Source organism: Calonectris borealis, chromosome 24 (genome assembly GCF_964195595.1).
Source record: "Calonectris borealis chromosome 24, bCalBor7.hap1.2, whole genome shotgun sequence".
Lineage (NCBI taxonomy): Eukaryota > Metazoa > Chordata > Aves > Procellariiformes > Procellariidae > Calonectris > Calonectris borealis.
The window spans coordinates 8,901,557-8,962,504 of record NC_134335.1 but is presented as its reverse complement, the minus strand read 5'-3'; the positions used below and the strand labels follow the sequence as shown (position 1 = coordinate 8,962,504).

Below are 60,948 nucleotides of genomic sequence, written 5' to 3'. Positions count from 1 at the left end.
CAACCCCAAGAACAAACCCAACAGAATAATCTTAAAAGTTACCATGGTTGGAGTTCGAACCCCATGTCCCAGCAGGCCTAAAAATGTAAGTCCACTTTCGGACAGATACACTAAAATCTACCCCGTGCCAACAAAAATTAACAGCAGCTTTAACAAGAAAGAACGCCTCTGTAAACTAATATCCATAAAAAAAGTTAACACACTGAAACCCCTAACAAAGAATACAATGCTTTATGGATACTTACATCGGTTTTGCCGGTAGCTTTAACTCCTCCACCAGGGATTTTTCTAACAATTACCGATGAGGTCTTAGGAATCAGGACATTCTCATCTGTGTATTCTGAAAACAACATAAATACAGAGAAAAACATCAGTCAATTTGTAAGAATGCATGTTCATATGTAATTACGTAGCACTTTGCAGAATCCCTTTACAGGTACAAAAGCAAAATTTTATATGTAACATCACGCTTTTATCCTCTCAACACGCCAGCAGTATATTTCAAGAAATCTTGGGGTTTGAGAATCAAACACAAGCAGCAAAATCTTTTTCCTTTTTTTAAAACAGTTTGAATGCCAACAGCAAAATGGACTCAAAGGTCACTAAAGGAGAGTCTGCTAATGCACGAGATTCTTTCCTGACCTAGCTTAAAGTTGCTTTTGCTTCCGTTAGGCTACAAAACCCATAGATCTTTGGAGAAAAACAAACCACAGCAAAGTCTCCCCTGCCTAAACCAGATTCTAAAGTCTGACTAGCTTGCCCTGCAACCAAACAGGCACTTAGCTAAAGCACGAGAACTCTGCGCCATTGCTTTCATAGCTGTTAACTAAAAACCAGTCACCTGTGCTGCCAGTGCTCAAGCCTGACAGAACACAGAAGAGAGCCTGCCGCCTCTGCCTGTTTCTTGGAGCTTAATCCATCAACAACCACACTTCTCAGCTGCTCAGGGCTTTACGTTTAAATGGAAACAGAACTGGCAGTGCTAGAATTTGGATCACAGACATTTTGGGGTTTTTTTGAGCTTGCTTTCACAAGTAGGGCAGAATTGGCTCAAACTCAAGTGGTATCTCCCCTCTTAAGCTAACCATCTAGTTTGAATTAACCAAAGGGACGTGAATTCGATCGATTCCCTTTTTGCAGAGCAGAGAGGCCCAAACGAAATTACTTAGGAAGACAGCCTTGAAAAGCCTTTCAGGAACAGCGTGTGCCTGAAGCTCTCCATGCTTTGCCTTGGCTTACACCCTGTTAGTCTTCTGAAGCGGAGGAAAGCCTTCTGACCTTTTACATAAGGCCCAAACAAAAAAAACCAACTACCTGAGACACTTGGACTGAGTAAGCTTAAAATGCAAAGATCTCTCCATGAGAATGCTTTTTCTATTGTACTTACACAAGCTGGATAGGACTAAATATTTTAAAGCACTATCAGCAGGCATCCCCTGTAATCTGCCTACAGTTTTAAACATTCAAAGCCCTTACCTTTGCAGAGCGAATCAGAACAATGGTCTGAAAACCAAAGATACTGTATACCTCGTCAAGCCCTGTCAGGTGGCATCCCTAAGACCCCTAACGTTGTGCTGTTAAGGCTCTTCACAGACACGCTCCTGGAAATAGTTTAAGTATCTGTAGATAAACAGCAAGCTTTAGGTCCAACCACTTTAAAGGCTAGGGCTGAAGTTACAGTTACCGCAGTGTACATACTACTCTGTTTAAGTTTTAACACATGAAACAGGAAGAGGAAAAAAAACACTAGTACACATTTTAAAGAAAAGCCTGTTGTAAGAGTGTCACAGAACCACAGGGGAAAAAAAAAAAAAAAATGTAATGTTTAAGGAATGAAAACACTTTACAAGTCTTTTTATTTCTGAAAAGTCACATCCCAAAGTCTTTAATCACATTCAAACTTATCGAGATGGCAGATTACCAAACTGAAATATCCTACTAAGTAATACGAAACCATTATCATCTCTAAGAATCAAGCACCATTTGTTAGATTTAAAAGAATTTATGATGTCTCTAAGAACATTTCTTACGTATATCCACCATAAATGTTCTGCCATAAAACTTCAGTACTGCCCTGATACGGTTAACATGTAGTACAGGAAAAAAAACCACCGTTAGAAACGAATGATGAAATGATGCTCAATAGCATCTGAATGACCATGGCTTTGGTGTGGAAAAGAAGTTATATTAACAAGAAATTCCAAAGTATAATTTAGATACGGAGAATACTCATGCGCAAGACGGCTTTCAAGGGTCTGCACAGATTTTAACTCACAGATACGCTCCTGATCCAAAATGTTGCTAGTGGGCAGTTTCTGCAACAGCCGCAAAACCCATTTTCCAATGCAGTGGAGTAAAACAAGTTGAAGTCAAAATTAAGTCACGAAATTCACCAAATCCACGTGGTTTCTTTTCTTCAAATTAGCCATCGCTTTTATTATTTCTATCACTTTCAGCTTTCTCCACCACATTTCAAAGAAATCTGGCAAGTTGGTTATTACAAGATATGCTCCCACATTTCCTTCTCATTTTACCTAGAAGAATTCCAGGAAACCAAAGCTTTTGTAAGCACCGTATGTCACACATCAACCACGTACTCCTCTACGCCTAGCTCCATGGCTAAAACACAGATCTGAAGGTAGTTGTCCAAACAGCAACTACAGAAGAACAGCTCTGTGAGGCCCCCAACACAAGTCACAGCTACCGATGGTGGCCGAATCGCATTATGGCTTCCCACCCCACTTAATGCCCAGCGCCGCTTGCCCTCCCGGTCCCGCCGCATGCTGGCGGCATGGGCCCCAGCCTGACTCACGCTACGTGGGGATGACCCACAAAGAGCAGAGCGCGGCTCCCACAGGCCACGGCCGACGCAGGGTGGTCTGCGACGCCGCCAGCCGGGCGGTGCCCGAGGCCCCGCGCCCGCCGCCCCCACGCACCTTCTTTGGTCTGGGCGTTGGTGATCTGCAGGTCGCAGCTGGCCGCCTTCAGCTCCTCGCGGCCCATGATCTGGTGCTTGAGGTCACACAGGGAGATGTGGAGGCCGTTGAAGGTGACCATGTCATGGTTCAGCTTGGAGGCGAACTTGTAGTGGACGCACGACGTGGTTGGGGCCAGGAGGTGCCTGCTCCGTGATGGCGTCTACCGCGGCAGACAGCGTCGCGGCCGCTGTGCCAGGTGAGGGCCCGCGGCGGTTCCTCCTCCACCGAGGAGGCCAGGGCAAGCAGCGCGGGCTGAGCTCGAGCGGGCCGGCGGCGCTCAGAGGCTGCGGCGCTCCGCCATGGCCTTCCTGGGCGACAACCGCACGGGCCGCTGCGAGCGTGTCACTGTGCACAAGCAATGGCACACTGCACCCATCCCCCGCGCCTCACGTGACCCAGCGCATTATGACAAAAGGCCCGCGTCACGTGGGCGTGGCAGCCCCGCGCTCTTCATCCTAACACCAAGCGCCCCCGAGGGGAGGGGGGGGCCCGTCAGCCCCGGGCCTGTCACCACCCTGGGCCGCTGGTCTCCCTGCTGTCCCCTGGCCTGTCACCACCGGGTGTCCTGTCACCCCCCAGGCTGTCACCACCTGGTGTCCCCTCCTGTCAGCAGCCAGCCAGGGCAAGACAGCCTGGGGCAGATGCAGCGGGCTTGGCCGTGTGGCGCTCGGCTGCCCGCGGTGCAGGGCCGGCAAAGGGAGGGGACATCTCAGGGTGCTTGAGTGTATCTGGTGGCATTCATGGAAAGTTCAGTCAAAGAAGCCAATGACCATTTATGTTTATGGCCACAGACCAGTCCCCTGCCCCCATTTTTTAACTCCTCCCTCTCTGCCTTTAGCCCATCACTATTTTTTGCTTTCTCTTTCTCTGTCTCTCTCCCTGTCTGTAGTTTCTAATTCCTCCCTGTCTGTCCTATAGCCTGCTGCTATTTTTTCCTTTCTCTCCATCTCTTTCTCCTGCTCCCTCTCCTTCTCTTTTTTCTATCGCCGCGTCCTGCTTCCTGGCCTTATCTTAATGTTAGGGTTAGGGGCTAGGGTTAGGGTTAGGCTTAGGGTATCGTTAGGGGTAGGGTTAGGGTCGGGGTTAGGATTATGGTTCGGGTTTAGGGTTAGGGATAGGCTTAGGGTTTCGTTTTAGGGTTAGGCTTAGGGCTTAGGGCTTAGAAGTAAAACTGTCCCAAGCACTTACGCCTCCATCAAGGACCACATGCCCTGAGGCTTGTGATGACTGTTGGATGGGTTTCCCTCCCCCCGATGGAAACACCTCTCAGTTCTCTGTGCTCACACCAGGGAAGGAAAGGCAATACACCCCCATATCTAAAGGCATGGCACTCCAAGCAAAGGTAACGTTTCGTTTCTTTAGATGATCTGCCTGGCCAGTTACAACACCTGCTTATACTGACTTCATCCACCCTTACCCGCAAAAATTTGTGACAGGCTGAGTAAGCGTGGAGAGTCAGGTGAACTTTGACGCACACACTGCTACCATAGGACTGGATTTTTAACCTATTTACATTTATCCGTCGCTTTGAAGCTGCCCAAGGGTCAGCATGCCCTTGCTACTGGAGGTTCTTGCTCTGTGCAGGCACTAAGGAAGACATTTCTGGTGACAGATTATTTCTAACGGGTAAAGCACAGCAGAACACACTGTTTATGAGCTGCTGAGAATCGTCCCCCAGGCATAGCGGGAACAACGGCAAAGCTTGTATATTTAAGATGCATTTGAGTTACATTACCATTAAAATACACCACCACCAGACAGTGCTCTAGACGGAAGGCTGACATCAGTGTACAAGGACAGTCCCTTCTGGACATCTCGCTCCTGGGTAGAAATCCTAGAGACTTCCTTTAAGGACAGAAATCCAAAGAGCTACAATAAGCCTTTTAAATTCAGCACAGCAAACAAAAAGCAAACAAACAAAACATGACAGGAAACCCCTGAGGCACTGATGAGGAACACAAGGTCTCCCCTTGAGTCCACTACCCCTCACAAGACTGACTCAAAATTACTCAGTTGCTTACTCAAAAGCAATAACCAACAAGCCATGTACCCTTGGGGAAGCCCTTGTCCTTCTGTGCCGCTGGTGGCATCCCACCATTTCTTTGGGAGTCCACACAAATTCAGAAGTACACTTAGTCCTCCGGCAGTCATTACCTATGGACCCGAACTCCTCCCACACCCCAGAAGTGGCTGTCGGTCGTCTGGCAGTCATTCTCCACAAACTGCAAGCCCTCCATACCTAACCACCTCCCTAGTGACTCAGTGGAAATGAGCTGGACCACAACAGAAGTGACACTGCCCGGCCCGGTCACACAGATTAGACCACAAACGGTGGTCACAAGACAGAAAATGCAACACAAACCACAAGGACAGCAAAGAAACAAGCAGAAGACACATCACACAAAAACCAAAGACCCCTCTCCAAACCCTAAAAATGCAAGCAAGCTACAAAAGGACTTTCCAAAAAAAAGACCACCCAGAACACAACATAAGGCAAAACCAACCTAACCCCAGGAACCCAGCGCTTGCAAACCCAGATCCTGACCATAACAATAACATGCTTTAATCCTAAGTCGCGTAAACTCCCATAACCCTCAAACCCCATAACCCTAGCACGCTGGAACCCTAGCACGCCATAGCCCTAGCACATTGTAGCCCCAAGATATCAAAACATTGAACACAAACTCCCTGGAGGTCTCTCTCTTCAGGTGGCCCCAGATCTCAGACACCACAACTCTGAAGTGGGGGTGCCCACCGTGCCCAAGTGGAAGATCCACCAGGACAGCACCAGCATCCATCTTCACATCATCCGTCACGCCCTGAAAAAGTGCCCAGGTTGGACACTCCTGGGGAGAAAGGCGGAGGCACTCGGAGACTTTGAACCGGCCAGCCATGGCCACAGGGCTTCAGCTCATCATGTCTGTGTCAGAGCCACCAGGCAGGTGACCCCGTCCCCCCTGCGAAGACCCCTTGGGGTAGCCGTACCCAGCACCAGCTGGCTGGATACGGCCTTTGCTCTCTGGGGAGGTGCTCCCTGGGAGCAGGGTCTCTCACGGGGGAACTCACAGCTCACCTGGGATGCTCTGCGGCCACCGGACGCCTTTGCTGTCAGGTGGCTCTCAGCACCTCTCTGCCAACGGCTGTCACCTCCCTGCAGGACGCTCTCCAGCGCACGGTCCGTCTCCACTGGGTCTCCCTGGGGACAAAGATCGGAAGGGAGGGATGGGGTTTGCTCTGTCCCCGTTCCCAGGGTGCTTCAGGAGAGACCTGCCACCCCCAAATGAGCTGTCTGACGTGGACACCACAGACCAGCTGCAGACGTGGGTCAGCACGGTGGCGGGGAGTGGGCAAGATGTCCTGCGGAGCCCCCGGCGCTGGCAGAAAGCAGAGCTGGAGACAACGGGGAGAAGCCCCAGGCAGCCGGCAGCTGGCGGTGGGGCCTGGCAGGGAGCAGCGCCCGCAGAAATGCCCGGCTCCTGGAGCCTCGGCCCCAGGGCTGCAGCCTCGGCACCTCCTGGGGCTTCGCTGGGAAAAACCAGGCAGGGGTGACCCTGACAGCCCGCACACGTACCTGGCCCCGGGATCTGGCAGCCTGTCCCTGTGCCCATCGCTGCCACGGGATCCAGGAAGCAGCGCCCCAGCCCTGGCGTGGCCCTGAGCCGCCTCTCAGGCCAGGCAGCCGGAAGCCGCTCCCCATGGCATGCTGGGAGCTGTAGGCCCGGGGCACGGGCTGCCAGGCGGCCATGTTGGTTCCCGGGGCATGCCGGGTGCTGTAGGCCCGGGGCACGGGGCTGCTGGGCAGCCATGTTGGTCTTGGGAGGTGCGGGCTCTGCTCCAGCTGCGGCCCAGCTGAGGTGAGGACAGGCACGCAAGTGGAGCTACCGAAGAGGAAGGGAGGAAAGGACAGACGGACAGAGAAAGAAGTGCTTGAACTGTAACATTTGCCTGGCAGTGCAGAGAGCGGGAGCTGCGGTGAGTCCCAGCCCCTCGGGGCCGTGTCACCCCTCTTCTGCATCGCAGTCCCTCCCAGCCACCCCCTCCCATTTCCCTCTGTGTCATTTTTTTCACTTCCCCATACCTCTCTTCTTCTATTACTGTGTTCTGCTCCCCGTCCTCTCTTCTCCAAGACCCTCTTTCCCTGTCGCTCTACCCGCCCCTGTCTTTTTCTTGCTGCCCCTCCCTCCTGCTCCCGGTCCCTCTTTTTGCCTTCCTCTGTCTCTGCCCTGCAGCACACTGCTGTTGTTTCTTCTCTGTCTCTTTGTCCTGGTCTGCATCCCGCGCTGTTTTTCACAGTCTCTCTGGCCTGTTCCCTGTCGTGATTTGTCTCTCTCTGCCTGTATGTCCCGCTCCCTGCCCTTGTCTTCCCTTCTCCCTCCTTCTGCTTCTCTCTCTCTCTGCCTCCCCCCCCGCCCTGCTCACTGTCACTGCGGTTTTCCATTCTGTATCCCACTGGCCCTGTCCTTCTTCCTGTTCATCTCTCTTCTGTCTCTCTCTGCTGCTCCCTGACCCTTCCCCTCCCCGCTTCCTCCATCTCTCTGCAGGGCTCCTGAGACCTCTCTTTCTTTCCCCATCCCTCTGTGCTGCTCACTGTCCCTCTTCCTCTCTTTCTCTTCGTTGTTATTCTTGGCTGTCACTCTGTCCTTCTCCCTGCCCCTATTCCTTTTTACTCCCTCTCCTTTCTTCTGCCCACCGCAGGTTTTCTTGCGATCTCTATCCTGCCCCTAGCCCTTAGCTCTCTCTCTCTTCCTGCCTCCGTCTCCCTCTTTCTGCCTCTCTTCCTCTTTTCCTGCTGCTTCTTTCTCCATCTTTGTCCAGATCCCTGTCCTTTTCTTTCTCTTGCTGTCCTTCGGTCCTTATTCTCTTTTCTCTCTTTCTCTCTGTCCCATTCCCTGCCCCACCCTTTCTCACTAAACCCCCCTGTCCAGCTGGCTGTGCCTTCTTTCCTCTCTCTCTCGCTCTCTAGTTTTCCTTTCTTCGTCTCTCTGTCCCACTGCCCATCACAGCTGGTTTTGTCCTCCAGTGGTGTCCTGCCCCCTCTTCCTTTTTTCTCTCGCTGTCATTCTGGCCTCTTCTTTTAAATTCCTCCATCTCGGTCCTGCACCCGTCACTGGTTTTTTCCTCTCCTGTCCCTTTGTCTTGCTCCCTGTTCCCCGTTCTTGTCTCTCCTTCCCTTTGTTCTGCCGCCCATCTCTGTTCCCCTTCTTGCTCCATCTCTCTGCCCTGCTCCCTGGCCCTCTAAGTCTCTCTCTGTTTCTCTGTCCCGCTCCCTGTCTCTCCCCCACCCTATTTTTCTGTCCTACTCCCTTTCCAGGTTCCCCCCCTCTCTCACTTTGTCCTGCTCCCTGCCGCGGCTATTTGTCACTCCATCTCTGTCCTGCCGCCCAGTGCTGTTTTTTCCTTCCATCTCTCTGTCCTGCTGCCCAGCCCAGGCTCTTTTACCTCCTTCTGTGTCCTGCTCCCCGTCCCTTAGTTTTGCCTGTCTTTCCCTTTGTCCTGCCTCCCTGTGCCTTTCTTCTCTCTCTGTATCGCCCTGTCCTGCTCCCTGTCCTTGCCTTTCCCTGACAATCTGTGTCCTACTCCCTTTCCTTGTCTTTCCCTCTCTGCCCCCCATCCTTCTTCCCACCTTTCTTTTTCTTCTCTCTCCCCCTCTGTTCCTGCTGCTTCTTTTTCCACCTCTGTCCTGCTCCCTGCCCCTTTTTTCCTCTCGCTGTCCCTCTGCCCTGCTTCCTGTCCCCATCTTTTCTGTCTTTGTTTCTCTGTCCCGCTGCCTGTCCCATCGTTTCTTGTTGTACTCCCCTGCCCCGTCCAGCTGGCTCTCCCTTTTATTTGTTCTCTCTTCCTCTTTTCTGCTTCTCAGTCCTCTTTTCCTCTTCCCCTGTCTCTGTCCTCCAGTCCGTTGCTGGCTTTTTCCCCCCTTCTTGGTCTCCATCAGGATCTGACCCTCTCTTTATTTCTCAGTCCCTTTGTCCTGCTCCCTGTCCTTCCTTCTCTTTCTCCATCTGGATGTCCTGCTCCCTGTCCCTGTCTTTCCCTAGCCCCCCCTTCCTTCTTCCTCTCCTTCCCCACCCCCATCTCTGCCTCTCTGTCCTGCTCCTTGACCCTACTTTTTCTTCCTCCATCTCTCTGCAGGGCTCCTCATCCCTATTTCTCTTGATTTCTCCATCTCCCTAGCCTTTTCCCCGTACCTTTGTTTCTCTCTCAGCTCCTCTCTCTTTTCTCTCATCATATTTTTCTCTTTCTAGTCCACTGTCCTTCTCCCCGTCAACTTAAGCTGAACGACCAGGTGTCCCTGGGCTCTGGTATTTCCTTAGCATTGCCCTAGGGAAGATCTGTGGTTTTAGGGCTAGGGATCATTTAGGAGCTGGTCTCCTTACGTAGGCAGCGGAGCTAGGCATAGTTAAAGCAGAGGTTGTTCTCAGCTGGTGCTCTGTGCGTCCTGTTGAAAGAGCAGGCTGTGGGCCTTATTTTGAAGGAAGGTTTCTTGTTCTGCACTCATTGCTCCTCGGGACGCTGCACAGAAGTGGTGTTGGGGTCTGGAGAGACAGATGGGACCTGCTGCGATTCCTAGTAAACGTGAACTTGAACGAGACCAGACTGACTGCATATGGTTTTCTTCTCAGCTCCAATTCCAACCTACGTGCTCGGCGCTAATGAAAAAAGAGACCCTGAGCTGCAAATGAGCAGACAACGTCACTCACTTAGGTCACCGTGCAGTTGGTCTGTGATAAGGGATGTGTACTTCCATGACGGTGCTTTCGTGAACGTTCTCTGGTCTTGCCACTTCAAAGCCCTCCCTTTTTCCAGACATTTTAAGATGGCATTTCTTATTCTGGGGTTCAGGCTGGAGTTGGACTTAATGTTGAACAGCTGATATCATGGGCTCCGTAAAATGTGAGAGAGAACCCTGCTCTTTTGTTGTTGTTGTTGTTGTTTTCTAACACGCCCTAAACTTTGCTAAGCAAAGGGAGGAGTGGTTGCAAGAGTCTGTTCTTTGAGAGTGACGTATTCCTGTAGCGTGCCTGTCTTTGTACGGTGAAGGTTTCCTACCTGCAGTATGATTTTGCTGAGCTGTGAGGCTGTATTGGCGTAGCAAAGGTGAGAAGTGGCGTCTTTAAAGGTCATGAAACTGTAGCAAAACTAGCGGGAGAAGCTAGTTCCTTCCCTGACAAAACTAGTAGCAAGTAAAAGCATTTGCAATTGGCTTTTTTGTGCAACGTTCATACAGAGCTTTTGGTATTGATTGATTTTTGGGAAGCAAGACAGCAGTGAGGAAAGAAACCTGGGGCTTCTTCACCGTAGGCAGGGTTCAAGCCTTTGCGCTAGAACAGGTCTTCACTACAGTTTACAGAAAGAGAAGATGAGCTGACTGTAAGGAAATTTTCAGTAGAAGTAAGGCTAGATTTGCAGAATTTGGTCCTCCGTATCTGTTGCAAATAAGAGATGACTTGGCAGTGTTTACATCTGAAGTGCATGCCGGTGTGTTAATGCAGGCCGTCGAGGTCTATTCAGGGGTACTTCTGGACTGCAGGTTGCGTGCGTGGGTGGCACCATGTCCCAGGATGAGCCACTTTTAGCTCAGAGGATGTGACAGAATGGCAACCATCTTTGTGGTGGACCCCTGTCATGGTTTAACCCCAGTGGGCAACTAAGCATCACACAGCCGCTCACTCGCCCTCCCCCCAGCAATGGGATGGGGGAGAGAATCAGAAGAGCAAAAGCAAGAAAACTCACGGGTAGAGGTAAGAAGAGTTTAATACTTGAAATAAAACAATAATAGCAATAATAGTAATACTAGTAACAGTAATAATAGTAATACCAATACCACGATAATAATATCAATAATAACACCAATAATAATAATAATAGTAATAATAATAACAATAATAATAACAATAATAACAACAACAACAACAACAATAATAGTAATAATAATAACAATAATAATAATAATAATAATAACAATAATAATAATAATAATAATAATAATAATAATAATAATAATAATAATAATTTGTAATTAAAACAACGAGAGAGAGAAAGAGAGGGAGAGAGAATCAAGAATAAGAACCCCAATCCTAACACTAACACCAAACCCTCACCCTAACTCGAATCCCTAATGCTACCCATAAACCCTATGCATAACACTAAGACCTTATCCTTACCCTAACCCTAACACCGAAACCTAACCCTAAACCTGAACCCCAACCCTAATCCAAATGCTAACCCTAACCGTAAACCTAACCCTAACTCTAACCCTAACCCTATCCCTAACCCTAAACCCGAACCATCCTAAACCCAACCGTAAAACTAATGCTAACCCTAAGCCTAAGCCTAACCCTAAACATAACCCTAACCTTAACCCTAAACCTAACCCCTAACCATAACCCTAACCTTAACCCCTAACCCTAACATTAACCCCTAACCCTAACCCTAACCCCGAACTCTAGCCCTAATCCCCAACCCTAACCTTAACCCTGAACCCCAACCAAAGCCTAACCCCTAAACCTAACCCTAATGCTATCCGTAAACCCTACGCATAACACTACGACCTCACCCTAATACTAACTCTAACCCCAAGACCGAACCCTAACTCTAACCCTGAACCCCAATCCTAACCCTAAACCCTAACCCTAAACTTAACCCTAACACTAACCCTAAACCTAACCCTAATGCTATGCGTAAACCCTAAGCGTAACATTAAGACCTCACCCTAAACCTAACACTGAACCCTAACTCTAACCCTTAACTCCAGTCCTAAGCCTAACTCTAACCTTAACCCTAACCCTAACACTTAACCCTAAATCGAACACTTAACCCTAACCCTAACCCTAACCTAACCTTAAGCAAACCTGAATCATAAAGCTCTAACCCTAATGCTAACCCTAACCCCGAACCCTAACCCTAATCCCAAGCCCTAACCCTAACCCTGAACCCCAACCCTAACCTTAACCTAATGACCCTAACCCTAACTCTAACCCTAACCCTAATGCTACCTGTAAACCCTAACTGTAACACTAAGACCTCACCCTTATACTAACGCTAACCCCAATACCGAACCCTATCTCTAACCCTGAACCCAGTCCTAAACCCTAACCCTAACCTTAACGCAAACACTAACCCTAAACCTAACCCTAACGCTACCTGTAAACCCTAAGCGTAACATTAAGACCTCACCCTAACCCTAACACTGAATCCTAACTCTAACCCTTAACTCTAATCCTAACCCTAACTCTAACCTTAACCCTAACCCTACCCCTAAACTTAACACTTAACCCTAACCTAAGCCTAAGACTTAACCTTAAACCGAAGACTTAACCCTAACCGTAACCTAACCTTAAGCCTAACCTGAATCATAAAGCTAACCCTAGCCCTAACCCTAACCCTAAGGCGAAACCTCACCCTAAAACAAAATCCTAACGCTAACCCTAACCCCAAACCGTAACCCTAACCCTAACATCAAACCGTAACACTAACACTTTGGCATAACCCTAACGTTAAACCTAAACGGAACCATAAAACTAACCCTCACATAACAGCGAACCCCTAATTCTAACCGTAACCCTAATGCTAACTCAACCTCAAACCGTAATCTTAAGACATCACCATAACCCTACCCCTACACCTACCCCTACCCCTAATCCTAACCCTAAAACTAAACCCTAACCCTAACCCCTAACCCAAACCCTAACCCTAACGCTAAACCTATCCCTAACTGTAACCCTACGCCCTAACCCTAACGCTAACCCTAACCCTAAAACGAACCCATAACCCTACCCCTAACACTAAACCTGAAACATAATCCTAATCCCAACGATAACCCTAGGCCTAACCCTAACCCAAACCATAACCCTAACCTTAACCCCAACCATAACCCTAACCTTAACCCCTAATCCTAATTTTAACCCTGATGCTAATCCTAACCCCGACCCCTAACCGTAATCCTGAAACCTAACCCTAACCCTGAACCCCAACCTGAACCCTAATGACCCTAACCCTAACCCTAACGCTACCCCAAACCTAATACTGTAACCAAAACACCTCACCCTAAACCTAATGCAAAACCTAATCCTAAAATTAAACCACAACTCTAAACCTAAACCCTAACCCTAAAAATTAATGCTACCCCTAACCCAAACTGAAATCCTAACCCATAAGCGTAAACCCAATGTAACCCCTAACCATAACACTAAGCCCTAACCCTAATGCTACCACAAACCTAATACCATAACCGTAAGACCTCACCCTAACCCTAACGCAAAACCTAACCCTAAAACTAAACTGCAACCCTAACCCTAAACCTAATCCTAATACTTAATGCTAACCCTAACCCAAATTGAAATCCTGACCCATAAGCATAAACCCAACCGTAACCCCTAATCATAACACTAATCCCTAACCCTAACCCTAACCCTAACCCTAAACTTAACCCTAACCCCAAACCCTAACCCGTAACCCAAACTCTAACCCTAACCCTGAACCCCAGCCCTAACATTAACCTTAACCCTAACCCTAACCCTAATGATAAGCCCTAAACCTAATGCTAACCCTAACCCCAAACCCTAAGCCATATCCCGAACTCTAACCCTAACCTTGAACCCCAGCCCTAACTCTAACCTTAAACCTAACACTAACCTTTACCCTAACCATAACCCTAACCCTAACCCAAACCGTAACCCTAAACCCTAACCCAAACCCTAACCCTAACCCTGGCCCTAAACCTAACAATAACCCTAAGCCCTAACCCTAACCCTAACCGTAACCCTAAACCTAAAATGAAACCCTAACCCAATCCCTAACCCTAAACCCAAACTATAATCCTAACCCCAACCCTATCCCTAACCCTAACGATAACCCTAACCCTAACACTAACCCTAACCCTAAGCCCTAACCCTAACCCTAACCATAACCCCAACCCCTAACCATAACCCTGATGACAAGCCCTAACCCTAATTCTAACCCTAACCCCTAACACTAACCCATATCCCAAACTCTAACCCTAACCCTGAACCCCAGCCCTAACTCTAACCTTAACCCTAACCGTAACCCTAATCCTAACGCTAACCCTAACCGTAACCCTAAGCCCTAACCCTAACCCTAAACGTAACCCTAAAATGAAACCCTAACCCGACCCCTAACCCTGAACCCAAACCATAATCCTAACCCCTACCCTATCCCTAACCCTAACGATAACCCTAAGCCTAACCCTAACCCCAACCCTAACCCCAACCCCTAACCATAACCCTAATGACAAGCCCTAACCCTAATTCTAACCCTAACCCCTAACCCTAACCCATATCCCAAACTCTAACCCTAACCCTGAACCCCAGCCCTAACTCTAACCTTAGCCCTAACCCTAACCCTAAGCCCTAACCCTAACCCTAAACGTAACCCTAAAATGAAACCCTAACCCGACCCCTAACCCTGAACCCAAACCATAATCCTAACCCCAACCCTATCCCTAACCCTAACGATAACCCTAAGCCTAACCCTAACCCTAACCTTAAACCTAACCCCTGCCCCTAACCATAAACCTAATGATAAGCCCTAACCCTAATGTTAATCCTAACCCTAAACCTAACCCTCACCGTAACACTAAGCCCTAACCCTAACCCTAACCCTAAACTTAATCACAAACACCTATAACTGATGTAAATGAGCAATATCAGGGCAGCAAGTCAGGTTCTTTAAATCCTTGCTTTCTCTCTTCCCTTCTCTCTTCTTGCTTTCTCTCTTCCGTTCGAGGAGATTTCCGTTCGAGGAAGCTTTAGCTAGTTTTATTATATTGTCTGTCTTAGGAGGAACAGCCACTTCTACTTTCCGCTTTGTCTTGTCAATTTTTGCTTTTGGCTTATCCTTCTCTTTTTTCTCCTTTTCAGACATCGGTTTGAAAACAATAGAATCTGCTTCCATAGGCTCATCTCTCACAGGGGTGGCATCATCTCTGCTTGGGACCATGAACAGGGAGTCCATTTTAACGTCTTCTGCTGGAACTGGCTCTCTTGGTTTTCTCGCACCTGCTAACAACTCAGCATTGGGAAATCCTTCATCCTCATCCCTTTTTCTTCTCTTTTTATGCTTATTTCCTTGGCCATCTCCCAGTGGATTTTTCACCTCCTTCTCTTTTGATTTTGTAGGATCCTTGATGCCATGGCTCTCTCTTTCAGAAGGTTTTTCAGGGTAATTTCCAGCTATATTGTGATTTTGGGGGCTCTGCCAAGCAGGATAATCCTCCCTACGTCCCCGAGCATATGGTGAATTCTCTTGTCTGGTCCCAGGTGGACCAAACCTACCTGGAGAAAAGTTCTCTCTGTTTACTGGAGGGTGAGGTTGAGCGCCAACAGCATAGCCCTTGTAAAACTTTCCATGCCATTCTCTGTAGTTCCTTTCCCATTCCCTGTACCTTGCCTTTTCAAATGGATCTCTAAAGTCAAGAGATCTGCCATAGTAAGCTTTCAGATCATATGGTGGAACTTCTCTGTATCTGTTAAAATACTCCCTTCCTCCTTCCCCTTGAGGTATAGTCTGTTTAGTGGGAGACTGGCCTCTAAATGCTGGAGACCTTGACCGTGAATGGCATCTTCTGTATGGGGGTGACCTTGACCTAGAACGATAGTTACGCCTCTTCCCTTTGCCTCCTCTTGGATACGGCAGCAATCGCGAGTAGGAACGAGAATGGGAAGGACTAAATGAGCGAGAGTAGGAGCGAGTGCGGGAAGAACCTGATCTTGATGTGGAGCAGGTAGACGAACTTGTAGAGTAAGGTGAAGCACTATAAGGAGACTTGGACCTGGAAAAAACCACAACACACAAAAAAAGAAATGAAGTTAATTCAAAACAGTCATTCTCCCCAATGTTTTTCCTCCCAAATTTGGTTTGGGTTTTTTCTCCTCTCCATACGCTTATGTCAAAGCTTCCTTCAGCTGCTGACATAATGCTACTGCAAATTGAGGAATTTGATAAAATTTTTCAATTCCATTTGTCTTGTTTTAGTTATGCATGTTTACTACCTGCAACGAAAAATTCTATTGGAAAAAACACTGTCATTTTTCCTTATGTCAGATGCACTTTGGTGTAACTGCAGTCCAATATGCTGTTGAAATACAAACATGAAAACCAAGGCAACTTCATTGAGCCAAATACTTCCTCCTCTTTAAGTCTCCGTTGTTCTCTGTAAAACTCCTCCCTAGATAAGGGAGGCCAATGGCATCCTGCCAACATAAGCATTTTTCTCCCTGCTTTCTGTTCATTAGAGACTACGCTCATTTCCTGATCCTCATACTTGCCTTCCACATCCTCACCCCCAACAGTTCATTCAGTCTTCTCTCCTTATACTCGCCTTTGCACCTGTGGATGGAGGCTGCCCACACTTGAAAGAGACTCCCATCTCCCGTGGGCCAAGTGCCCACTGCTCCTCTGCCACTCCTTGGTACACTTAACACATCACACTTCTGATCTTCCAAGTACTGCACAGATATTAACTAACCTTCTCTGGAACTTCTTTTAACTTCTTCCACATACGCTTCCTATGTTGTTGCCTCATCATGAGGTATTTGGCCTGGTCCTGTCCCTGAATTGTTGTTTTCTTGCTGACTGAATTGGAGATATCAGACAACCTGTGGGATGGATCCTGGTTTTTCTTTTGATTTACCTTTAAGATTTTATAAACACAATGCACTCTTACAATCTATCTATAACAAACATATAGCAAAAGGAAGGACTAGCTTGACGCTGCAGTAATAGGTAAAACAGACTCCTCTCTCTCCAACTGAGAGAAAGCGTCTTGGCTATGTGAGATGACGAAATTGAAGAAATTCAAAATTGTCATACAAGAACAGTGTTGACTTTTCCAACCAGTTGCTCGTTCAGTATCAACTAAGTTGTTAAAAAAAGAATGTTGGAGGCTGATTCCTATTGGGAAATCAATTTCTTCAGCCCTATTCAGCCAGTAATGGAAAAGGTGGCTTTCCATCTGATCCTTTAATTATCTTTAATTTTTATAGGTAATTATGGTTTCCTCAAAAAGCGTTCATTTTTCAGAGTCCTGTTTTCAGTCATGTACCGGAGTTTTATTTTAAATAACCTTAGTGGAAGCACAGATGCCCTTTGTAAAAGCCAATTCAAATGAAGCCATTTAAAAATTAATTACCACTTGGATTCTCCACAACTATCTGTGCATACTTGCTTCATTATAAATCAGCTGTTGTATAAGTTATGCGTTATACAGCCTCTTTTAACAGGTGACAGGTAGTCATCTATTGAATTTCTGTAGAATACTTACACTTCCCAGCCTGGTCTGCCACCTGCTGAGCGAACTGGACTGGCTCTCATTGGATGACCTTTTGGAGCGGGGAGAGGAAAAAGAAAGAAATCCCATTCAGTTCCTCTGAAGGTAATTTTTTTAAAGAAATTCTGAAGTTACAGTTACTTACCAGTTGTGGGTATTGCTTGTCCTTGGGGGCCCAGAAGACTTGGTAATGCTGGTTGTCTTTGTACGGGAACCTGATAGACATCTCAAAAAACCATTAGTAGGCTTGAGTTCTGAAGGTTTTAACCAACTCTCCCGTGGAGAAGAATGTGGATTAAATGCCGAACTATCCATTTGTTGCAGACCACAGTAAGTCACCAGAGTTGGCTATATCATTTTCTATGAGAGAAATGAATCCCACCTCTCCTTTGCCAGAGGGTAAATGTAAATTGCAGGCTCAGGGTAAAGTTCGTCTCCGAGTAACTACATTTTATAAATGGAAGAAGTCTATGTTACAGCTCCTACAAAACGAGATCCATGACAGAAACACAGAAGTGCTACCAAGTGCATTTTAAAACAGCCGCTCGTGTCAGCACACAGCAGTATTTTCTTAGTTTATAGCAACAGGAAAACTTCAGTCTGTTTCAGACATGGGATTTGATAAAAGTCCGAGGGGGCGGAAATCTCAGTCCAACAGCTACTTGTTAAATTTTGCAAGAAGCCTTTGAAACATAAACCAAAAGCAAAACGAGCTTTCAGAGAGAACGACTCCACTGCAAACACTACTGAAATGTTTTGCAGAAATACAGATTCTTAGCATACCACACGTTTAACCAACTTCCAGGGGCATGAACAGTAGGACCACCCTATTTTAATATTCAAAAGTATCACAGATTCTATGGTTAAGCACAATGACAGTGCTTCCTGCCCCGTAATTACAGATGCTGGCCAACTTGGTTGCATAGCCATTCAGACATGCACGCACGGTTTCTCTCACTCACTTTTTGGCCAGTCCAATTAATTCCATACTTACGCATTAATAGTTGGTATTGCGTATTTTCCAGTGTTTGTCAGCATAGCACCCTTTGTATTGGGGTCTTTCACCTCCATCATGAAACTCCTTGGAATTCCTGTGCTCTTTAATTCTGGGAACAGGCTCAACATTTTTGTCCTGTTAAGAAAAGAAATGCAGACATATCTCCTTTTAAGACCCACACTTAAAATGACATTTCAATGATTATTTTAAGCAGCAAAAGCCTTTAATCCTCTCCTTTTACCTAGCATAAGGGTTGCTCGACTAAAATACTTATTTTCCTAAATGAATATAGCCAGGATGTTCCAAAGGCTTGAGCAGTGTTTTGAACTCATTCCATTCTTTGGCTTAAGTTCAGGTTCTTTAAGGGTGAAATATCCCTTAGCTCACCATCCACTCAGAAAAGAGATACAAACCCGCTCCTCCTCCAAAGCGCAATTCAGAGCACAAATATTCAATAGATGGGGTCAACAGAAACATCTTGGTTTTACATGAAATACTAAAAACTGTGAACTGTCATTAAACAGAGTTAAAACCAGAAACATTTCCAGTAATATTGAAATATATAAAAATATGCACGAAAGTTCACAGAGCAAGATCTGTGGACATACTTAATGTCTATGGCCTAGAAAAAAGAAAAGTTTACATTTGTAATGCCAGGTTTCCCTTGGATTTTGAAGGGCTTTGCAACATTGCCCTATGAACCTCTGTCTTTCACCCCAAGAGAAACAATTCGTAATATGAGTATTCATGGATTTGTTACGTAACTGCCAAGGTAAAAAAATGAAAAGCTAAGGAACGCCAGAAGTCCCCCACAGTCTTACCCCATTTGTTGGGCAGTTCTTTATGTAGTCGCCAGGTTTTCCGCAACGAAAGCAAGCGTATGATGGTGGAGGTGGACCCCAGGGTTTCTTCATGTAACTAAAAGGGTTTGGGGCAAAGAAGAAAAAGGTATGCACGTGTCTCTCTCGTTAAAACAAACTTCTCTACAATCTTTCCATAATCTTCAAAGAACAGATTTGACATTATCAACACTTACTTGATTGGATCATATTCCTGGCAAGACTGTAGCATCATAGCTTTTATTTTATCTTCTTCGGAAGCATTGGCTTCAGCCAGATTGGCAGTCTGTTTAACAGGTAATTATTTGACACATACATTAGAAACACATTTAAGCCCACACTGCCAAAGAGAACACCACTCACCCAACCCTGTAAAGAGCAGCACAACGCCAGCTGAGGTTGCATGAAAACAGCTGCTTATATGAAACAGAGTTGTCCAAAAGATATTCTGGGGAGTTCTTACATCATTACAGGCTGTTTATGTGCCTGTTAACCTACTTGAAAAGAGCATTCCTGGGCACTCAAAACCTTAGGCTCTTCATGTTCCCTCCCACTAACTTCTTCATGGGAAGCAATTTAACTACAATAAGCAAAACCTGCAGTTTTTTTATAGTTGACCGTGTCCTTTTAACATACAAATTGTAATATAAACGTTATGCAGAACTGGATCTTCAAATTATTGAAGCCAGCTGATTTTTTTAAAGTAGTATTTGTTCAACTGTTTTTATTACACACTAGTACAGATACAAGCAGGGTCTAAGGGAGTGACTGTAAATGATTTGGACCCTCAAGCACCTATCATTCAGATCAACCACTCATGGTTTTGGTTTTAGATGCATTCATTCACAAAAGCAACCAACTTGTTTCAGCATTTTGTTAAAGGGCTGTTTCATATACACAGCTTTTTCTCAACTGTAACATAATCCAGATCGACATCTATGAAATCATTTCCATTAACATTTACAGAAGACTTTACAGATACTTGACTAATTTGTTTGAACCCAAGCAGTTTACAAAACACATCCAAAACCCACAAGACATTACTAGGAATAGACCAAAATTCAATATGGCATTTAATGCATAATAAAACAGAAAACTTTTTACAACACATTGCCTCCATGCTAAGCCAGTCTGCACTGAGGAGGTTAGAGTAAGGAACCGTTTGGAGCTGCTTTATCTTATGTTCCTCTGTTTTTCTGAAATACTTACATTTTCTCAAAAGCTTAAATGTGTACACCACTTGGACAGTTTTTCACATTTTAGAGTAAAACTTCACCTGAGTTTACAGAACCAAGGACATGTTTAGGGACAGCGCTAACAGAGACCAATTTCTCCTGGTGGCTACCTTCCAAACTATTTTTTTTTTTCTTACCAAATGTCCACAATTTAATTTCTGCAGTGAGAGAGGGAAGAAGTTACCAGTGGGAAGAGATTTTTCTTTCTGGGAAAGGAACTCCAGCCTTTATTTTCAGAAGAAAGAACTAGCTCCTCTGCATTAGGCCCTGCCTTCTCTAATCTTTGTAACTTCAAAGACTAGTAATTTAATTGGCTAGCACTACGCCTTTTCACAAAGTGCAATCCCAGCCAAAGTTACATGTTGTTGAGCAAAAAATGCAGGCAGTTCCATAGCAAAACATGGCATTACAACAGTTTCAGAAGGTCACGTTTGCTAATATGCCACACATATGCATCAGTATTTTCCTGTAAACAATTAGGTGCATTTACACAATTTACACAGTCTGCGATCAAACAAATTAGATTGTGTTGTCCACTGTATATATACTACAGTGTATGAAATTGTGCAGCATTCAAAGCATGGATCTATAACTGTAGTGCCTAGAAATTCAAAAATAGCCATGCAGTTGTCCGTGTTCCAGAAACGCTTCTATTTTGGCTCTTGCAAACCCCCCTGAAATGTCCGTCACTTACAGCCAATTAAATTCTTCTGTGAAAATTGTGTTAGTTTCCAATGCAAAATGAACGAAAAGTATGAAAAACGGTAAACAGCTTCTGAAGTGCTTCTTCTTTGTGTCTTGAAGATGAGTAATACTGCAACACTACGTTGCGGCTGATAAGGTCCTCCCCCTTCTATCTTCCCAAACTGGCAACTACTCTTTACCAGGATAGTATCAAAATATACACACATTTTAAAGTTAAAAGAAATACTTTAAATTATTAAAAATTAAATTAAAGGTTTGGTCACATTACAACAGTTATCCAGCTAGAGATCACAGTATAAGATTTAAAAATACAAAGCAAACACTTTTTTTTTAAGAATATATATGTACCTTAGTCAGCTGGGCCAGAGGAATAGATGCAGAAGAGTCATCAATCTGTTCACAAAAAATTAAACTCATATTCAAGTTCTACAATCAAAAACAGAGCAATAGTTAACCTCTACTGTAGTCTGACAGTCTGCACTATATCCTCCGAGTGTCACTGAAAGCGCCATTTCCAACCTAGTGTAGTTGGTATTTGTTCAAAACAAAGTCCAAACCTGTGACAGCTTAAGAGTGCCTATGTGGTTAAGGAGAAGAAGCTAAACTAACCAAACCCGCTGGAGATCAACTTCTTGCTCCAGAATATCTCAGAGAGGGACCCTTGTCAAATGCTCACAGCTGCTTAAAAGTCGAAGGGGTAAGGAAGCTATCAATTTTCAGCTAAAAAGGTTTTTAAAAAAATATTTATTTGAGAAGGAAGCATCACTACAGGAAACTTCTTTTCAGTGTGGTTTGTAAACTAATCAGCCAAGTATTTCCTTGTGTTACTTATTTCTGTTTTAGCAGCAGAACGACAGTGTCTTCAAACCTGAAGAAAAACGCTGCCCCTTTTCCAAATGTAAATTCAAAGTGGCAGTATCCTAAGGAAAAGCTTAGCCTTTGGGAAATTAAAGCAGCATCCAGCCCTGAAGTCACCCAGATCCAAAAATGTACTGCAGGCGGAGGTTAAGAAAAATGACAGGGATTTTACCCTTTACAAATGCACCAGGCTCTAACCTTGTGCCAAAATTTGTACACTGGGTTTTACGTATTTTCATTTGCAGACAAACTATTAAACTAAACTGCTTCATCTGATAAAGCGGAAAGGTCAAATGTAGAACTTTAGAATACCACTTTGTGTAGCAACGATATTTAAATTGACAGCAATCTATTAAAGACAGTTATGCACTCAGAGGGGCCCAAACAATATCACTTCAATTATACAGTTTCAGGAACAAATACCCAAGTCTTTAAGGACATGAAAAGGAAGCATTTAGCTGCACAGAACTGTCCTCAAAACGTGTGGGACATGTTGGTTTTGGTATTTGTTTGAACCCCCAAGGCAAAAGTAAGAAACAGTACCAAGTTTAACAATAATGGTTTCTCAGTGGTTTTTGATAACATTTTCAAAAACCACGTTCAGTTGTGCAGACCTTGAACCTACGTGATCTAAAAACGATTGTACATTATCTGTACAACACAAAGTCATTCAGGAAATAGTCTAGCATATCCAGTATGAAATACAATGCATTACTAGGCACAAACACCAATATTCATATTAGATAGAACTGTGCCAATGATGGCATTACGCCGTTTCTACTATGCTGAATCAAATACATTGTATTTACAACATACACTATGTTTTACTGGAAAATCTATTCAGTTAATGTTTGGAAAATTAATCCAAGGCTACCTTAAGTGCAGCGTGCAGCAAAAAGTGTGAGATTGTGTTTTTACATACTGCTTTTGATGTTCCACTTACTGGCTCAGTTTGACTTCTAGAAGAAGAAATAAAGGTGATCAGAACTTCAAATACAGCACTTGTACCAAAAACAGAAAGCACTGAAAACAGATTATAAAACCTGAACATCAAAACTTTATGTTCTGATAGTCTAGTGAATGTGGAAATTTATTCATATACATAAACCGTTCTCTCTCGGTACATTCAGTGCAACTAAAAAAAACCCCCAGAATCCCATTTCTACTTTGTCACAAATTACTCTAAGGCTTACAGATATAGAACACAACCGTGCAAGGGGAAGTCCTCAGATAGTTTGTCTCTGCTACGTAAGTATCAAAACCAGGAAGTCTGTACTACAGTTTTGTGTTCATAAATAATCAACCATCAAAATACGAAGGTAACTTTAGCCAATCTGTGTATCGCTAGTATTACAAATAGGTACCAGATAGAGTCCTTTAGTTTCTAAGAAAGAACAGCGATAGTCTAGACACTTCCAAGTGCACGTTTACTTAAGTGAAAAAAATCAGTCATCTGACAAATAACAACGTCAGCAGCATTGTCTTTAGAACAGTGTTTCTCTGTGGAAGCCCAAGCACTGTGTTCGGATATCTTAGCCATGAAAGTGCCAAAACACTAAATGTGTTACATATGCTATATGGACTAAAAATAGTAGTAGAAATGTCACCTGAAAGCAGGTCCTAGGCCTTTGTGCGATCTAGGAGACCTGTGACAAAAAAAAAAAGGTCTTGGTTGCCAGAATTTGCTTCAAGATAATCTTGAAAATGCTACGATACTTTAGGAAATATTTATTAAATTTGAAAACTTGCTGAGATTCCACATACTCATTGATCTGTATCTGCACGCTACTCGTCATGAATCAGCCATGCAACCATTGATATCGTTAACAAACAATTCACACATCATCCAAAGTGTCCCATGAGCGGAGGCAATTCAAAGGCTGCTGTGCAATTGGTGTACACATAGAAAGGCGCATGCTCCCTGCCACTGCTAGAACACCACCAGGCTCGCAATGACAGCCACGTACCTCCTGAAGTTGAGGAAGTACAAGGACATCCTTTAGATTACCACAGCATGGATTCTTCATACGTTTACCTTCAAGAGCGTACTAAAAGGAGAGTAACGCATTTTTGAAGGCCTCTCCACCATTACAGCATACATTCATCATTCCCAAACATTCACCACTCTACCAGTTGTTTCTGCAATGTTCACAGCTGAAAGACTAGAAAGCTAATCTGCCTGGTTAATTTTCAACGCTAGAACAGCAGTGCCATTCCTTCCTTATCCCCTTATACATACAGGTATGTATTTGACCTTTGATACTAGCAGCATCTATCCTCTCATTTTAGGGCAGCATTACAATACCAGGAGAGGGTGCCCGAAACAGAGGCTAAACTGCTTACTGAGTTTCAAGTTTGGAAAGGATTAACTATTCTTCATCGTACTTGCACAAAAGGCAATACACTTTAGGATATTGTTCTTTTTCTCTTGCCTGAAACGGACATTGTCTTGAGGAAACGCATAGGAATCGCTTACGAATGGAACTTCTTGTTTGCATCGTTCGCCAACTGGTAAACCTTGGTCTTTCCTCTATAGCTAGTATGCAAAAAACCCAGATTCGGGGCGTAAGAATACCTGCCATATCCCCCCCAAATGCCAGAAATAGTCAAACACTGAGAATCAGACTCTTCTGAGACGGGAACAAAGTATGCGTTTACGCTACAATGCGTATCTGTCTTTACTATAAAAGCCATAAAAGCAAACACATATAATAAGGAATCTCTGCACGTCGAGGAAACAGGATCTACAACTTGGGTCTCAGAACAATCAACCCCAAGAACAAACCCAACAGAATAATCTTAAAAGTTACCATGGTTGGAGTTCGAACCCCATGTCCCAGCAGGCCTAAAAATGTAAGTCCACTTTCGGACAGATACACTAAAATCTACCCCGTGCCAACAAAAATTAACAGCAGCTTTAACAAGAAAGAACGCCTCTGTAAACTAATATCCATAAAAAAGTTAACACACTGGAACCCCTAACAAAGAATACAATGCTTTATGGATACTTACATAACATCGGTTTTGCCGGTAGCTTTAACTCCTCCAACAGGGATTCTTCTAACAATTACCGATGAGGTCTTAGGAATCAGGACATTCTCATCTGTGTATTCTGAAAACAACATAAATACAGAGAAAAACATCAGTCAATTCGTAAGAATGCATATTCATATGTAATTACATAGCACTTCGCAGAAAACCCCTTTACAGATACAAAAGCAAAATTTTATATGTAACATCACGCTTTTATCCTCTCAACACGCCAGCAGTATATTTCAAGAAATCTTGGGGTTTGAGAATCAAACACAAGCAGCAAAATCTTTTTCCTTTTTTTAAAACAGTTTGAATGCCAACAGCAAAATGGACTCAAAGGTCACTAAAGGAGAGTCTGCTAATGCACGAGGTTCTTTCCTGACCTAGCTTAAAGTTGCTTTTGCTTCCGTTAGGCTACAAAACCCATAGATCTTTGGAGAAAAACAAACCACAGCAAAGTCTCCCCTGCCTAAACCAGATTCTAAAGTCTGACTAGCTTGCCCTGCAACCAAACAGGCACTTAGCTAAAGCACGAGAACTCTGCGCCATTGCTTTCATAGCTGTTAACTAAAAACCAGTCACCTGTGCTGCCAGTGCTCAAGCCTGACAGAACACAGAAGAGAGCCTGCCGCCTCTGCCTGTTTCTTGGAGCTTAATCCATCAACAACCACACTTCTCAGCTGCTCAGGGCTTTACGTTTAAATGGAAACAGAACTGGCAGTGCTAGAATTTGGATCACAGACATTTGGGGGTTTTTTTGAGCTTGCTTTCACAAGTAGGGCAGAATTGGCTCAAACTCAAGTGGTATCTCCCCTCTTAAGCTAATCATCTAGTTTGAATTAACCAAAGGGACGAGAATTCGTTCGATCGATTCCCTTTTTGCAGAGCAGAGAGGCCCAAACGAAATTACTTAGGAAGACAGCCTTGAAAAGCCTTTCAGGAACAGCGTGTGCCTGAAGCTCTCCATGCTTTGCCTTGGCTTACACCCTGTTAGTCTTCTGAAGCGGAGGAAAGCCTTCTGACCTTTTACATAAGGCCCAAACAAAAAAAACCAACTACCTGAGACACTTGGACTGAGTAAGCTTAAAATGCAAAGATCTCTCCATGAGAATGCTTTTTCTATTGTACTTACACAAGCTGGATAGGACTAAATATTTTAAAGCGCTATCAGCAGGCATCCCCTGTAATCTGCCTACAGTTTTAAATATTCAAAGCCCTTACCTTTGCAGAGCGAATCAGAACAATGGTCTGAAAACCAAAGATACTGTATACCTCGTCAAGCCCTGTCAGGTGGCATCCCTAAGACCCCTAACGTTGTGCTGTTAAGGCTCTTCACAGACACGCTCCTGAAAATAGTTTAAGTGTCTGTAGATAAACAGCAAGCTTTAGGTCCAACCACTTTAAAGGCTAGGGCTGAAGTTACAGTTACCGCAGTGTACATACTACTCTGTTTAAGTTTTAACACATGAAACAGGAAGAGGAAAAAAAACACTAGTACACATTTTAAAGAAAAGCCTGTGGTAAGAGTGTCACAGAACCACGGGGCGGGGGGGGGGGGGGGGAAAGAAATGTAATGTTTAAGGAATGAAAACACTTTACAAGTCTTTTTATTTCTGAAAAGTCACATCCCAAAGTCTTTAATCACATTCAAACTTATCGAGATGGCAGATTACCAAACTGAAATATCCTACTAAGTAATACGAAACCATTATCATCTCTAAGAATCAAGCACCATTTGTTAGATTTAAAAGAATTTATGATGTCTCTAAGAACATTTCTTACGTATATCCACCATAAATGTTCTGCCATAAAACTTCAGTACTGCCCTGATACTGCCCTGATATGGGCCCCAGCCTGACTCACGCTACGTGGGGATGACCCACAAAGAGCAGAGCGCGGCTCCCACAGGCCACGGCCGACGCAGGGTGGTCTGCGACGCCGCCAGCCGGGCGGTGCCCGAGGCCCCGCGCCCGCCGCCCCCACGCACCTTCTTTGGTCTGGGCGTTGGTGATCTGCAGGTCGCAGCTGGCCGCCTTCAGCTCCTCGCGGCCCATCATCTGGTGCTTGAGGTCACACAGGGAGATGTGGAGGCCGTTGAAGGTGACCATGTCATGGTTCAGCTTGGAGGCAAACTTGTAATGGACGCACGACGTGGTTGGGGCCAGGAGGTGCCTGCTCCGTGATGGCGTCTACCGCGGCAGACAGCGTCGCGGCCGCTGTGCCAGGTGAGGGCCCGCGGCGGTTCCTCCTCCACCGAGGAGGCCAGGGCAAGCAGCGCGGGCTGAGCTCGAGCGGGCCGGCGGCGCTCAGAGGCTGCGGCGCTCCGCCATGGCCTTCCTGGCCGACAACCGCACGGGCCGCTGCGAGCGTGTCACTGTGCACACGCAACGGCACACTGCACCCATCCCCCGCGCCTCACGTGACCCAGTGCATTATGACAAAAGGCCCACGTCACGTGGGCGTGGCAGCCCCGCGCTCTTCATCCTAACACCAAGCGCCCCCGAGGGGAGGGGGGGCCCGTCAGCCCCGGGCCTGTCACCACCCCGGGCCGCTGGTCTCCCTGCTGTCCCCTGGCCTGTCACCACCCGGTGTCCTGCCACCCCCCAGGCCTGTCACTGCCTGGTGTCCCTCCTGTCACCCCCCAGGCCTGTCCCTGCCCAGTGTCCCTCCTGTCACCGCCCTAGGCTGTCACCACCTGGTGTCCCTCCTGCCACCCCCCAGGCCTGCCACTGCCCGGTGTCCCTCCTGTCACCGGGGCCCATCACCGCCTGGTGTCCTGTCACCCCCCAGGCTGTCACCACCTGGTGTCCCCTCCTGTCAGCAGCCAGCCAGGGCAAGACAGCCTGGGGCAGATGCAGCGGGCTTGGCCGTGTGGCGCTCGGCTGCCCGCGGTGCAGGGCCGGCAAAGGGAGGGGACATCTCAGGGTGCTTGAGTGTATCTGGTGGCATTCATGGAAAGTTCAGTCAAAGAAGCCAATGACCATTTATGTTTATGGCCACAGACCAGTCCCCTGCCCCCATTTTTTAACTCCTCCCTCTCTGCCTTTAGCCCATCACTATTTTTTGCTTTCTCTTTCTCTGTCTCTCTCCCTGTCTGTAGTTTCTAATTCCTCCCTGTCTGTCCTATAGCCTGCTGCTATTTTTTCCTTTCTCTCCATCTCTTTCTCCTGCTCCCTCTCCTTCTCTTTTTTCTATCGCCGCGTCCTGCTTCCTGGCCTTATCTTAATGTTAGGGTTAGGGGCTAGGGTTAGGGTTAGGCTTAGGGTATCGTTAGGGGTAGGGTTAGGATTATGGTTCGGGTTTAGGGTTAGGGATAGGCTTAGGGTTTCGTTTTAGGGTTAGGCTTAGGGCTTAGGGCTTAGAAGTAAAACTGTCCCAAGCACTTACGCCTCCATCAAGGACCACGTGCTCTGAGGCTTGTGATGACTGTTGGATGGGTTTCCCTCCCCCCGATGGAAACACCTCTCAGTTCTCTGTGCTCACACCAGGGAAGGAAAGGCAATACACCCCCATATCTAAAGGCATGCACTCCAAGCAAAGGTAACGTTTCGTTTCTTTAGATGATCTGCCTGGCCAGTTACAACACCTGCTTATACTGACTTCATCCACCCTTACCCGCAAAAATTTGTGACAGGCTGAGTAAGCGTGGAGAGTCAGGTGAACTTTGACGCACACACTGCTACCATAGGACTGGATTTTTAACCTATTTACATTTATCCATCGCTTTGAAGCTGCCCAAGGGTCAGCATGCCCTTGCTACTGGAGGTTCTTGCTCTGTGCAGGCACTAAGGAAGACATTTCTGGTGACAGATTATTTCTAACGGGTAAAGCACAGCAGAACACACTGTTTATGAGCTGCTAAGAATCGTCCCCCAGGCAGGAAGACATTTCTGGTGACAGATTATTTCTAACGGGTAAAGCACAGCAGAACACACTGTTTATGAGCTGCTGAGAATCGTCCCCCAGGCATAGCGGGAACAACGGCAAAGCTTGTATATTTAAGATGCATTTGAGTTACATTACCATTAAAATACACCACCACCAGACAGTGCTCTAGACGGAAGGCTGACATCAGTGTACAAGGACAGTCCCTTCTGGACATCTCGCTCCTGGGTAGAAATCCTAGAGACTTCCTTTAAGGACAGAAATCCAAAGAGCTACAATAAGCCTTTTAAATTCAGCACAGCAAACAAAAAGCAAACAAACAAAACATGACAGGAAACCCCTGAGGCACTGATGAGGAACACAAGGTCTCCCCTTGAGTCCACTACCCCTCACAAGACTTACTCAAAATTACTCAGTTGCTTACTCAAAAGCAATAACCAACAAGCCATGTACCCTTGGGGAAGCCCTTGTCCTTCTGTGCCGCTGGTGGCATCCCACCATTTCTTTGGGAGTCCACACAAATTGAGAAGTACACTTAGTCCTCCGGCAGTCATTACCTATGGACCCGAACTCCTCCCACACCCCAGAAGTGGCTGTCGGTCGTCTGGCAGTCATTCTCCACAAACTGCAAGCCCTCCATACCTAACCACCTCCCTAGTGACTCAGTGGAAATGAGCTGGACCACAACAGAAGTGACACTGCCCGGCCCGGTCACACAGATTAGACCACAAACGGTGGTCACAAGACAGAAAATGCAACACAAACCACAAGGACAGCAAAAAAACAAGCAGAAGACACATCACACAAAAACCAAAGACCCCTCTCCAAACCCTAAAAATGCAAGCAAGCTACAAAAGGACTTTCCAAAAAAAAGACCACCCAGAACACAACATAAGGCAAAACCAACCTAACCCCAGGAACCCAGCGCTTGCAAACCCAGATCCTGACCATAACAATAACATGCTTTAATCCTAAATCGCGTAAACTCCCATAACCCTCAAACCCCATAACCCTAGCACGCTGGAACCCTAGCGCCCCATAGCCCTAGCACATTGTAGCCCCAAGATATCAAAACATTGAACACAAACTCCCTGGAGGTCTCTCTCTTCAGGTGGCCCCAGATCTCAGACACCACAACTCTGAAGTGGGGGTGCCCACCGTGCCCAAGTGGAAGATCCACCAGACAGCACCAGCATCCATCTTCACATCATCCGTCACGCCCTGAAAAAGTGCCCAGGTTGGACACTCCTGGGGAGAAAGGCGGAGGCACTCGGAGACTTTGAACCGGCCAGCCATGGCCACAGGGCTTCAGCTCATCATGTCTGTGTCAGAGCCACCAGGCAGGTGACCCCGTCCCCCCTGCGAAGACCCCTTGGGGTAGCCGTACCCAGCACCAGCTGGCTGGATACGGCCTTTGCTCTCTGGGGAGGTGCTCCCTGGGAGCAGGGTCTCTCACGGGGGAACTCACAGCTCACCTGGGATGCTCTGCGGCCACCGGACGCCTTTGCTGTCAGGTGGCTCTCAGCACCTCTCTGCCAACGGCTGTCACCTCCCTGCAGGACGCTCTCCAGCGCACGGTCCGTCTCCACTGGGTCTCCCTGGGGACAAAGGTCGGAAGGGAGGGATGGGGTTTGCTCTGTCCCCGTTCCCAGGGTGCTTCAGGAGAGACCTGCCACCCCCAAATGAGCTGTCTGACGTGGACACCACAGACCAGCTGCAGACGTGGGTCAGCACGGTGGCGGGGAGTGGGCAAGATGTCCTGCGGAGCCCCCGGCGCTGGCAGAAAGCAGAGCTGGAGACAACGGGGAGAAGCCCCAGGCAGCCGGCAGCTGGCGGCGGGGCCTGGCAGGGAGCAGCGCCCGCAGAAATGCCCGGCTCCTGGAGCCTCGGCCCCAGGGCTGCAGCCTCGGCACCTCCTGGGGCTTCGCTGGGAAAAAACAGGCAGGGGTGACCCTGACAGCCCGCACACGTACCTGGCCCCGGGATCTGGCAGCCTGTCCCTGTGCCCATCGCTGCCACGGGATCCAGGAAGCAGCGCCCCAGCCCTGGCGTGGCCCTGAGCCGCCTCTCAGGCCAGGCAGCCGGAAGCCGCGCCCCATGGCATGCTGGGAGCTGTAGGCCCGGGGCACGGGCTGCCAGGCGGCCATGTTGGTTCCCGGGGCATGTCGGGAGCTGTAGGCCCGGGGCACGGGGCTGCTGGGCAGCCATGTTGGTCTTGGGAGGTGCGGGCTCTGCTCCAGCTGCGGCCCAGCTGAGGTGAGGACAGGCACGCAAGTGGAGCTACCGAAGAGGAAGGGAGGAGAGCACAGACGGACAGAGAAAGAAGTGCTTGATCTGTAACATTTGCCTGGCAGTGCAGAGAGCGGGAGCTGCGGTGAGTCCCAGCCCCTCGGGGCCGTGTCACCCCTCTTCTGCATCGCAGTCCCTCCCAGCCCCCCCCTCCCATTTCCCTCTATGTCATTTTTTTCACTTCCCCATACCTCTCTTCTTCTATTGCTGTGTTCTGCTCCCCGTCCTCTCTTCTCCAAGTCCCTCTTTCCCTGTCCCTCTACCCGCCCCTGTCTTTTTCTTGCTGCCCCTCCCTCCTGCTCCCGGTCCCTCTTTTTGCCTTCCTCTGTCTCTGCCCTGCAGCACACTGCTGTTGTTTCTTCTCTGTCTCTTTGTCCTGGTCTGCATCCCGCGCTGTTTTTCACAGTCTCTCTGGCCTGTTCCCTGTCGTGATTTGTCTCTCTCTGCCTGTATGTCCCGCTCCCTGCCCTTGTCTTCCCTTCTCCCTCCTTCTGCTTCTCTCTCTCTCTGCCTCCCCCCCTCCCTGCTCACTGTCACTGCGGTTTTCCATTCTGTATCCCACTGGCCCTGTCCTTCTTCCTGTTCATCTCTCTTCTGTCTCTCTCTGCTGCTCCCTGACCCTTCCCCTCCCCGCTTCCTCCATCTCTCTGCAGGGCTCCTGAGACCTCTCTTTCTTTCCCCATCCCTCTGTGCTGCTCACTGTCCCTCTTCCTCTCTTTCTCTTCGTTGTTATTCTTGGCTGTCACTCTGTCCTTCTCCCTGCCCCTATTCCTTTTTATTCCCTCTCCTTTCTTCTGCCCACCGCAGGTTTTCTTGCGATCTCTATCCTGCCCCTAGCCCTTAGCTCTCTCTCTCTTCCTGCCTCCGTCTCCCTCTTTCTGCCTCTCTTCCTCTTTTCCTGCTGCTTCTTTCTCCATCTTTGTCCAGATCCCTGTCCTTTTCTTTCTCTTGCTGTCCTTCGGTCCTTATTCTCTTTTCTCTCTTTCTCTCTGTCCCATTCCCTGCCCCACCCTTTCTCACTAAACCCCCCTGTCCAGCTGGCTGTGCCTTCTTTCCTCTCTCTCTCGCTCTCTAGTTTTCCTTTCTTCGTCTCTCTGTCCCACTGCCCATCACAGCTGGTTTTGTCCTCCAGTGGTGTCCTGCCCCCTCTTCCTTTTTTCTCTCGCTGACATTCTGGCCTCTTCTTTTAAATTCCTCCATCTCGGTCCTGCACCCGTCACTGGTTTTTTCCTCTCCTGTCCCTTTGTCTTGCTCCCTGTTCCCCGTTCTTGTCTCTCCTTCCCTTTGTTCTGCCGCCCATCTCTGTTCCCCTTCTTGCTCCATCTCTCTGCCCTGCTCCCTGGCCCTCTAAGTCTCTCTCTGTTTCTCTGTCCCGCTCCCTGTCTCTCCCCCACCCTATTTTTCTGTCCTACTCCCTTTCCAGGTTCCCCCCCTCTCTCACTTTGTCCTGCTCCCTGCCGCGGCTATTTGTCACTCCATCTCTGTCCTGCCGCCCAGTGCTGTTTTTTCCTTCCATCTCTCTGTCCTGCTGCCCAGCCCAGGCTCTTTTACCTCCTTCTGTGTCCTGCTCCCCGTCCCTTAGTTTTGCCTGTCTTTCCCTTTGTCCTGCCTCCCTGTGCCTTTCTTCTCTCTCTGTGTCGCCCTGTCCTGCTCCCTGTCCTTGTCTTTCCCTGACAATCTGTGTCCTACTCCCTTTCCTTGTCTTTCCCTCTCTGCCCCCCATCCTTCTTCCCACCTTTCTTTTTCTTCTCTCTCCCCCTCTGTTCCTGCTGCTTCTTTTTCCACCTCTGTCCTGCTCCCTGCCCCTTTTTTCCTCTCGCTGTCCCTCTGCCCTGCTTCCTGTCCCCATCTTTTCTGTCTTTGTTTCTCTGTCCCGCTGCCTGTCCCATCGTTTCTTGTTGTACTCCCCTGCCCCGTCCAGCTGGCTCTCCCTTTTATTTGTTCTCTCTTCCTCTTTTCTGCTTCTCAGTCCTCTTTTCCTCTTCCCCTGTCTCTGTCCTCCAGCCCGTTGCTGGCTTTTTCCCCCCTTCTTGGTCTCCATCAGGATCTGACCCTCTCTTTATTTCTCAGTCCCTTTGTCCTGCTCCCTGTCCTTCCTTCTCTTTCTCCATCTGGACGTCCTGCTCCCTGTCCCTGTCTTTCCCTAGCCCCCCCTTCCTTCTTCCTCTCCTTCCCCACCCCCATCTCTGCCTCTCTGTCCTGCTCCTTGACCCTACTTTTTCTTCCTCCATCTCTCTGCAGGGCTCCTCATCCCTATTTCTCTTGATTTCTCCATCTCCCTAGCCTTTTCCCCGTACCTTTGTTTCTCTCTCAGCTCCTCTCTCTTTTCTCTCATCATATTTTTCTCTTTCTAGTCCACTGTCCTTCTCCCCGTCAACTTAAGCTGAACGACCAGGTGTCCCTGGGCTCTGGTATTTCCTTAGCATTGCCCTAGGGAAGATCGGTGGTTTTAGGGCTAGGGATCATTTAGGAGCTGGTCTCCTTACGTAGGCAGCGGAGCTAGGCATAGTTAAAGCAGAGGTTGTTCTCAGCTGGTGCTCTGTGCGTCCTGTTGAAAGAGCAGGCTGTGGGCCTTATTTTGAAGGAAGGGTTCTTGTTCTGCACTCATTGCTCCTCGGGACGCTGCACAGAAGTGGTGTTGGGGTCTGGAGAGACAGATGGGACCTGCTGTGATTCCTAGTAAACGTGAACTTGAACGAGACCAGACTGACTGCATATGGTTTTCTTCTCAGCTCCAATTCCAACCTACGTGCTCGGCGCTAATGAAAAAAGAGACCCTGAGCTGCAAATGAGCAGACAACGTCACTCACTTAGGTCACCGTGCAGTTGGTCTGTGATAAGGGATGTGTACTTCCATGATGGTGCTTTCGTGAACGTTCTCTGGTCTTGCCACTTCAAAGCCCTCCCTTTTTCCAGACATTTTAAGATGGCATTTCTTATTCTGGGGTTCAGGCTGGAGTTGGACTTAATGTTGAACAGCTGATATCATGGGCTCCGTAAAATGTGAGAGAGAACCCTGCTCTTTTGTTGTTGTTGTTGTTGTTTTCTAACACGCCCTAAACTTTGCTAAGCAAAGGGAGGAGTGGTTGCAAGAGTCTGTTCTTTGAGAGTGACGTATTCCTGTAGCGTGCCTGTCTTTGTACGGTGAAGGTTTCCTACCTGCAGTATGATTTTGCTGAGCTGTGAGGCTGTATTGGCGTAGCAAAGGTAAGAAGTGGCGTCTTTAAAGGTCATGAAACTGTAGCAAAACTAGCGGGAGAAGCTAGTTCCTTCCCTGACAAAACTAGAAGCAAGTAAAAGCATTTGCAATTGGCTTTTTTGTGCAACGTTCATACAGAGCTTTTGGTATTGATTGATTTTTGGGAAGCAAGACAGCAGTGAGGAAAGAAACCTGGGGCTTCTTCACCGTAGGCAGGGTTCAAGCCTTTGCGCTAGAACAGGTCTTCACTACAGTTTACAGAAAGAGAAGATGAGCTGTCTGTAAGGAAATTTTCAGTAGAAGTAAGGCTAGATTTGCAGAATTTGGTCCTCCGTATCTGTTGCAAATAAGAGATGACTTGGCAGTGTTTACATCTGAAGTGCATGCCGGTGTGTTAATGCAGGCCGTCGAGGTCTTTTCAGGGGTACTTCTGGACTGCAGGTTGCGTGCGTGGGTGGCACCATGTCCCAGGATGAGCCACTTTTAGCTCAGAGGATGTGACAGAATGGCAACCATCTTTGTGGTGGACCCCTGTCATGGTTTAACCCCAGCGGGCAACTAAGCACCACACAGCCGCTCACTCGCCCTCCGCCCAGCAATGGGATGGGGGAGAGAATCAGAAGAGCAAAAGCAAGAAAACTCACGGGTAGAGATAAGAAGAGTTTAATACTTGAAATAAAATAATAATAGCAATAATAGTAATACTAGTAACAGTAATAATAGTAATACCAATACCACGATAATAATATCAATAATAACACCAATAATAATAATAGTAATAATAATAACAATAATAATAACAATAATAATAACAATAATAATAACAACAACAACAATAATAGTAATAATAATAACAATAACAATAACAATAATAATAATAATAATAATAATTTGTAATTAAAACAACGAGAGAGAGAAAGAGAGGGAGAGAGAATCAAGAATAAGAACCCCAATCCTAACACTAACACCAAACCCTCACCCTAACTCGAATCCCTAATGCTACCCGTAAACCCTATGCATAACACTAAGACCTCATCCTTACCCTAACCCTAACACCGAAACCTAACCCTAAACCTGAACCCCAACCCTAATCCAAATGCTAACCCTAACCGTAAACCTAACCCTAACTCTAACCCTAACCCTATCCCTAACCCTAAACCCGAACCATCCTAAACCCAACCGTAAAACTAATGCTAACCCTAAGCCTAAGCCTAACCCTAAACATAACCCTAACCTTAACCCTAAACCTAACCCCTAACCATAACCCTAACCTTAACCCCTAACCCTAACGTTAAACCCTAACCCTAACCCTAACCCCGAACTCTAGCCCTAATCCCGAACCCTAACCTTAACCCTGAACCCCAACCTAACCCTAACCCTAACCCTAACCCTAATGCTACCCGTAAACCCTACGCATAACACTACGACCTCACCCTAATACTAACTCTAACCCCAAGACCGAACCCTAACTCTAACCCTGAACCCCAATCCTAACCCTAAACCCTAACCCTAAACTTAACCCTAACACTAACCCTAAACCTAACCCTAATGCTATGCGTAAACCCTAAGCGTAACATTAAGACCTCACCCTAAACCTAACACTGAACCCTAACTCTAACCCTTAACTCCAGTCCTAAGCCTAACTCTAACCTTAACCCTAACCCTAACACTTAACCCTAAATCGAACACTTAACCCTAACCCTAACCTAACCTTAAGCCTAACCTGAATCATAAAGCTCTAACCCTAATGCTAACCCTAAACCCGAACCCTAACCCTAATCCCAAACCCTAACCCTAACCCTGAACCCCAACCCTAACCTTAACCTAATGACCCTAACCCTAACTCTAACCCTAACCCTAATGCTACCTGTAAACCCTAACTGTAACACTAAGACCTCACCCTTATACTAACGCTAACTCCAATACCGAACCCTATCTCTAACCCTGAACCTAGTCCTAAACCCTAACCCTAACCTTAATGCAAACACTAACCCTAAACCTAACCCTAACGCTACCTGTAAACCCTAAGCGTAACATTAAGACCTCACCCTAACCCTAACACTGAATCCTAACTCTAACCCTTAACTCTAATCCTAACCCTAACTCTAACCTTAACCCTAACCCTACCCCAAAACCTAACACTTAACCCTAACCTAAGCCTAACACTTAACCTTAAACCGAACACTTAACCCTAACCGTAACCTAACCTTAAGCCTAACCTGAATCATAAAGCTAACCCTAGCCCTAACCCTAACCCTAAGACGAAACCTCACCCTAAAACAAAATCCTAACGCTAACCCTAACCCCAAACCGTAACCCTAACCCTAACATCAAACCGTAACACTAACACTTTGGCATAACCCTAACGTTAAACCTAAACGGAACCATAAAACTAACCCTCACATAACACCGAACCCCTAATTCTAACCGTAACCCTAATGCTAACTCAACCTCAAACCGTAATCTTAAGACATCACCATAACCCTACCCCTACACCTACCCCTACCCCTAACCCTAACCCTAAAACTAAACCCTAACCCTAACCCCTAACCCAAACCCTAACCCTAACGCTAAGCCTATCCCTAACTGTAACCCTACGCCCTAACCCTAACGCTAACCCTAACCCTAAAACGAACCCATAATCCTACCCCTAACACTAAACCTGAAACATAATCCTAATCCCAACGATAACCCTAGGCCTAACCCTAACCCAAACCATAACCCTAACCTTAACCCCAACCATAACCCTAACCTTAACCCCTAATCCTAATTTTAACCCTGATGCTAATCCTAACCCCGACCCCTAACTGTAATCCTGAAACCTAACCCTAACCCTGAACCCCAACCTGAACCCTAATGACCCTAACCCTAACCCTAACGCTACCCCAAACCTAATACTGTAACCAAAACACCTCACCCTAAACCTAATGCAAAACCTAATCCTAAAATTAAACCACAACTCTAAACCTAAACCCTAACCCTAAAAATTAATGCTACCCCTAACCCAAACTGAAATCCTAACCCATAAGCGTAAACCCAATGTAACCCCTAACCATAACACTAAGCCCTAACCCTAATGCTACCACAAACCTAATACCATAACCGTAAGACCTCACCCTAACCCTAACGCAAAACCTAACCCTAAAACTAAACTGCAACCCTAACCCTAAACCTAATCCTAATACTTAATGCTAACCCTAACCCAAACTGAAATCCTGACCCATAAGCATAAACCCAACCGTAACCCCTAATCATAACACTAATCCCTAACCCTAACCCTAACCCTAACCCTAAACTTAACCCTAACCCTAAGCCCTAACCCCAAACCCTAACCCGTAACCCAAACTCTAACCCTAACCCTGAACCCCAGCCCTAACATTAACCTTAACCTTAACCCTAACCCTAATGATAAGCCCTAACCCTAATGCTAACCCTAACCCCAAACCCTAAGCCATATCCCGAACTCTAACCCTAACCATGAACCCCAGCCCTAACTCTAACCTTAAACCTAACACTAACCTTTACCCTAACCATGACCCTAACCCTAAAACTAAACCCTAACCCTAAACCCTAACCCAAACCCTAACTTTAACCCTAACCCTAAACCTAACCATAACCCTAAGCCCTAACCCTAACCCTAAACGTAACCCTAAACCTAAAATGAAACCCTAACCCGATCCCTAACCCTAAACCCAAACCATAATCCTAACCCCAACCCTATCCCTAACCCTAACGATAACCCTAACCCTAACCCTAAGCCCTAACCCTAACCCTAACCATAACCCCAACCCCTAACCATAACCCTGATGACAAGCCCTAACCCTAATTCTAACCCTAACCCCTAACACTAACCCATATCCCAAAGTCTAACCCTAACCCTGAACCCCAGCCCTAACTCTAACCTTAACCCTAACCCTAACCCTAACCCTAACGCTAACCCTAACCGTAACCCTAAGCCCTAACCCTAACCCTAAACCTAACCCTAAAATGAAACCCTAACCCGATCCCTAACCCTAAACCCAAACCATAATCCTAACCCCAACCCTATCCCTAACCCTAACGATAACCCTAAGCCTAACCCTAACCCTAACCTTAAACCTAACCCCAACCCCTAACCATAAACCTAATGATAAGCCCTAACCCTAATGTTAACCCTAACCCTAAACCTAACCCTCACCGTAACACTAAGCCCTAACCCTAACCCTAACCCTAAACTTAATCACAAACACCTATAACTGATGTAAATGAGCAATATCAGGGCAGCAAGTCAGGTTCTTTAAATCCTTGCTTTCTCTCTTCCCTTCTCTCTTCTTGCTTTCTCTCTTCCGTTCGAGGAGATTTCCGTTCGAGGAAGCTTTAGCTAGTTTTATTATATTGTCTGTCTTAGGAGGAACAGCCACTTCTACTTTCCGCTTTGTCTTGTCAATTTTTGCTTTTGGCTTATCCTTCTCTTTTTTCTCCTTTTCAGACATCGGTTTGAAAACAATAGAATCTGCTTCCATAGGCTCATCTCTCACAGGGGTGGCATCATCTCTGCTTGGGACCATGAACAGGGAGTCCATTTTAACGTCTTCTGCTGGAACTGGCTCTCTTGGTTTTCTCGCACCTGCTAACAACTCAGCATTGGGAAATCCTTCATCCTCATCCCTTTTTCTTCTCTTTTTATGCTTATTTCCTTGGCCATCTCCCAGTGGATTTTTCACCTCCTTCTCTTTTGATTTTGTAGGATCCTTGATGCCATGGCTCTCTCTTTCAGAAGGTTTTTCAGGGTAATTTCCAGCTATATTGTGATTTTGGGGGCTCTGCCAAGCAGGATAATCCTCCCTACGTCCCCGAGCATATGGTGAATTCTCTTGTCTGGTCCCAGGTGGACCAAACCTACCTGGAGAAAAGTTCTCTCTGTTTACTGGAGGGTGAGGTTGAGCGCCAACAGCATAGCCCTTGTAAAACTTTCCATGCCATTCTCTGTAGTTCCTTTCCCATTCCCTGTACCTTGCCTTTTCAAATGGATCTCTAAAGTCAAGAGATCTGCCATAGTAAGCTTTCAGATCATATGGTGGAACTTCTCTGTATCTGTTAAAATACTCCCTTCCTCCTTCCCCTTGAGGTATAGTCTGTTTAGTGGGAGACTGGCCTCTAAATGCTGGAGACCTTGACCGTGAATGGCATCTTCTGTATGGGGGTGACCTTGACCTAGAACGATAGTTACGCCTCTTCCCTTTGCCTCCTCTTGGATACGGCAGCAATCGCGAGTAGGAACGAGAATGGGAAGGACTAAATGATGGAGAGTAGGAGCGAGTGCGGGAAGAACCTGATCTTGATGTGGAGCAGGTAGACGAACTTGTAGAGTAAGGTGAAGCACTATAAGGAGACTTGGACCTGGAAAAAACCACAACACACAAAAAAAGAAATGAAGTTAATTCAAAACAGTCATTCTCCCCAATGTTTTTCCTCCCAAATTTGGTTTGGGTTTTTTCTCCTCTCCATACGCTTATGTCAAAGCTTCCTTCAGCTGCTGACATAATGCTACTGCAAATTGAGGAATTTGATAAAATTTTTCAATTCCATTTGTCTTGTTTTAGTTATGCAGGTTTACTACCTGCAACGAAAAATTCTATTGGAAAAAACACTGTCATTTTTCCTTATGTCAGATGCACTTTGGTGTAACTGCAGTCCGATATGCTGTTGAAATACAAACATGAAAAACAAGGCAACTTCATTGAGCCAAATACTTCCTCCTCTTTAAGTCTCCGTTGTTCTCTGTAAAACTCCTCCCTAGATAAGGGAGGCCAATGGCATCCTGCCAACATAAGCATTTTTCTCCCTGCTTTCTGTTCATTAGAGACTACGCTCATTTCCTGATCCTCATACTTGCCTTCCACATCCTCACCCCCAACAGTTCATTCAGTCTTCTCTCCTTATACTCGCCTTTGCACCTGTGGATGGAGGCTGCCCACACTTGAAAGAGACTCCCATCTCCCGTGGGCCAAGTGCCCACTGCTCCTCTGCCACTCCTTGGTACACTTAATACATCACACTTCTGATCTTCCAAGTACTGCACAGATATTAACTAACCTTCTCTGGAACTTCTTTTAACTTCTTCCACATACGCTTCCTATGTTGTTGCCTCATCATGAGGTATTTGGCCTGGTCCTGTCCCTGAATTGTTGTTTTCTTGCTGACTGAATTGGAGATATCAGACAACCTGTGGGATGGATCCTGGTTTTTCTTTTGATTTACCTTTAAGATTTTATAAACACAATGCACTCTTACAATCTATCTATAACAAACATATAGCAAAAGGAAGGACTAGCTTGACGCTGCAGTAATAGGTAAAACAGACTCCTCTCTCTCCAACTGAGAGAAAGCGTCTTGGCTATGTGAGATGACGAAATTGAAGAAATTCAAAATTGTCATACAAGAACAGTGTTGACTTTTCCAACCAGTTGCTCGTTCAGTATCAACTAAGTTGTTAAAAAAAGAATGTTGGAGGCTGATTCCTATTGGGAAATCAATTTCTTCAGCCCTATTCAGCCAGTAATGGAAAAGGTGGCTTTCCATCTGATCCTTTAATTATCTTTAATTTTTATAGGTAATTATGGTTTCCTCAAAAAGCGTTCATTTTTCAGAGTCCTGTTTTCAGTCATGTACCGGAGTTTTATTTTAAATAACCTTAGTGGAAGCACAGATGCCCTTTGTAAAAGCCAATTCAAATGAAGCCATTTAAAAATTAATTACCACTTGGATTCTCCACAACTATCTGTGCATACTTGCTTCATTATAAATCAGCTGTTGTATAAGTTATGCGTTATACAGCCTCTTTTAACAGGTGACAGGTAGTCATCTATTGAATTTCTGTAGAATACTTACACTTCCCAGCCTGGTCTGCCACCTGCTGAGCGAACTGGACTGGCTCTCATTGGATGACCTTTTGGAGCGGGGAGAGGAAAAAGAAAGAAATCCCATTCAGTTCCTCTGAAGGTAATTTTTTTAAAGAAATTCTGAAGTTACAGTTACTTACCAGTTGTGGGTATTGCTTGTCCTTGGGGGCCCAGAAGACTTGGTAATGCTGGTTGTCTTTGTACGGGAACCTGATAGACATCTCAAAAAACCATTAGTAGGCTTGAGTTCTGAAGGTTTTAACCAACTCTCCCGTGGAGAAGAATGTGGATTAAATGCCGAACTATCCGTTTGTTGCAGACCACAGTAAGTCACCAGAGTTGGCTATATCATTTTCTATGAGAGAAATGAATCCCACCTCTCCTTTGCCAGAGGGTAAATGTAAATTGCAGGCTCAGGGTAAAGTTCGTCTCCGAGTAACTACATTTTATAAATGGAAGAAGTCTATGTTACAGCTCCTACAAAACGAGATCCATGACAGAAACACAGAAGTGCTACCAAGTGCATTTTAAAACAGCCGCTCGTGTCAGCACACAGCAGTATTTTCTTAGTTTATAGGAACAGGAAGATTTCAGTCTGTTTCACACATTCACAAATTATTGAAGCCAGCTGATTTTTTTAAAGTAGTATTTGTTCAACTGTTTTTATTACACACTAGTACAGATACAAGCAGGGTCTAAGGGAGTGACTGTAAATGATTTGGACCCTCAAGCACCTATCATTCAGATCAGCCACTCATGGTTTTGGTTTTAGATGCATTCATTCACAAAAGCAACCAACTTGTTTCAGCATTTTGTTAAAGGGCTGTTTCATATACACAGCTTTTTCTCAACTGTAACATAATCCAGATCGACATCTATGAAATCATTTCCATTAACATTTACAGAAGACTTTACAGATACTTGACTACTTTGTTTGAACCCAAGCGGTTTACAAAACACATCCAAAACCCACAAGACATTACTAGGAATAGACCAAAATTCAATATGGCATTTAATGCATAATAAAACAGAAAACTTTTTACAACACATTGCCTCCATGCTAAGCCAGTCTGCACTGAGGAGGTCAGAGTAAGGAACCGTTTGGAGCTGCTTTATCTTATGTTCCTCTGTTTTTCTGAAATACTTACATTTTCTCAAAAGCTTAAATGTGTACACCACTTGGACAGTTTTTCACATTTTAGAGTAAAACTTCACCTGAGTTTACAGAACCAAGGACATGTTTAGGGACAGCGCTAACAGAGACCAATTTCTCCTGGTGGCTACCTTCCAAACTATTTTTTTTTTCTTACCAAATGTCCACAATTTAATTTCTGCAGTGAGAGAGGGAAGAAGTTACCAGTGGGAAGAGATTTTTCTTTCTGGGAAAGGAACTCCAGCCTTTATTTTCAGAAGAAAGAACTAGCTCCTCTGCATTAGGCCCTGCCTTCTCTAATCTTTGTAACTTCAAAGACTAGTAATTTAATTGGCTAGCACTACGCCTTTTCACAAAGTGCAATCCCAGCCAAAGTTACATGTTGTTGAGCAAAAAATGCAGGCAGTTCCATAGCAAAACATGGCATTACAACAGTTTCAGAAGGTCACGTTTGCTAATATGCCACACATATGCATCAGTATTTTCCTGTAAACAATTAGGTGCATTTACACAATTTACACAGTCTGCGATCAAACAAATTAGATTGTGTTGTCCACTGTATATATACTACAGTGTATGAAATTGTGCAGCATTCAAAGCATGGATCTATAACTGTAGTGCCTAGAAATTCAAAAATAGCCATGCAGTTGTCCGTGTTCCAGAAACGCTTCTATTTTGGCTCTTGCAAACCCCCCTGAAATGTCCGTCACTTACAGCCAATTAAATTCTTCTGTGAAAATTGTGTTAGTTTCCAATGCAAAATGAACGAAAAGTATGAAAAACGGTAAACAGCTTCTGAAGTGCTTCTTCTTTGTGTCTTGAAGATGAGTAATACTGCAACACTACGTTGCGGCTGATAAGGTCCTCCCCCTTCTATCTTCCCAAACTGGCAACTACTCTTTACCAGGATAGTATCAAAATATACACACATTTTAAAGTTAAAAGAAATACTTTAAATTATTAAAAATTAAATTAAAGGTTTGGTCACATTACAACAGTTATCCAGCTAGAGATCACAGTATAAGATTTAAAAATACAAAGCAAACACTTTTTTTTTAAGAATATATATGTACCTTAGTCAGCTGGGCCAGAGGAATAGATGCAGAAGAGTCATCAATCTGTTCACAAAAAATTAAACTCATATTCAAGTTCTACAATCAAAAACAGAGCAATAGTTAACCTCTACTGTAGTCTGACAGTCTGCACTATATCCTCCGAGTGTCACTGAAAGCGCCATTTCCAACCTAGTGTAGTTGGTATTTGTTCAAAACAAAGTCCAAACCTGTGACAGCTTAAGAGTGCCTATGTGGTTAAGGAGAAGCAGCTAAACTAACCAAACCCGCTGGAGATCAACTTCTTGCTCCAGAATATCTCAGAGAGGGACCCTTGTCAAATGCTCACAGCTGCTTAAAAGTCGAAGGGGTAAGGAAGCTATCAATTTTCAGCTAAAAAGGATTTTAAAAAAATATTTATTTGAGAAGGAAGCATCACTACAGGAAACTTCTTTTCAGTGTGGTTTGTAAACTAATCAGCCAAGTATTTCCTTGTGTTACTTATTTCTGTTTTAGCAGCAGAACGACAGTGTCTTCAAACCTGAAGAAAAACGCTGCCCCTTTTCCAAATGTAAATTCAAAGTGGCAGTATCCTAAGGAAAAGCTTAGCCTTTGGGAAATTAAAGCAGCATCCAGCCCTGAAGTCACCCAGATCCAAAAATGTACTGCAGGCGGAGGTTAAGAAAAATGACAGGGATTTTACGCTTTACAAATGCACCAGGCTCTAACCTTGTGCCAAAATTTGTACACTGGGTTTTACGTATTTTCATTTGCAGACAAACTATTAAACTAAACTGCTTCATCTGATAAAGCGGAAAGGTCAAATGTAGAACTTTAGAATACCACTTTGTGTAGCAACGATATTTAAATTGACAGCAATCTATTAAAGACAGTTATGCACTCAGAGGGGCCCAAACAATATCACTTCAATTATACAGTTTCAGGAACAAATACCCAAGTCTTTAAGGACATGAAAAGGAAGCATTTAGCTGCACAGAACTGTCCTCAAAACGTGTGGGACATGTTGGTTTTGGTATTTGTTTGAACCCCCAAGGCAAAAGTAAGAAACAGTACCAAGTTTAACAATAATGGTTTCTCAGTGGTTTTTGATAACATTTTCAAAAACCACGTTCAGTTGTGCAGACCTTGAACCTACGTGATCTAAAAACGATTGTACATTATCTGTACAACACAAAGTCATTCAGGAAATAGTCTAGCATATCCAGGATGAAATACAATGCATTACTAGGCACAAACACCAATATTCACATTAGATAGAACTGTGCCAATGATGGCATTACGCCGTTTCTACTATGCTGAATCAAATACATTGTATTTACAACATACACTATGTTTTACTGGAAAATCTATTCAGTTAATGTTTGGAAAATTAATCCAAGGCTACCTTAAGTGCAGCGTGCAGCAAAAAGTGTGAGATTGTGTTTTTACATACTGCTTTTGATGTTCCACTTACTGGCTCAGTTTGACTTCTAGAAGAAGAAATAAAGGTGATCAGAACTTCAAATACAGCACTTGTACCAAAAACAGAAAGCACTGAAAACAGATTATAAAACCTGAACATCAAAACTTTATGTTCTGATAGTCTAGTGAATGTGGAAATTTATTCATATACATAAACCGTTCTCTCTCGGTACATTCAGTGCAACTAAAAAAAACCCCCAGAATCCCATTTCTACTTTGTCACAAATTACTCTAAGGCTTACAGATATAGAACACAACCGTGCAAGGGGAAGTCCTCAGATAGTTTGTCTCTGCTACGTAAGTATCAAAACCAGGAAGTCTGTACTACAGTTTTGTGTTCATAAATAATCAACCATCAAAATACGAAGGTAACTTTAGCCAATCTGTGTATCGCTAGTATTACAAATAGGTACCAGATAGAGTCCTTTAGTTTCTAAGAAAGAACAGCGATAGTCTAGACACTTCCAAGTGCACGTTTACTTAAGTGAAAAAAATCAGTCATCTGACAAATAACAACGTCAGCAGCATTGTCTTTAGAACAGTGTTTCTCTGTGGAAGCCCAAGCACTGTGTTCGGATATCTTAGCCATGAAAGTGCCAAAACACTAAATGTGTTACATATGCTATATGGACTAAAAATAGTAGTAGAAATGTCACCTGAAAGCAGGTCCTAGGCCTTTGTGCGATTTAGGAGAACTGTGACCAAGAAAAAAGGTCTTGGTTGCCAGAATTTGCTTCAAGATAATCTTGAAAATGCTACGATACTTTAGGAAATATTTATTAAATTTGAAAACTTGCTGAGATTCCACATACTCATTGATCTGTATCTGCACGCTACTCGTCATGAATCAGCCATGCAACCATTGATATCGTTAACAAACAATTCACACATCATCCAAAGTGTCCCATGAGCAGAGGCAATTCAAAGGCTGCTGTGCAATTGGTGTACACATAGAAAGGCGCATGCTCCCTGCCACTGCTAGAACACCACCAGGCTCGCAATGACAGCCACGTACCTCCTGAAGTTGAGGAAGGACAAGGACATCCTTTAGATTACCACAGCATGGATTCTTCATACGTTTACCTTCAAGAGCGTACTAAAAGGAGAGTAACGCATTTTTGAAGGCCTCTCCACCATTACAGCATACATTCATCATTCCCAAACATTCACCACTCTACCAGTTGTTTCTGCAATGTTCACAGCTGAAAGACTAGAAAGCTAATCTGCCTGGTTAATTTTCAACGCTAGAACAGCAGTGCCATTCCTTCCTTATCCCCTTATACATACAGGTATGTATTTGACCTTTGATACTAGCAGCATCTATCCTCTCATTTTAGGGCAGCATTACAATACCAGGAGAGGGTGCCCGAAACAGAGGCTAAACTGCTTACTGAGTTTCAAGTTTGGAAAGGATTAACTATTCTTCATCGTACTTGCACAAAAGGCAATACACTTTAGGATATTGTTCTTTTTCTCTTGCCTGAAACGGACATTGTCTTGAGGAAACGCATAGGAATCGCTTACGAATGGAACTTCTTGTTTGCATCGTTCGCCAACTGGTAAACCTTGGTCTTTCCTCTATAGCTAGTATGCAAAAAACCCAGATTCGGGGCGTAAGAATACCTGCCATATCCCCCCCAAATGCCAGAAATAGTCAAACACTGAGAATCAGACTCTTCTGAGACGGGAACAAAGTATGCGTTTACGCTACAATGCGTATCTGTCTTTACTATAAAAGCCATAAAAGCAAACACATATAATAAGGAATCTCTGCACGTCGAGGAAACAGGATCTACAACTTGGGTCTCAGAACAATCAACCCCAAGAACAAACCCAACAGAATAATCTTAAAAGTTACCATGGTTGGAGTTCGAACCCCATGTCCCAGCAGGCCTAAAAATGTAAGTCCACTTTCGGACAGATACACTAAAATCTACCCCGTGCCAACAAAAATTAACAGCAGCTTTAACAAGAAAGAACGCCTCTGTAAACTAATATCCATAAAAAAGTTAACACACTGGAACCCCTAACAAAGAATACAATGCTTTATGGATACTTACATAACATCGGTTTTGCCGGTAGCTTTAACTCCTCCAACAGGGATTCTTCTAACAATTACCGATGAGGTCTTAGGAATCAGGACATTCTCATCTGTGTATTCTGAAAACAACATAAATACAGAGAAAAACATCAGTCAATTCGTAAGAATGCATATTCATATGTAATTACATAGCACTTCGCAGAAAACCCCTTTACAGATACAAAAGCAAAATTTTATATGTAACATCACGCTTTTATCCTCTCAACACGCCAGCAGTATATTTCAAGAAATCTTGGGGTTTGAGAATCAAACACAAGCAGCAAAATCTTTTTCCTTTTTTTAAAACAGTTTGAATGCCAACAGCAAAATGGACTCAAAGGTCACTAAAGGAGAGTCTGCTAATGCACGAGGTTCTTTCCTGACCTAGCTTAAAGTTGCTTTTGCTTCCGTTAGGCTACAAAACCCATAGATCTTTGGAGAAAAACAAACCACAGCAAAGTCTCCCCTGCCTAAACCAGATTCTAAAGTCTGACTAGCTTGCCCTGCAACCAAACAGGCACTTAGCTAAAGCACGAGAACTCTGCGCCATTGCTTTCATAGCTGTTAACTAAAAACCAGTCACCTGTGCTGCCAGTGCTCAAGCCTGACAGAACACAGAAGAGAGCCTGCCGCCTCTGCCTGTTTCTTGGAGCTTAATCCATCAACAACCACACTTCTCAGCTGCTCAGGGCTTTACGTTTAAATGGAAACAGAACTGGCAGTGCTAGAATTTGGATCACAGACATTTGGGGGTTTTTTTGAGCTTGCTTTCACAAGTAGGGCAGAATTGGCTCAAACTCAAGTGGTATCTCCCCTCTTAAGCTAATCATCTAGTTTGAATTAACCAAAGGGACGAGAATTCGTTCGATCGATTCCCTTTTTGCAGAGCAGAGAGGCGCAAACGAAATTACTTAGGAAGACAGCCTTGAAAAGCCTTTCAGGAACAGCGTGTGCCTGAAGCTCTCCATGCTTTGCCTTGGCTTACACCCTGTTAGTCTTCTGAAGCGGAGGAAAGCCTTCTGACCTTTTACATAAGGCCCAAACAAAAAAAACCAACTACCTGAGACACTTGGACTGAGTAAGCTTAAAATGCAAAGATCTCTCCATGAGAATGCTTTTTCTATTGTACTTACACAAGCTGGATAGGACTAAATATTTTAAAGCGCTATCAGCAGGCATCCCCTGTAATCTGCCTACAGTTTTAAATATTCAAAGCCCTTACCTTTGCAGAGCGAATCAGAACAATGGTCTGAAAACCAAAGATACTGTATACCTCGTCAAGCCCTGTCAGGTGGCATCCCTAAGACCCCTAACGTTGTGCTGTTAAGGCTCTTCACAGACACGCTCCTGAAAATAGTTTAAGTATCTGTAGATAAACAGCAAGCTTTAGGTCCAACCACTTTAAAGGCTAGGGCTGAAGTTACAGTTACCGCAGTGTACATACTACTCTGTTTAAGTTTTAACACATGAAACAGGAAGAGGAAAAAAAACACTAGTACACATTTTAAAGAAAAGCCTGTGGTAAGAGTGTCACAGAACCACGGGGCGGGGGGGGGGGGGGGGGGGGGGAAGAAATGTAATGTTTAAGGAATGAAAACACTTTACAAGTCTTTTTATTTCTGAAAAGTCACATCCCAAAGTCTTTAATCACATTCAAACTTATCGAGATGGCAGATTACCAAACTGAAATATCCTACTAAGTAATACGAAACCATTATCATCTCTAAGAATCAAGCACCATTTGTTAGATTTAAAAGAATTTATGATGTCTCTAAGAACATTTCTTACGTATATCCACCATAAATGTTCTGCCATAAAACTTCAGTACTGCCCTGATACGGTTAACATGTAGTACAGGAAAAAAAACCACCGTTAGAAACGAATGATGAAATGATGCTCAATAGCATCTGAATGACCATGGCTTTGGTGTGGAAAAGAAGTTATATTAACAAGAAATTCCAAAGTATAATTTAGATACGGAGAATACTCATGCGCAAGACGGCTTTCAAGGGTCTGCACAGATTTTAACTCACAGATACGCTCCTGATCCAAAATGTTGCTAGTGGGCAGTTTCTGCAACAGCCGCAAAACCCATTTTCCAATGCAGTGGAGTAAAACAAGTTGAAGTCAAAATTAAGTCACGAAATTCACCAAATCCACGTGGTTTCTTTTCTTCAAATTAGCCATCTCTTTTATTATTTCTATCACTTTCAGCTTTCTCCATCACATTTCAAAGAAATCTGGCAAGTTGGTTATTACAAGATATGCTCCCACATTTCCTTCTCATTTTACCTAGAAGAATTCCAGGAAACCAAAGCTTTTGTAAGCACCGTATGTCACACATCAACCACGTACTCCTCTACGCCTAGCTCCATGGCTAAAACACAGATCTGAAGGTAGTTGTCCAAACAGCAACTACAGAAGAACAGCTCTGTGAGGCCCCCAACACAAGTCACAGCTACCGATGGTGGCCGAATCGCATTATGGCTTCCCACCCCACTTAATGCCCAGCGCCGCTTGCCCTCCCGGTCCCGCCGCATGCTGGCGGCATGGGCCCCAGCCTGACTCACGCTACGTGGGGATGACCCACAAAGAGCAGAGCGCGGCTCCCACAGGCCACGGCCGACGCAGGGTGGTCTGCGACGCCGCCAGCCGGGCGGTGCCCGAGGCCCCGCGCCCGCCGCCCCCACGCACCTTCTTTGGTCTGGGCGTTGGTGATCTGCAGGTCGCAGCTGGCCGCCTTCAGCTCCTCGCGGCCCATGATCTGGTGCTTGAGGTCACACAGGGAGATGTGGAGGCCGTTGAAGGTGACCATGTCATGGTTCAGCTTGGAGGCAAACTTGTAGTGGACGCACGACGTGGTTGGGGCCAGGAGGTGCCTGCTCCGTGATGGCGTCTACCGTGGCAGACAGCATCGCGGCCGCTGTGCCAGGTGAGGGCCCGCGGCGGTTCCTCCTCCACCGAGGAGGCCAGGGCAAGCAGCGCGGGCTGAGCTCGAGCGGGCCGGCGGCGCTCAGAGGCTGCGGCGCTCCGCCATGGCCTTCCTGGCCGACAACCGCACGGGCCGCTGCGAGCGTGTCACTGTGCACACGCAACGGCACACTGCACCCACCCCGCGCCTCACGTGACCCAGTGCATTATGACAAAAGGCCCGTGTCACATGGGCGTGGCAGCCCCGCGCTCTTCATCCTAACACCAAGCGGCCCCGAGGGGAGGGGGGGCCCTTCAGCCCCGGGCCTGTCACCACCCCGGGCCGCTGGTCTCCCTGCTGTCCCCTGGCCTGTCACCACCCGGTGTCCTGCCACCCCCCAGGCCTGTCACTGCCTGGTGTCCCTCCTGTCACCCCCCAGGCCTGTCCCTGCCCAGTGTCCCTCCTGTCACTGCCCTAGGCTGTCACCACCTGGTGTCCCTCCTGCCACCCCCCAGGCCTGCCACTGCCCGGTGTCCCTCCTGTCACCCCCGGGGCCCATCACCGCCTGGTGTCCTGTCACCCCCCAGGCTGTCACCACCTGGTGTCCCCTCCTGTCAGCAGCCAGCCAGGGCAAGACAGCCTGGGGCAGATGCAGCGGGCTTGGCCGTGTGGCGCTCGGCTGCCCGCGGTGCAGGGCCGGCAAAGGGAGGGGACATCTCAGGGTGCTTGAGTGTATCTGGTGGCATTCATGGAAAGTTCAGTCAAAGAAGCCAATGACCATTTATGTTTATGGCCACAGACCAGTCCCCTGCCCCCATTTTTTAACTCCTCCCTCTCTGCCTTTAGCCCATCACTATTTTTTGCTTTCTCTTTCTCTGTCTCTCTCCCTGTCTGTAGTTTCTAATTCCTCCCTGTCTGTCCTATAGCCTGCTGCTATTTTTTCCTTTCTCTCCATCTCTTTCTCCTGCTCCCTCTCCTTCTCTTTTTTCTATCGCCGCGTCCTGCTTCCTGGCCTTATCTTAATGTTAGGGTTAGGGGCTAGGGTTAGGGTTAGGCTTAGGGTATCGTTAGGGTTAGGGTTAGGGTCGGGGTTAGGATTATGGTTCGGGTTTAGGGTTAGGGATAGGCTTAGGGTTTCGTTTTAGGGTTAGGCTTAGGGCTTAGGGCTTAGAAGTAAAACTGTCCCAAGCACTTACGCCTCCATCAAGGACCACATGCCCTGAGGCTTGTGATGACTGTTGGATGGGTTTCCCTCCCCCCGATGGAAACACCTCTCAGTTCTCTGTGCTCACACCAGGGAAGGAAAGGCAATACACCCCCATATCTAAAGGCATGGCACTCCAAGCAAAGGTAACGTTTCGTTTCTTTAGATGATCTGCCTGGCCAGTTACAACACCTGCTTATACTGACTTCATCCACCCTTACCCGCAAAAATTTGTGACAGGCTGAGTAAGCGTGGAGAGTCAGGTGAACTTTGACGCACACACTGCTACCATAGGACTGGATTTTTAACCTATTTACATTTATCCGTCGCTTTGAAGCTGCCCAAGGGTCAGCATGCCCTTGCTACTGGAGGTTCTTGCTCTGTGCAGGCACTAAGGAAGACATTTCTGGTGACAGATTATTTCTAACGGGTAAAGCACAGCAGAACACACTGTTTATGAGCTGCTAAGAATCGTCCCCCAGGCAGGAAGACATTTCTGGTGACAGATTATTTCTAACGGGTAAAGCACAGCAGAACACACTGTTTATGAGCTGCTGAGAATCGTCCCCCAGGCATAGCAGGAACAACGGCAAAGCTTGTATATTTAAGATGCATTTGAGTTACATTACCATTAAAATACACCACCACCAGACAGTGCTCTAGACGGAAGGCTGACATCAGTGTACAAGGACAGTCCCTTCTGGACATCTCGCTCCTGGGTAGAAATCCTAGAGACTTCCTTTAATGACAGAAATCCAAAGAGCTACAATAAGCCTTTTAAATTCAGCACAGCAAACAAAAAGCAAACAAACAAAACATGACAGGAAACCCCTGAGACACTGATGAGGAACACAAGGTCTCCCCTTGAGTCCACTACCCCTCACAAGACTTACTCAAAATTACTCAGTTGCTTACTCAAAAGCAATAACCAACAAGCCATGTACCCTTGGGGAAGCCCTTGTCCTTCTGTGCCGCTGGTGGCATCCCACCATTTCTTTGGGAGTCCACACAAATTCAGAAGTACACTTAGTCCTCCGGCAGTCATTACCTATGGACCCGAACTCCTCCCACACCCCAGAAGTGGCTGTCGGTCGTCTGGCAGTCATTCTCCACAAACTGCAAGCCCTCCATACCTAACCACCTCCCTAGTGACTCAGTGGAAATGAGCTGGACCACAACAGAAGTGACACTGCCCGGCCCGGTCACACAGATTAGACCACAAACGGTGGTCACAAGACAGAAAATGCAACACAAACCACAAGGACAGCAAAAAAACAAGCAGAAGACACATCACACAAAAACCAAAGACCCCTCTCCAAACCCTAAAAATGCAAGCAAGCTACAAAAGGACTTTCCAAAAAAAAGACCACCCAGAACACAACATAAGGCAAAACCAACCTAACCCCAGGAACCCAGCGCTTGCAAACCCAGATCCTGACCATAACAATAACATGCTTTAATCCTAAGTCGCGTAAACTCCCATAACCCTCAAACCCCATAACCCTAGCACGCTGGAACCCTAGCGCCCCATAGCCCTAGCACATTGTAGCCCCAAGATATCAAAACATTGAACACAAACTCCCTGGAGGTCTCTCTCTTCAGGTGGCCCCAGATCTCAGACACCACAACTCTGAAGTGGGGGTGCCCACCGTGCCCAAGTGGAAGATCCACCAGGACAGCACCAGCATCCATCTTCACATCATCCGTCACGCCCTGAAAAAGTGCCCAGGTTGGACACTCCTGGGGAGAAAGGCGGAGGCACTCGGAGACTTTGAACCGGGCAGCCATGGCCACAGGGCTTCAGCTCATCATGTCTGTGTTAGAGCCACCAGGCAGGTGACCCCGTCCCCCCTGCGAAGACCCCTTGGGGTAGCCGTACCCAGCACCAGCTGGCTGGATACGGCCTTTGCTCTCTGGGGAGGTGCTCCCTGGGAGCAGGGTCTCTCACGGGGGAACTCACAGCTCACCTGGGATGCTCTGCGGCCACCGGACGCCTTTGCTGTCAGGTGGCTCTCAGCACCTCTCTGCCAACGGCTGTCACCTCCCTGCAGGACGCTCTCCAGCGCACGGTCCGTCTCCACTGGGTCTCTCTGGGGACAAAGGTCGGAAGGGAGGGATGGGGTTTGCTCTGTCCCCGTTCCCAGGGTGCTTCAGGAGAGACCTGCCACCCCCAAATGAGCTGTCTGACGTGGACACCACAGACCAGCTGCAGACGTGGGTCAGCACGGTGGCGGGGAGTGGGCAAGATGTCCTGCGGAGCCCCCAGCGCTGGCAGAAAGCAGAGCTGGAGACAACGGGGAGAAGCCCCAGGCAGCCGGCAGCTGGCGGCGGGGCCTGGCAGGGAGCAGCGCCCGCAGAAATGCCCGGCTCCTGGAGCCTCGGCCCCAGGGCTGCAGCCTCGGCACCTCCTGGGGCTTCGCTGGGAAAAACCAGGCAGGGGTGACCCTGACAGCCCGCACACGTACCTGGCCCCGGGATCTGGCAGCCTGTCCCTGTGCCCATCGCTGCCACGGGATCCAGGAAGCAGCGCCCCAGCCCTGGCGTGGCCCTGAGCCGCCTCTCAGGCCAGGCAGCCGGAAGCCGCGCCCCATGGCATGCTGGGAGCTGTAGGCCCGGGGCACGGGCTGCCAGGCGGCCATGTTGGTTCCCGGGGCATGTCGGGAGCTGTAGGCCCGGGGCACGGGGCTGCTGGGCAGCCATGTTGGTCTTGGGGGGTGCGGGCTCTGCTCCAGCTGCGGCCCAGCTGAGGTGAGGACAGGCACGCAAGTGGAGCTACCGAAGAGGAAGGGAGGAGAGCACAGACGGACAGAGAAAGAAGTGCTTGATCTGTAACATTTGCCTGGCAGTGCAGAGAGCGGGAGCTGCGGTGAGTCCCAGCCCCTCGGGGCCGTGTCACCCCTCTTCTGCATCGCAGTCCCTCCCAGCCCCCCCCTCCCATTTCCCTCTGTGTCATTTTTTTCACTTCCCCATACCTCTCTTCTTCTATTGCTGTGTTCTGCTCCCCGTCCTCTCTTCTCCAAGTCCCTCTTTCCCTGTCCCTCTACCCGCCCCTGTCTTTTTCTTGCTGCCCCTCCCTCCTGCTCCCGGTCCCTCTTTTTGCCTTCCTCTGTCTCTGCCCTGCAGCACACTGCTGTTGTTTCTTCTCTGTCTCTTTGTCCTGGTCTGCATCCCGCGCTGTTTTTCACAGTCTCTCTGGCCTGTTCCCTGTCGTGATTTGTCTCTCTCTGCCTGTATGTCCCGCTCCCTGCCCTTGTCTTCCCTTCTCCCTCCTTCTGCTTCTCTCTCTCTCTGCCTCCCCCCCCGCCCTGCTCACTGTCACTGCGGTTTTCCATTCTGTATCCCACTGGCCCTGTCCTTCTTCCTGTTCATCTCTCTTCTGTCTCTCTCTGCTGCTCCCTGACCCTTCCCCTCCCCGCTTCCTCCATCTCTCTGCAGGGCTCCTGAGACCTCTCTTTCTTTCCCCATCCCTCTGTGCTGCTCACTGTCCCTCTTCCTCTCTTTCTCTTCGTTGTTATTCTTGGCTGTCACTCTGTCCTTCTCCCTGCCCCTATTCCTTTTTATTCCCTCTCCTTTCTTCTGCCCACCGCAGGTTTTCTTGCGATCTCTATCCTGCCCCTAGCCCTTAGCTCTCTCTCTCTTCCTGCCTCCGTCTCCCTCTTTCTGCCTCTCTTCCTCTTTTCCTGCTGCTTCTTTCTCCATCTTTGTCCAGATCCCTGTCCTTTTCTTTCTCTTGCTGTCCTTCGGTCCTTATTCTCTTTTCTCTCTTTCTCTCTGTCCCATTCCCTGCCCCACCCTTTCTCACTAAACCCCCCTGTCCAGCTGGCTGTGCCTTCTTTCCTCTCTCTCTCGCTCTCTAGTTTTCCTTTCTTCGTCTCTCTGTCCCACTGCCCATCACAGCTGGTTTTGTCCTCCAGTGGTGTCCTGCCCCCTCTTCCTTTTTTCTCTCGCTGACATTCTGGCCTCTTCTTTTAAATTCCTCCATCTCGGTCCTGCACCCGTCACTGGTTTTTTCCTCTCCTGTCCCTTTGTCTTGCTCCCTGTTCCCCGTTCTTGTCTCTCCTTCCCTTTGTTCTGCCGCCCATCTCTGTTCCCCTTCTTGCTCCACCTCTCTGCCCTGCTCCCTGGCCCTCTAAGTCTCTCTCTGTTTCTCTGTCCCGCTCCCTGTCTCTCCCCCACCCTATTTTTCTGTCCTACTCCCTTTCCAGGTTCCCCCCCTCTCTCACTTTGTCCTGCTCCCTGCCGCGGCTATTTGTCACTCCATCTCTGTCCTGCCGCCCAGTGCTGTTTTTTCCTTCCATCTCTCTGTCCTGCTGCCCAGCCCAGGCTCTTTTACCTCCTTCTGTGTCCTGCTCCCCGTCCCTTAGTTTTGCCTGTCTTTCCCTTTGTCCTGCCTCCCTGTGCCTTTCTTCTCTCTCTGTGTCGCCCTGTCCTGCTCCCTGTCCTTGTCTTTCCCTGACAATCTGTGTCCTACTCCCTTTCCTTGTCTTTCCCTCTCTGCCCCCCATCCTTCTTTCCACCTTTCTTTTTCTTCTCTCTCCCCCTCTGTTCCTGCTGCTTCTTTTTCCACCTCTGTCCTGCTCCCTGCCCCTTTTTTCCTCTCGCTGTCCCTCTGCCCTGCTTCCTGTCCCCATCTTTTCTGTCTTTGATTCTCTGTCCCGCTGCCTGTCCCATCGTTTCTTGTTGTACTCCCCTGCCCCGTCCAGCTGTCTCTCCCTTTTATTTGTTCTCTCTTCCTCTTTTCTGCTTCTCAGTCCTCTTTTCCTCTTCCCCTGTCTCTGTCCTCCAGCCCGTTGCTGGCTTTTTCCCCCCTTCTTGGTCTCCATCAGGATCTGACCCTCTCTTTATTTCTCAGTCCCTTTGTCCTGCTCCCTGTCCTTCCTTCTCTTTCTCCATCTGGACGTCCTGCTCCCTGTCCCTGTCTTTCCCTAGCCCCCCCTTCCTTCTTCCTCTCCTTCCCCACCCCCATCTCTGCCTCTCTGTCCTGCTCCTTGACCCTACTTTTTCTTCCTCCATCTCTCTGCAGGGCTCCTCATCCCTATTTCTCTTGATTTCTCCATCTCTCTAGCCTTTTCCCCATACCTTTGTTTCTCTCTCAGCTCCTCTATCTTTTCTCTCATTATATTTTTCTCTTTCTAGTCCACTGTCCTTCTCCCCGTCAACTTAAGCTGAACGACCAGGTGTCCCTGGGATCTGGTATTTCCTTAGCATTGCCCTAGGGAAGATCGGTGGTTTTAGGGCTAGGGATCATTTAGGAGCTGGTCTCCTTACGTAGGCAGCGGAGCTAGGCATAGTTAAAGCAGAGGTTGTTCTCAGCTGGTGCTCTGTGCGTCCTGTTGAAAGAGCAGGCTGTGGGCCTTATTTTGAAGGAAGGTTTCTTGTTCTGCACTCATTGCTCCTCGGGACGCTGCACAGAAGTGGTGTTGGGGTCTGGAGAGACAGATGGGACCTGCTGCGATTCCTAGTAAACGTGAACTTGAACGAGACCAGACTGACTGCATATGGTTTTCTTCTCAGCTCCAATTCCAACCTACGTGCTCGGCGCTAATGAAAAAAGAGACCCTGAGCTGCAAATGAGCAGACAACGTCACTCACTTAGGTCACCGTGCAGTTGGTCTGTGATAAGGGATGCGTACTTCCATGATGGTGCTTTCGTGAACGTTCTCTGGTCTTGCCACTTCAAAGCCCTCCCTTTTTCCAGACATTTTAAGATGGCATTTCTTATTCTGGGGTTCAGGCTGGAGTTGGACTTAATGTTGAACAGCTGATATCATGGGCTCCGTAAAATGTGAGAGAGAACCCTGCTCTTTTGTTGTTGTTGTTGTTTTCTAACACGCCTGTCGCGGTTTAACCTGGCAGCAGCCAAATACCACGCAGCCGCTCACTCACTCCCCCCACCCCCAGCGGGACGGGGAGAGAATCGGAAGGGTAAGAGTGAGAAAAAACTCGTGGGTTGAGATAAAGACAGTTTAATAGAACAGGGAAAAAAAAGGAAAATAATAATGATAATGATAAAATATACAAAATTAGTGATGCACAATGCAATTGCTCACCACCCGCGCTGACCGATAACCAAGTAGCGATCGGTACTTCCTGGATCACGCCTACCCTTCATATACTGAGCATGATGTCACATGGTATGGAATACCCCATTGGCCAGCTGGGCTGGCTGTCCTGATTATGTTCCCTCCCATCTTGTGTACCTAGCTCAGTCAGTAGGCACGGGAGCTGTCCTTGGACTAGGAGGGCACTTAGCAACAACTGAAAACATCAGTGTGTTATCAACATTCTCCTCGTACTAAATCCAAAACACAGCACTAGGAAGAAATTTAACCCTATCCCAGCCGAAACCAGGACAACGCCCTAAACTTTGCTAAGCAAAGGGAGGAGTGGTTGCAAGAGTCTGTTCTTTGAGAGTGACGTATTCCTGTAGCGTGCCTGTCTTTGTACGGTGAAGGTTTCCTACCTGCAGTATGATTTTGCTGAGCTGTGAGGCTGTATTGGCGTAGCAAAGGTAAGAAGTGGCGTCTTTAAAGGTCATGAAACTGTAGCAAAACTAGCGGGAGAAGCTAGTTCCTTCCCTGACAAAACTAGAAGCAAGTAAAAGCATTTGCAATTGGCTTTTTTGTGCAACGTTCATACAGAGCTTTTGGTATTGATTGATTTTTGGGAAGCAAGACAGCAGTGAGGAAAGAAACCTGGGGCTTCTTCACCGTAGGCAGGGTTCAAGCCTTTGCGCTAGAACAGGTCTTCACTACAGTTTACAGAAAGAGAAGATGAGCTGTCTGTAAGGAAATTTTCAGTAGAAGTAAGGCTAGATTTGCAGAATTTGGTCCTCCGTATCTGTTGCAAATAAGAGATGACTTGGCAGTGTTTACATCTGAAGTGCATGCCGGTGTGTTAATGCAGGCCGTCGAGGTCTTTTCAGGGGTACTTCTGGACTGCAGGTTGCGTGCGTGGGTGGCACCATGTCCCAGGATGAGCCACTTTTAGCTCAGAGGATGTGACAGAATGGCAACCATCTTTGTGGTGGACCCCTGTCATGGTTTAACCCCAGCGGGCAACTAAGCACCACACAGCCGCTCACTCGCCCTCCCCCCAGCAATGGGATGGGGGAGAGAATCAGAAGAGCAAAAGCAAGAAAACTCACGGGTAGAGGTAAGAAGAGTTTAATACTTGAAATAAAATAATAATAGCAATAATAGTAATACTAGTAACAGTAATAATAGTAATACCAATACCACGATAATAATATCAATAATAACACCAATAATAATAATAATAGTAATAATAATAACAATAATAATAACAATAATAATAACAATAATAATAACAACAACAACAACAATAATAGTAATAATAATAACAATAACAATAACAATAATAATAATAATAATAATAATTTGTAATTAAAACAACGAGAGAGAGAAAGAGAGGGAGAGAGAATCAAGAATAAGAACCCCAATCCTAACACTAACACCAAACCCTCACCCTAACTCGAATCCCTAATGCTACCCGTAAACCCTATGCATAACACTAAGACCTCATCCTTACCCTAACCCTAACACCGAAACCTAACCCTAAACCTGAACCCCAACCCTAATCCAAATGCTAACCCTAACCGTAAACCTAACCCTAACTCTAACCCTAACCCTATCCCTAACCCTAAACCCGAACCATCCTAAACCCAACCGTAAAACTAATGCTAACCCTAAGCCTAAGCCTAACCCTAAACATAACCCTAACCTTAACCCTAAACCTAACCCCTAACCATAACCCTAACCTTAACCCCTAACCCTAACGTTAACCCCTAACCCTAACCCTAACCCCGAACTCTAGCCCTAATCCCGAACCCTAACCTTAACCCTGAACCCCAACCTAACCCAAACCCTAAACCTAACCCTAATGCTACCCGTAAACCCTACGCATAACACTACGACCTCACCCTAATACTAACTCTAACCCCAAGACCGAACCCTAACTCTAACCCTGAACCCCAATCCTAACCCTAAACCCTAACCCTAAACTTAACCCTAACACTAACCCTAAACCTAACCCTAATGCTATGCGTAAACCCTAAGCGTAACATTAAGACCTCACCCTAAACCTAACACTGAACCCTAACTCTAACCTTAACTCCAGTCCTAAGCCTAACTCTAACCTTAACCCTAACCCTAACACTTAACCCTAAATCGAACACTTAACCCTAACCCTAACCTAACCTTAAGCCTAACCTGAATCATAAAGCTCTAACCCTAATGCTAACCCTAAACCCGAACCCTAACCCTAATCCCAAACCCTAACCCTAACCCTGAACCCCAACCCTAACCTTAACCTAATGACCCTAACCCTAACTCTAACCCTAACCCTAATGCTACCTGTAAACCCTAACTGTAACACTAAGACCTCACCCTTATACTAACGCTAACTCCAATACCGAACCCTATCTCTAACCCTGAACCTAGTCCTAAACCCTAACCCTAACCTTAATGCAAACACTAACCCTAAACCTAACCCTAACGCTACCTGTAAACCCTAAGCGTAACATTAAGACCTCACCCTAACCCTAACACTGAATCCTAACTCTAACCCTTAACTCTAATCCTAACCCTAACTCTAACCTTAACCCTAACCCTACCCCTAAACCTAACACTTAACCCTAACCTAAGCCTAACACTTAACCTTAAACCGAAGACTTAACCCTAACCGTAACCTAACCTTAAGCCTAACCTGAATCATAAAGCTAACCCTAGCCCTAACCCTAACCCTAAGGCGAAACCTCACCCTAAAACAAAATCCTAACGCTAACCCTAACCCCAAACCGTAACCCTAACCCTAACATCAAACCGTAACACTAACACTTTGGCATAACCCTAACGTTAAACCTAAACGGAACCATAAAACTAACCCTCACATAACACCGAACCCCTAATTCTAACCGTAACCCTAATGCTAACTCAACCTCAAACCGTAATCTTAAGACATCACCATAACCCTACCCCTACACCTACCCCTACCCCTAACCCTAACCCTAAAACTAAACCCTAACCCTAACCCCTAACCCAAACCCTAACCCTAACGCTAAGCCTATCCCTAACTGAAACCCTACGCCCTAACCCTAACGCTAACCCTAACCCTAAAACGAACCCATAATCCTACCCCTAACACTAAACCTGAAACATAATCCTAATCCCAACGATAACCCTAGGCCTAACCCTAACCCAAACTGCGACGAGCGAGGGAAGGCAGGCAGTCGACTCAATGTGAGTGATAAGGCCAGCTTCAACTTTATTGTAAAACCTTACACATATTTATACACTAAGTTCTACCTTATGCACACTTGTCTCACAATCATTGGCTTAGCTCTAAAAATTACATTATCATATTCCTCCTACTTTCGGTTACTGCTACGTGGTCCGGGTTCCATCCTGTTTTCCTTATACTGTACTTTCTCAAAGTTGCTTATCTGCACAGAGCAAGGTCAGCATAACTTTCTTTTCTCCCTTGTCAGCATGACTCAGAATTTTCCCACCGCGGCCTAGTCTGGCTAACTTTCTCCAACATTTCCCCCTTTTTCTTTTTGGACCACCAATACATTGTGGTTCATTTTTACTACATTATCTAAAATACAGTGATATGCTATTTTTACTATAACTATAATTGTTAATAAAATACCAAACCAGCGCTTGCGCAGTGCCTATGTTAGGCACTAGGGAAGCAAATACATTGGCTGTGGTTGACCATAATTCTATATTGTAAAAGGTGAAACAACAGTCCAACCGGTGGTATTAACAAAAGGGTTGTTATCATCAGTGCGGCTGCTTATGCCGATCAATGACTGAAAGGTCTGGGCCTGTGCGGCAAAGCGGCTAAAGCTGCCAAACAC

General features: G+C 46.4%; 2 protein-coding genes across 2 annotated transcripts; both read right to left on the bottom strand.

The window, feature by feature from the left end:
* Positions 1-1,587: 1,587 nt before the first annotated feature.
* Positions 1,588-18,162, bottom strand: LOC142092531 (E3 ubiquitin-protein ligase RBBP6-like). The gene is made up of 4 exons (XM_075172670.1): positions 17,408-18,162; positions 17,257-17,314; positions 14,793-15,765; positions 1,588-1,620 (listed from the first exon to the last, which is right to left on the bottom strand). The coding sequence occupies exons 2-4, from the start codon at positions 17,304-17,306 to the stop codon at positions 1,588-1,590; spliced, it is 1,056 nt and encodes a 351-aa protein (XP_075028771.1). The 5' UTR covers positions 17,307-17,314; positions 17,408-18,162.
* Positions 18,163-25,171: 7,009 nt separating this feature from the next.
* On the bottom strand, positions 25,172-41,660 carry LOC142092530 (E3 ubiquitin-protein ligase RBBP6-like). The gene is made up of 4 exons (XM_075172669.1): positions 41,324-41,660; positions 41,173-41,230; positions 38,709-39,681; positions 25,172-25,180 (listed from the first exon to the last, which is right to left on the bottom strand). Exons 2-4 carry the CDS (start codon positions 41,220-41,222, stop codon positions 25,172-25,174), a joined length of 1,032 nt encoding a protein of 343 aa, XP_075028770.1. The 5' UTR covers positions 41,223-41,230; positions 41,324-41,660.
* Positions 41,661-60,948: the final 19,288 nt, after the last annotated feature.

Excerpts from the sequence above, each read along its gene's own strand:
- LOC142092531 (XM_075172670.1), bottom strand. The coding sequence starts at position 17,306 with ATGAGAGCCAGTCCAGTTCGCTCAGCAGGTGGCAGACCAGGCTGGGAA. Across the intron at positions 15,766-17,256 it reads GGCAGACCAGGCTGGGAAGT|GTCCAAGTCTCCTTATAGTG; the intron begins GTAAGTATTCTA and ends GGTTTTTTCCAG. Across the intron at positions 1,621-14,792 it reads TTGACAAGACAAAGCGGAAA|ATACTTAAACTATTTCCAGG; the intron begins GTAGAAGTGGCT and ends GTTTATCTACAG.
- LOC142092530 (XM_075172669.1), bottom strand. The coding sequence starts at position 41,222 with ATGAGAGCCAGTCCAGTTCGCTCAGCAGGTGGCAGACCAGGCTGGGAA. Across the intron at positions 39,682-41,172 it reads GGCAGACCAGGCTGGGAAGT|GTCCAAGTCTCCTTATAGTG; the intron begins GTAAGTATTCTA and ends GGTTTTTTCCAG.